This window comes from Sphaeramia orbicularis, chromosome 18, assembly GCF_902148855.1.
Source record: "Sphaeramia orbicularis chromosome 18, fSphaOr1.1, whole genome shotgun sequence".
NCBI classification, from domain to species: domain Eukaryota; kingdom Metazoa; phylum Chordata; class Actinopteri; order Kurtiformes; family Apogonidae; genus Sphaeramia; species Sphaeramia orbicularis.
The window spans coordinates 336227-401775 of NC_043974.1; the positions used below are offsets into that span (position 1 = coordinate 336227).

The 65549-nt window shown below is 42.6% G+C and overlaps 1 protein-coding gene across 9 annotated transcripts; it reads left to right on the forward strand.

Annotated features, from left to right (window-relative positions):
• The first annotated feature begins 11154 nt into the window (after nt 1-11154).
• On the forward strand, nt 11155-60606 carry LOC115438122 (NACHT, LRR and PYD domains-containing protein 3-like). 9 transcript variants are annotated; one of them, XM_030161509.1, is made up of 12 exons: nt 11155-11209; nt 11437-11574; nt 11778-11897; nt 27741-27860; nt 28861-29084; nt 29565-31362; nt 34215-34385; nt 35747-35920; nt 48307-48480; nt 49922-50095; nt 57941-58114; nt 59994-60606. In XM_030161509.1, the coding sequence occupies exons 2-12, from the start codon at nt 11456-11458 to the stop codon at nt 60001-60003; spliced, it is 3258 nt and encodes a 1085-aa protein (XP_030017369.1). In that variant the 5' UTR covers nt 11155-11209; nt 11437-11455; the 3' UTR covers nt 60004-60606. The 9 variants fall into 9 exon arrangements, with proteins under 9 accessions (XP_030017369.1, XP_030017370.1, XP_030017374.1 ...); XM_030161510.1 differs by having other exon boundaries at nt 57941-58111; XM_030161514.1 differs by having other exon boundaries at nt 35747-35898; nt 48459-48480.
• Nucleotides 60607-65549: the final 4943 nt, after the last annotated feature.

Here is a 65549-nt window from a genome sequence, read left to right on the forward strand (position 1 = left end):
CTCACCACTGGAATCGGAACTGAGTTCAACGCCACACACGGTGAGAAAGTTACAGTTTGGGGTGTTGGGCCTTTTACTCTCTGTGTTCCAAACTCACGTCACTGGGCACGTCACTGAAACAATAGTGGCGTGCGATTCGGGTTTATATATATATGAAAGAATAGGTATATATATATATATATATATATATATATATATATATATATATATATATATATATATATATGGACCTGAGTCGGGTTGCTATTGTATGCAAATACAATAGAGTACAGGCGTTTTTGGGAGATTTTTTCGCCTTCAACCAAAAAGAAAATCGTATAAGGTTGCTAGTGTATGCAAATGCAATAGAGTACAGGCGTTTTTGGGAGATTTTTTCGCCTTCAACCAAAAAGAAAATCGTATAGGGTTGCTATTGTATGCAAATACAATAGAGTACAGGCGTTTTTGGGAGATTTTTTCGCCTGCCTTCAACCAAAAAGAAAAATCGTATAAGGTTGCTACTGTATGTAAATACAGTAGAGTAAAGTTTATAACAAACTTGAAAGCGTTTTAGGTGATTTTTTCGCTGACAACTGAAAAGAAAAATCAGGGTTTTTTAGTATTTTGTTCGCCAAGGAACAAAAACCACTTAGAAGACGTTCTAAGTGTAAAAATGGGAAACCGGCCGGGGCACAGTGACGGGGGTGTGGCCAGAGAGGCCCCTATTCCAAAACCCATGGGTAAAAAGAAAATATGGGGAAATTGTGCTTGAATGTGCTGATTATTGGGTAAACATGGGTATTTTTTCTAAAACGCCAACTTTGGGTGTGCAAAAACTGAATGAGTTAAAGGGAGGCAAAGAGAGAGAAAACAAGGTCAGGGAATTTAAACAATAGGAACCTTGTAACAAATGTTTTGAGATGTGGTGAATGAAGCAAAAACAAACTGAGGCATGTGTAACCGTAGATGACACCATCTAGCTGTGTTTTTTTCCCTTTATGCCTAATTTGTTAGAATATTTAAACCACTTCTTTTCATTCATAACTTTATACTTCCCTTGTATTTTTGTGCGACGTCTGTGCTACGTCTGTAAGATCTGGTAAATTATGCTGCTGGTTATAAAAACAGATATAAAACAGATTATACAGATTAAACAGTTATATTTTCGATTGTCAAGGAGCTTGAGCTCCGCCACTTTACCATATACTATATGCCCCCCCCCCCCCCCCTTGTGTTTCTGTGCAGGCAGCGAAGTTGGTGTCCGGGTCTGGACGCCTGCCCACAAAGACGCCGCGAGAACCCGCCCCCCCTCCCGGAACACTCAGCCGTAATTCCAGAACCGGCCAAACGTCAACGGGCCCCAGCAGGCCCCCCAGGTCTGCTGACCCCCGGCCTTCTCCACCACCGGAGCCAGACTCCACACAACCCAACTCCACCCCCGCTGCTGCAGGCAGGGGGGAGGACTGACTTCTGGCACAGCTGCACAAATGCCCATGGTGGAAGTCAGCGGACCAGACGGTCCTGTTGTGGTGTTCAGGGCATGGACATTCACTGAAACATCTACCTGATCCATCCGAGGGACTTTCTGCACTGAACACAGACCCACTGGGTCCGAACTCAGGCGGCTTCTGGCTGCACAGATGACCCCTAGCCTCTGCCGGACGTTTTTTCCCACCTGAGGCTGTCTGTCTGCATGGACAAACCTGAAACAGGCCTGATGAGACAGTGGAAGATTCCAGACGCAGGGCAGGGGTCACTTTCATCAGACACTCCGGACTGGTCCGCCCGACCCCCCCCCGGGGAACAGCGTGGGCGGGGACCGGAGAACACTCGAGGCCCACCTACACCCGGAAAGGGGTGGTCCGACATGTGGAGGGGTGGGCCACCTCTGTGGCCAACCAGGACATGGGAAAAGGGACTGCCCACAGAGAAGGCGGGGCGGAGACAGCCACGTGGAGGGAACGGGGCAGGGGATTGGCTCGCGGCCCTGGAGGGCGGGTCTCCAGACACGGATTCCACACCCACTACAGCTTCTGCTGCACTGCCCAAGGGTGGAGGAGGTGACACACACACACACACACACACACACGCTCAGCTGTGTACTGACTCCTATCAGAAGCTCCCTGTGGTTGATCTTACTATAAGCAGGTTTAAGTTATTGTTTTTAGTAGATAGTGGAGCTACATACTCTGTGATCAGACATGTAGACTTAACACCTACACTAAAGTTGAGTGGAAAAACTATTATTTCTGTGTCGGCTGGTGGTAAACAGGACAGAGAGAGCTTTACTGTTCCGTTGACATGTGTTTCACAAGAATGTACTTTCTAACATTCTTTTTTTACTCGCACCCGTCTGTCCCATTAATTTGTGTGGGCGGGGTTTGATGTGCAAATTGGGGGTAAAACTTGAATCGGGTCCAGAGGGGTTAACGATAACTCAACAAAACACAGTCGCAGGCACAGATCTCCACTCACATTGTGTGTACGCACACACAATGGTTAGGTATGCTGCTGGGTGACCAGATTCTGTATACCACTGGAAAGTCTGTTCCCCCCAAATTACAGAAAAATGGGTCGAGCTAAGTGACAGCAGACTTCAGCCTGGCGCTTATGTCTCACCCCCAAATGATTTATAGTGTGCTTCTCATTTCAGTCCTGGAGGCCCTGACCCCACATATGAGGAAAAGTTTTTTCACACAGAGTCTGATAAGCTCACAACTGGTTACATGTTTTGGGATTCATATTTTTTTGTGCATTGTCTGTGTCACTGACTGATAATCAACATTCTTTTTACAGGCTTGGTGCTGCACCACGTATGTTGCTCTTTCCAAACCATGCCATGCAGATTGGAAAGACGTGGGCCCGTTTGTGGAAAAGGCCTTGCAGGTGTCAGATTTGTGTCCCACCTCTGACCCTGCCATCATGTTCGCTCCCCGACTGGGGGTATACAGACAGAGCATGATATCAGTGTTTCACTGTCAGAAAACTGTACAGTTGTTAAATGATGAAGCGCTCAGCTCACCTGTATGTCTACATCTCCCACAGGCCTCTCACCCGTCTCCGTGCCACCCAAACTGGCTGATATCCCACCTGGTGTCTGGGCTACTGGTCCACATGATGTGGGTCTCGTCCGAAACTGCCCACCGGTCATCATTACCCCGCGATCTGATTACAGGCCATGTCAAAAACAGTCCGAGTTCTAAGCTTATTTGAATGTGGGAATTATAGTTCCATGTCCTGATTCACCGGTCAGGACCCCAATTTTTCCTGTGGAAAAAAGTGCGAACCCCTCCTGACCCAGACACATGGAGGTTTATTCAAGACCTACAGGCGGTAAACAAAGCCGTGGTTCCACGCATACCCACGGTCCCAAATCCACACACATTTTATCACAAATTCCGCCGTCTGCATCTCACTTTTCTGTCATTGACCTTTCGAACGCGTTCACATCTGTGCCTGTGCATGCAGATAGCCAATATTGGTTCGCGTTTCAGTTCAGAAACAAAATGTACACATGGACGCGCATGTCTCAGGGGTATTGCGAGGCCCCAACCATTTACAATTCGATTTTGGCCGACTCGCTGTCCCACCTTGACCTCCCACCAGGTGTTGCTCCTTTACAGTATGTTGATGACCTTCTCCTTTGTTGTCCTTCTTCACAGGCTTGTGTCTTTTGTTTCACTTGAGGCAGCTGATGGACGACCTTGTCGGCCCAAACATTTCTTCCCCTGGTTTGCTAAGCTGACACATGGCGTAGATCATGTGTCTAAGGGAGGAATGTTAGATAAATGTTTTCCTGCGAAGCATGCAGACAGCTCTGCAGTGGCTAAGGCTTTGGTAACTGAAATTTTGTTTTGTTTTGTTGGGGGATCCCAAAGAGGATCTCATTAGACGATGGGTCCCACTTTGTGAACACAGCACTAACTGAGTTAGGGGAAATGCTAGGTTTTGACCTCAAAACACACTGTGCATACCATCCACAATCAGGGGGGGGCTATTGAAAGGGAAAATAGCACCCTAAAATCAAAACTGGCTAAATGTTGTGAGGAAACAGGTCTTAACTGGGTCAAGGCCCTACCTCTGGTTCTCATGCAAATGAGAATGAGACGTAGGAGTCGAAGTGGGCTGAGTCCTTTTGAGATTATGTTTGGGAGACCCCATATACAGGTCTCCAGGCCCCCAACTAACCGGGTTGACATCATTGTTGGAGCATGACATGGTGTCTTAGTGTAGGAAACTCTCCTCTGAACTATCTCAAGTACAGGTATTGGTGAAATCAGCACTACCGGTTCCTGCAGAGGGGCTGCTCCATCCGCTGCAGCCGGGGGATTGGATCCTGGTTTGGGACTTCAGACGAAAGCACTGGAAACAGCACAGGTGGTGAGGGCTTTCCAGGTGCTCCTGACGACGCACACAGCGGTCAAGGTTGCTGAACGTGCCATGTGGATCCACGCGATCCACTGTAAGCGGTTTCTGGGAGAACCGCCAACTGCTGCAGCCGAGGACGGGCCGGAGCATCGATCGACAGCGTAGACTGGACGACTGGACACCGGAGCTGGACACAGCTGTATCACGCACCCACACTCACAAGACTCACTGGTTGAAACCTAGCGGTGGTAACGACCCCAGTGACGTCTCATATACACTTATCCTTTGCCTGGTCACTGGCGAGTGACTGAAGACCCCCTGCCCCACACATACACTGATTCGACGACGATGGAGGTGATCAAAGGGTCAGCTGTCACCTGCATCACCCTCCTGTGCCTGTACATGTGGTACATGGCCACATTCTATCAGGTATCTGATCCTTCACCAACACATCACATTCCTGTTTGCGCCCTGGTCTGTCGGAGGACAGCTAGGGTCAGAGGAGCTTCGGGGACGTCACGGACGTGACCTCCACCTCATTGATCACCACGACTAGCGATAACACATGGTGGCGAGTGACACGTGATCTGACACGACGTGTCACTAATCAGTCATGCTATGTGTGTAGTTTGATGCCACACAGCTCACATGAAGATGCTCTGTTCGCTCCTTATCCTCTCTCGATCAATCACACACTATTGACAATGATAAAATGGACAGTGGCCGTCTGTCACGGCGTACCCCTGGCTGGGGTTGAGACCCAACGTGACCTTCCTTCAGAAATCCAAGAAATTTCTCTAGAGACACTAATATTACTATGGTACAGAAAAATGTTGTTTTTCGGCTCAGAGATCTGTCTAATCTTTTTTTCACTCCACAGTTTTGCTTCCATTCCCCAGTCACAGAACACACACGGTATAATTTGGGACACACATCTGGGTGTAACATTACTCTCAAGGTAGCATGCGAAAAAAGGGCTGATAAATTTACTTTTCTCCAGTTATAGTCCTTTACAATCTCACGGCATTACTAGGTACACCATCCCCACTGACACATTATGATGCTAAGACCTCATATTTTTATTTTATTTTATTTTATTTTATTTTATTTTATTTTATTTTATTTTATTTTATTTTATTTTATTTTATTTTTAATGTTACGACTACATATAATGCCACCGTAGCTCTAACTCCTTCTGATTATGGGTATGGCTGTCCTACAGATATGGTGTGGACGTGTGGTCAACACTCTTATTTGTATTTCCCAGCATGATGGGCAGGTACATGTCACCTCTCTTATTTGGTTCCAGCTACCTCCAAATTGACCATCAGCCCAGTTATGTCACCGCCTCACACCTGTGTAAAACGGGATCGGATTTCAGGTGGCCATAAGTTTGAAATCAGTATTATTCCCATGTACGGCCCTGATTGTTTAGCTTGGTACATAGAAGAACTTTCTGTGGAGCTAGAGAATCTCACTGCGTCTGTTGAACAGGGGTTTAATGACCAGTGAGATGAAAGCTCTCCGCACTGTCGCATTACAGAATAGGGCAGCTTTAGATCTCCTATTGGCTGAAAAGGGAGGTGTCTGTCATCTTATTGGCGACCAGTGTTGTACCTATGTACCTGATGTTTCCACAATCAGTTTGATCACCCTAGACGAGTCCTACATGAGGAAAACACTGCATACACTACAACAGGCAGGGATTTTTGGGGCTGGCTGCTGTCTGGGGGATGGAGGCAATGTTGATGAAAATTATTGCTGTGATTTTTGGTGTGTTTGTATTACTCCTCGGATTATCCTGTTGCATCATTCCAATAATACGTTCAATGATTAGCAGTGTGATTGGTACTTTTAGTATGGTATAGCATGAAGTGATTGATGATGATGATGATAATTATGATTTTGATGACTTAGATGATCTTGATGATGATTTGATGGTGTATGAAGAAAGCAACGTGTAATCCTGTCAAATGAACAAAAATTGTGAAGCTGGAAATTACTGTTCTGACTGATGTCCAAAAGCAGATAAATCATGGGTGGATGTTTATAGTATTTTTTTCATAGTATTTTGCTATTTGTCCTCCAATGTCAAACCTGATCTAAAAAGAAAAAAGACACAAAGTCTGGAAATTTGGCTACATATAATTTATCTGGAGAATATCTGGAGAAATATGGCTTAATTAGGTTGTCTTTGGGTTGATAATCATTTATAATCATTTATTGATACTCGTACGTAAATTTTATGTTTTTGCATGATTGATTCGGTTGAATAATCAAAAGGGAGGAAATGTGGTGGAAAAATTTACTTTTTATATTTTATACTCTTTATATTTTATACTGTTAGTACATCTTCTTTTAATGCTGAGTCATTATTCATTATGTGTGATGTTTACCACTCTGTAACACCCCCAACCCAGGAACGGAGTTCTTGCCTTGAGTTAAAACCCAAACACCTAAATGTCTGAATGTGTAGATAGAGAATGGCGCCTGCACTCCAGATTGGATCCAAGCAAGGTTAGAGTGAAGAGGTCATCATGACCTCTTCACGGAGCAGAGAAGGAGTAGTATGGAGTGGTACGATGTACGTAAGGAATGACATCATAGTTTGAGGGGGTTGGATTTGGTTCTATATAATCTTTAGTTTTCTCTTGTTTAATCAGACTTCACTTACAGAGTTTCTCTGTGACTGACTTCTCAATAAATGCATTTATTTATTTTAACTCTAACTTTCTCTCCGCCTCTTTGTGTGTGGGTTATCAGTTGAACATTTCCATAACAAACCACATGTGGACTAACATTACTTTATCTTAGAAACTCCATCATTTGTGGTTCTAGTGGTTCAATCTGAACAGCTGGACAAGTCGAGCTAGTGAACTATCGGCTCCAGCTAAAAATCCAACATAACGGTTGGTTATAGGGATGCACCGATACTGATACGAGTATCGGCATCGGCTCCGATACTCAGTGTGTGTACTCGTACTCGTAAAAGTAATCCGATACAAATGCACCGATACCACTTACGGCCGTGTGCCATTCCCAGTTCAGTGCAACAGGTACGAGGAGGAGGAAGAATGTGTGTGAGTGTGAAGAGTGTGGAGATGGAACCAAAGAAATGACGGTGATAAAAGTAACGCTGACTGACAGTAACGTTAAAGACACAGACAGATACGGACGCAGCGTTCTGTCCGTCCTCTGAGTACATTCCATCCGTTTACCAGGTGCTCACGAATGTGTAAACAGACACAGAATACCAGCGGGAGTACGGAGCGGTGCGGACCACCACCAGTGGAAGTGAAAACCAAACCTGTCACTCATTTGTCTTTTCTCTTCCTGCTGAAGCTAAACTTTTAAACCTTACAGAGAAAACGCTAACATTAGTATCACAGTAGTGTTCCTCTGTCGTCTACAGGTTTGTTATTACTGACTGTCTTCTTCTCATTAAACTTTCCTCTTCTTCGTGGTATTTGTCCAGTATGGTTAATTCAGAGCGGCGCCCCCTGGTGGATTAATAGACAAACGCTCATTCCAACACATTAAATGTCAGTAGCAGCACTTTGTTCCAGTCAGACTAATGACAACGACAATAAAGCACATTTACAAAAGGAACTAACAACTGGAATGGGATTAAGTACTCATATCAGTACTCGGTATCAGCAAGTACTCAAATGGAAGTACTCGTACTCGGTCTGGAAAACAGTGGTATGGGTGCATCCCTAGTTGTTTAAGATATAAATTTATACAAACACTAACACATACCAAAGAAAACAGAATTTACAACAGAAATGTCACTAATACAGGGAAGAAACTTGATCATTTGAAAGATGATGATATCTTATTAACTTTCTGCTGGAGTTTCTAGATCAGCAGAAATAGAATCGATTGTGTTCTGATGCCGCCGTACTCAACCTGGAAGTATGTCCATATTTGGTCCATCATTTTGTGCACTGGGAGTCTGTGGAAGTTCACTCTGTTTTCTCTACCGCTCTGGAAAAAGTTACAGTTTCTGCTTCCAGTATGAAAGTGGTCAGGGGTTCAACTTTCACTCACAAACCAGTGTTTACGATCTGTAAGTTCAATGTTCAACTATTGGTTTGATAATAAAACCATGAGGAACAGTATTTCACCATACACAATATTAAAATCCCACCGTCTGACAGGAACAATTGTACAATCTGCAAAGAAAAAACAGGAAAGAGGAGGAAAAAAGGCAGAAAAAATACTCTGGTCTTCATTTGAACAAAGGGACTTTAATATGAGATGTCCTTTCACTAGATGTCCACTAGGGGGAGCTCTAAGTCCATAACAGGTAAACACTGTGGGTGTCAGCTCAGTTTAGTGTGTGTTGTGAAGTTCAATGAGGTTGTGAATGGTTCAACAGTGGCAGAATGGGTGAAGAGGAACCACCAAGATAAAAACTGCTGATGTTTGAGAAATATTTACATTCTGCTCTTTTAGTTTATTAATGTGACACAAATGAATCTGATGTAGATCAGGAACAAATCAAACCATGATGTCTGATACAAATGTGTTTGCATTTGCTCCAGTTATTATATATTTATATTATATTTTCCAATATTATACTATAGAACTCATAGTGAGTGGGAAAAGCTGGACATTCATTCAGTATAAAATGCAACGCAGACGTGTTGTGTTCGTCTGCTTCGTGGATTATCGTGTCTAAAGTGAAGTGCAGGGATATTTCTACCAATACCAGGATGGAAAGTGGGTTTAAACCTTAGAAACAACACAATCTAAACCACAGCTGCAACTGATTAATCGACTCAAAGTGATCCAAAAAAATCATTTAACTATAATTCTCCTGAATCTTCAGCTTTGTTTCCTTCATTTCTCTGCTGTTAAACATTGGTTCCACTGTTGTGTTTCACACGGACGCTTATTGAGACGCACAAAGAAGCTTCACTTCAGGAAAACTGACATAGAATATTTCCCTTCAATCAATTCCAGTCGATTAATCGAATCGTGAATTTTCGCATTCACCTCAAGCACCTAATCGATTAATTGGTTTCAGCTCTAATGTAAACTGCACAACCTGTGAACTTTTATTAATCGGCCAAAATGTCCTTAGGGGATGAAATGAGTGTCCACTTTTGTCAAAAAAAAACCAAAAAACAGTTGTCCTAAAGTCATAGAAGTGTGTGTAAATAATGCTAATCCATTTGTGCACAGACTACTGATATTCTCATCCCATCATACTGATGCTCTGCAGCCATGTCAGCGTTTACACTAATGATCCCTGTGCAAAAACTAGGAGCACTATTATTTATTGGATAGTTTAGCATCAGACTAAAGAGGAAAGAACAATCTAGAATTGTTCTTTGTGTCTAAAAATGCTTCTTATTGTAAAAGTGTTGATGTAAACAGTGCTGTGTGCCATTCTTCATGTATGTATTGGTGGAACAGAAGCAGGATGGATCAGCACCATACTCCAGATTGAACCTGTACAAATAAAACATGTGATATGGAGGAGAGAATCTGGGAAGAAAAACTAGGGAATCCAAAAGAAGAGAAGATTTGTTTTTCAGCTCAGTTCAGTTCAAATAGAACTTGTCCATTTGTGACATGAAAGTATAGCATTAATTGTGCTGAAATGGTTCATTTTGGAGCTGAAAACATAGTTCATATGAGCATCAACATGTTGAACAGAAGTGAAATCCTGTCCATTTGAACAACTGTCATTTACCAACACAAAGTTCCTTTGGATTCACTGAGACTGATTTAATCTGAACACAGACACAGAAGAGCTGTGAGCACATGTGAGCTGATATATAAACTCAATCTAGTTGTAAAACGTGGCTAATCTATTGTATCACAGCTGTACTTGGCTGATGTTCTGTCAGGTCTGTGATACTGTGAGTCTGTCTGTTCTGTTCTTTATTCTTTTCTATTCACTGACTGAACATTCAGCCGTCTGTTCAACAAACACAGTGATGGAGTCTACGTCACATGACCTGGCCTCCACGTCCACCTGAACTGAACCCACATGACATGGTCTGGAGGAGTCGGACCACAGAGTGAAGGGAAAACATCCAACAGGTTCTCAGAACCTCTGGGAACTGGTTCAGAACTGGTGGAAAACCATTCCAGCTGACCTCCTGAATCTGACAGAATGAGCAGAAGGGGGTCGACTTAGAACAATCTAAAAGATCAAACACTTTCTGGGCTGTTTTGGGTCTATTCTATCATTCCAGATGTGTCACTTCATAGTTTTGAGTATTAATCTACAATGTAGAGAATAATGACACCAAACACATGCTGTGGTGGTTTTATTTTCAGAACTAAACATGGAGAATCAGCGTTCAGTTTCTATGCTCTGTATATCTGGAACAAACTACCAGAAAATATCAGGTCTGCTGAGAGTCTGAGTTCTTTTAAGTCAAGGTTAAAGACTCACCTGTTCACTGCTGCCTTTGACTAAAAGGCTTTTGACCTTTTTAAATTTTATATTCTCTTACGAAACTCTGCACTGCAACTCTTATTTTATATGCTTTTTGTGTGTTTTTATGTGTTGTTTTTTTTTTACTTGCTGTTTGTAATCACCTTTTACATGTTTCTTTTATAATGTTTTAAATGTGTTTCTTTTTCCCTCGTCGTCATATTTCATTGTCCTGTGTGAAGCACTTTGAATTGCCTTGTTGCTGAAATGTGCGATACAAATAAACTTGCCTTGCCTTATGTGCCTCACACTGAAACTGTGTCAACAAAGAGTGAACACATGACTTCCAGTAAATGCACAGAGGGAGGGGGAGGAGTCTACAGCTGATCCAATTCCATGCGGAAGTGAAAGTATTCAGAGTTCAGACTCCATTCTGACAGAAGAACAGAAGACGTCTGGTTCAGGGTGAGTCTGACATTGGGATCATTTTCCTATTCTAGCCTCTCAGTGGGTTTTCTGGGTGTGGACTGGAACTGTAAACATGGATGGAGTCCCTTCCAGGCTGAGTGTCCACTAGGTTTACTGGACTCTGTGTCCACTGGCTTATTTCCTGTTGTGTCAGTGTTTGTGACTGATGAACACAGTGTTTTAGTGAGGTGAGCTCACAGTAGTTTTACTGCTTGTCCTTTCAGACTGACTGAAGTTCACAGTATGAGTGTGAGTGTGGATGAAGAGGAGGACGGAGCAGAGTTATCCCATTCTACAAACAGGGGTTTGTCCATAAAGGAACCTCCAGGGGGCAGTAATGAACCAGGACCCTCTGATCCACAGTGAGTCCACTGTCACACACCTTTAATATTTGACTCCAGACAGAACAGGACATGATGTGTCCACTTTAAAGTCCAAATGTGTCCTTCAGACAGAATAAAAACACACATGAATAATAACCAAAGGTGATAGAAAATGAAGTGTTCACATGTGAATAACACTAACATACTGTCCAATCCAACTGTTGTACTTGTGTTGTTTCCAGAGGTCAGTATAACAGACCCAGAGCAGAGTCTCCAGTGTCCACATGTCTGTCCATGAACAGTGACTGGTCCAGGAATAGTCCTCTAAACTTCAGTCCTGAACCTGGACCTTCAGACACAGAGTAAGAGACTGTTTATTCTTTCAAATGATCTGCAGGACACGTTTTAGCAGTGATTTCATTTCACATCCAGAGTCTATTGTGACATTTAACTCATATTAAAGCTGTTTGACAGAGGCCTCGATGCAGACGGGTCAATATAGAACTGAGGGACTGTGGAAGTCCTGGGGATAGATCTGGCATACATCTGTGTGAAAAGTAAAAAAAAAAAAAAAAAAAAAAAAAAAAAAAAAAAAAAAAAAATATATATATATATATATATATATATATATATATATATATATAATGTTCATTCTGATCATGACTTTAAAAATTCCATAATTATTTAATAATGGAAACAATCACTAATTAATAGATGATTAATAAATAATTAATAAATGACTGGATAGACTAAAATGTCAACTAAGGAACCGTCCAAATTTAATAACAACCACCTTCTAATTAGATAAACAATAATAACATGAGCTAAGTCAAAAATGGTTTTGTGTTCTTTTTATTCAGCTGACATAATCATGACAGATATTTCTTTTTTGGCAGTATATCAGATTTTATATGGAAAATAATACATTGTATCTGTGTCAGATAAATGACTTTCATCTCAGTTACCCATGACAAAACCACCTGTGAAGGAAGTGTGTTTATTCCAGATCACATGACCTGCTCCACATGATGTCATTTCCTCCTGAAGAAAACACTGACAGGACTCAGTTCTTTCTCCTCTTTCTGAGTTATTTCATATAAAGTAGTGTGGGAGTCAAGTGTGTATTTATGGCACTTTTATGTCAACAGTGTTACGACAATATCAGTATAAATAACTTTCAATTTCAATGTGACTCAGTTGTATATATGTGTGGAGCTGTTTGTCTAATTAGCTTTGGTTCAAAGTTAATTTACCTTTTTTGTTTCGTAATTTAGTATTTTTTTGCTATTTGTTTATTTTTGGTTTGTTTGCGTTTTGTTTGTTTAATATTTAGGATCTATTTTTGGATTTTCACAGAACTGTGAAAGAATGTGTGTGTAAAAATGCCATGTGGTGTTCTGGTTCTGTTGATTTTAGGGCTGAAAACAGCACAAATGTCAACTACCTGTCAACTCTGTTACCCTGTAAAGACAACTCCAAAAGTCCCTCAGTTATATATTGACCCAGGAAACAGGATGAGTGCAACAGGAAGTTGAAGAGGGAGGGGCTGTGGACCCCAATGTCTGACAGAAGAACTGACATGCATTTGGCTGTTCCAACCAGTGTTGTACAAGTTACTTCCGAACTGTCATCCATTACAGATTACTGTTATTTCAAAGTAATTCCTTACATTACAATATTACTGTCTCAGACTGGAAGATATTATCACATTTATTAATGATTGTATTTGTAGTAAATATTTAAAGTACATATAAATATTATAGTTTATATTAAAAATGGTTGATTATGTAAATCTGATTGTGTGTGAGGTGACTAAAATAAGTGTATGTGAATGGTTTGTGTGGATGCTTTGTGTTATTGTACAAATATATAGAAAAAAAGTGTGTAAACAAAACAATGGAAGCAGAATTCATTTAATCATTAGGGGGTGGGAGTCTATAAGTTAGACTTCTTCCCACTCCTTTTAGAGCGCTGAAAACTTTAGTTGGACCATGTTGTTTGGTTCTTTGTTTTCTGATGATTCTATGTGCTCCAAATCAAACTAAACTCAGAATTGTAATCCATTACTGGAGCCTTAAAGCAGGGTTAGGTTTAGTACTGAGCAGACGTCCATGTGGACAATGGACTGTCCTCTGCCGTCTGCACCCATTGGCTGAACACCAACAGGAAATAGAACTGTAGACACATTTTGGATTCCTTAAGGCAGTGGTTCTCAACCTTTTTTTAATCCTGACTCCAATTTAACATTACAACGTTCTGGTGATCCCAGATATTCAAAACTGAGACTTTTTTTTTTTTTTTGCTAAAATTAATTTGTTTTTGATCCTGTAATAGTTTACTTTACTATGTTGCAAATAAAGGTTAATTTTAGAGGACATTTAGTCTATATAATGTCTATTATTGTGGACATTTAGTCTATATAATGTGTATTATTGTGGACATTTAGTCTGTATAATGTCTATTATTGTGGACATTTAGTCTGTATAATGTCTGTTATTGTGGACATTTAGTCTATATAATGTGTATTATTGTGGACATTTAGTCTGTATAATGTCTATTATTGTGGACATTTAGTCTGTATAATGTCTATTATTGTGGACATTTAGTCTGTATAATGTCTATTATTGTGGACATTTAGTCTGTATAATGTCTATTATTGTGGACATTTAGTCTATATAATGTGTATTATTGTGGACATTTAGTCTGTATAATGTCTATTATTGTGGACATTTAGTCTATATAATGTGTATTATTGTGGACATTTAGTCTATATAATGTCTATTATTGTGGACATTTAGTCTATATAATGTCTATTATTGTGGACAGAGGCAGTAAATCCAGGTGTAGATTACTGCACAAAGGCTCAGGATCTGTCCAGTCAGTCCAGCTGGGATTTACAAGGAGGACAATTAATACTGAACAAACAAGAACTGAAACTATGAATTATGAAAGAGCTGCAGCATCTGAAACTGACCACAGTGAACATGTGACACACAAACAGAACCACACATAAACAGAACCACAGAAAAACAGAACCACAGAAAAACAGAACCACTGATAAACAGAACCACACAAACAGAATCACAGAAAAACAGAACCACTGATAAACAGAACCACAGATGAACAGAACCACAGAAAAACAGAACCACACAAAAACAGAACCACAGAGAAACAGAACCACAGAGAAACAGAACCACACAAAAACAGAACCACAGAGAAACAGAACCACAGAGAAACAGAACCACAAATAAACAGAACCACACAAAAACAGAACCACAGAGAAACAGAACCACAGATGAACAGAACCACAGAAAAACAGAACCACACAAAAACAGAACCACAGAAAAACAGAACCACTGATAAACAGAACCACACATAAACAGAATCACAGAAAAACAGAACCACTGATAAACAGAACCACACAAACAGAATCACAGAAAAACAGAACCACTGATAAACAGAACCACACATAAACAGAACCACAGAAAAACAGAACCACACAAAAACAGAACCACAGAGAAACAGAACCACAGAGAAACAGAACCACACAAAAACAGAACCACAGAGAAACAGAACCACAGAGAAACAGAACCACAAATAAACAGAACCACACAAAAACAGAACCACAGAGAAACAGAACCACAGATGAACAGAACCACAGAAAAACAGAACCACACAAAAACAGAACCACAGAGAAACAGAACCAGGCCCAGACTGGCTAATTGGGAGGACTGGGACAATTCCCGGTGGGCTGGTATAATATTTAGGCCGCAAGGGCTGGAGTTCACTTTAAATATATATTTTATTTTGATTGATTTATTTATTCATTCATTTGGGGGGGGGGGGGGGGGGGGGGGTGTCAGTCATAGCACTGGGTTGATCACGTAATCTGCAGCCGCTGTTCCTGGGCCACCACCCCCTCTACTAGCAAACTGTTTTTTTTTCTTCCTCTTATTTGCAGACGCACCGTGACCTGACGTAATATGTCCTTGCATACGGTTAGTAGCTCAGTACTGTAGCTGTGTAGCATATACGATCTGTGCTCTGTAGGCTATGTCGATGGTCAGCTGTGTTTACTGTTTGAAACATGGAGAATAGAAAGAGCAAGGGTGGTGTGTGTTACGACACGACTCTTGGTGTGGACCCAAATGCAGCGAGACACAAATATCATTGGTGTAAAAAAACATTTATTTAACCAAAGTTCTCATAGTACAAAAATGGATAAACAACAAGAGAAAGCACAACGTGTTCTAAAAATCCCTAATAACTAAAAGAGAAGTACAACGTACTCTATATGAACGAAAAGCCTGAGGTAGATAATATGAGGTTCAAGGTTCAAGATTCTAGATACTTAACAGAAGATGCTCTTCTTAAGATCACAGAAACGACGCACTGACAACAGACAAAGGGAGAGGGGAAGAATATATAAGGAAGGTAGGGATCACAAACAGGTGTGGGCATTTACATGAGGAACACCAAGGTGCAGGCAATGATGGGATTAGGCAAGACAGAGACAAGACTAACAGCATGCAGACAAAAAACAGGAAAGTGACCACCATCACCAAAATAAAACAGGAAGAGAACAAAACCCCTAAACTAACTCAACATAACCGTCGACGCATGACAGTACCCCCCCCACCAGGTCTGACTCCCGACGGACCAGGAGAGGCAGGTGGTCCAGAATGAAAGTCCCTAATAAGTTGCTTGTCCAGGATGTCCCTCGAAGGAACCCACATCCTTTCTTCTGGACCATATCCCTCCCAATCCATTAGGTACTGGCGACCTCTGCCCCTCCATCGAACCGCCAGAAGTCTCTTGACAGTGTAGACTGGACCCCCATCAGTAGTCCGGTGTGGAGGAGGAGACGTGACTGGAGGAACCAGAGGACGCTGGATGACTGGCTTTAGACGGCTTACGTGGAAAGTCGGATGTACACGAAGCGACCTGGGCAGACAGAGGCGCAAAGAAACAGGGTTAATCACCTTGGAAACCAGGAACAGACCAACAAACCTTGGAGCGCGCTTCCTGGACTCCATGTTAAGTGGAAGATTCCGGGTGGAGAGCCAAACCTGCTGCCCCAGTCTGTATCCCGGTGCCACGCGCTGCCAGCGATCAGCCACCATTTTCATACGGGAGGCATTACAGATGAGAATCTTGCGGGCAGCAGCCCACACCCGGTGGCATCCCCTCACCAGGCTCTGCGCGGACGGCACCACCACCTCCTTCTCAGAACTAGAAAACAAAGGAGGTTGGAAACCATAGGCACAATAAAATGGGGACAGACCGGTAGCAGCGGTAGGCAGGGTGTTATGGGCGTACTCCACCCAGGCCAGGTGCTCACTCCAGGATGCTGGATTCTGCAACACCAGACAACATAGGCAGGTCTCGAGCTCTTGATTGAGGCGCTCTGTCTGCCCATTCGACTGCGGATGGTATCCCGACGTCAGGCTGGCTGTGGCACCTAAGAGAAAACAAAACTCCTTCCAAAATTTCAAGGTAAACTGGGGGCCCCGATCTGAAACAATAACTTTAGGTATGCCATGGAGTCTGACTACTTCAGTGAGAAGAGGCTTTGCTGTTTCTTTAGCTGAAGGCAGTTTAGGTAAGGCAACAAAATGAACCATCTTTGTGAATCTGTCTACGATAGTTAGTACTGTGGTATTGCCCCTAGAGGGAGGGAGACCTGTGACAAAATCAAGAGATATGTCTGACCAAGGTCGACTAGGAACCGGCAGAGGCTGAAGCAAACCTTGTGGTGGCCTGAAGGAGGTTTTATTACGGGCACAGATGGTGCAGGCAGCCACGTAATTCTTGACGTCTTGGTCAAGAGATGGCCACCAGAACTTCTGGCGAACCACAAATGAAGTTCTGCGAGCCCCAGGATGACAAGTCAACAGTGATGTGTGAGCCCAATGAATGACCTGCGACCTTAGTGAGGAGGGAACAAACAATCGGTTAGGTGGACAACTGCTAGGTGCTGGACTCACACTGGCTTCCCACTTGACCTGATCTTCTATAGGCCAGCTGACCGCTCTGACCACATGGGAAGATGGAAGGATGGGCTCAGGGTCTTTGGCCATTGGCACTGGTTCATATAAGCAAGAGAGGGCATCTGGCTTACCGTTCTTGGACCCTGGTCTGTAAGACAAGGAAAAATTAAAGCAGTTGAAAAACAATGACCACCGGGCCTGTCTGTAATTTAGACGTTTAGCCTTACGAATGTACTCCAAGTTCTTGTGATCAATCCATACAATGAATGGTAACCGGGCCCCCTCTAACCAGTGCCGCCACTCCTCCAAGGCCACCTTAACAGCTAACAGTTCCTTGTTTCCTATATCATAATTTTTCTCAGCTGACGATAGCTTCCATGAGAGGAATGTACAAGGATGAAGCTTGTTATCATGGGGGGAACGTTGTGATAAAACCCCTCCAATTCCCTCAGTGGAGGAGTCAACCTCTACCACAAACTGCAGATCAGGATTAGGAATGGTGAGTATGGGGGCTGAGGTGAAGGCTAGTTTAAGGTGTTCAAATGACTTGTTGGCTTGTTGTGTCCAGACAAAGGAGGAATTTACTGAGGTTAATGCATGTAGAGGAGCGGCTATAGAGCTAAAGTTTCTAATGAATTTTTGGTAAAAATTAGCAAAACCCAAGAACTGTTGCACCTTCTTACGGGAATCTGGGACCGGCCAATTTCTCACTGCCTTCACCTTGGTGGGATCCATTTCCACCTTTCCTGGGGAGATAACAAAACCTAGAAAAGTTACAGAGGTGGCATGGAACTCACACTTTTCTGCTTTTACATACAGTTGGTTCTCAAGCAACCGTTCTAACACCTGGGTGACATGCTGCTTGTGGGACTCTAAGTCCTTAGAAAAAAATCAAGATGTCATTGAGATGAACATACACAAAGCGGTTCAAAAAGTCCCGTAACATGTCATTAACCATGCTTCGAAACACAGCTGGAGCGTTCGCTAACCCAAACGGCATGACCAGATGCTCAAAATGTCCTGAAGGAGTGTTAAAGCCGGTTTTCCACTCATTCCCCTCGCGTATGCAGACCAAGTGATAAGCATTCCTCCGATCTAACTTAGTAAAGTATTGGGCTCCCTGTAGTTGGTCGAATGCTGACGCCATTAAAGGTAGGGGATGGCGATTCTTTACTGTGATTTCATTTAGTGGGTTGTAGTCTATGCATGGACGAAGAGAACCGTCCTTCTTAGCTACAAAGAAGAAACCCGCTCCAGCTGGCGAGGAGGAAGGACAAATTATCCTGGACTTAAGTGATTGGTCTATATATTCCTCCATAGCTTTAATTTCAGTCTGTGACAATGAGTACATGTGTGCCTTAGGAATAGGAGCCCCGGGCAGCAGATCAATGGGACAGTTATAGTCCCGGTGGGGAGGAAGAGAGGATGCCCGAGTTTTACTAAACACCTGGTGATAGTGGGCAGGTACATTAGACAAGTCTGAAACTTCTGGTTTCCCCTGTTCCTGTGTGATCATGGGTTGCTTGGAAAAGGATGCTGAGGCTACATTATGTGTACTCTTGACACAATTAACATTAAGGTCTTTTCCCCAGGCCTCGATCCTGCCTGAGACCCAGTCTATGGAGGGATAGTGTTTCTTTAGCCAGGGAAAACCAATACAAGCACAATGGGGTGAGCAAGAGATTTTACAATTTGAAACTCCACCAGTTCACTGTGGTCATCAATGTCCATCTGCAGAGGTTCTGTGTGATGAGTGACCTGAAGTAGCTCCACCCCAGTAGTTCCCTGAGCCGTGACCTTAGAGGGAAGCTCACACATCTTTAAGCTCAAACTCTTAACTAGAGCTTCGTCCATAAGGTTCTCATCAGCCCCTGAATCTATGAAAGCCCCCAACTCTACCCTGCGATTATGTACAGTAAAAGTTACTGGAGTCAAAGTGCGTCTGGGTGAGCTAGGAAGGGGGTGTATGCTTGTGAGTTCGTGAATCTCTGGTGAGGAGTGAGGTTTTCTTACCTGACAGGCTGCCCTCAGATGTCCCTGCTGTCCACAGTAAAAACACCTCCCCTCCTGTCGACAGCGCTGCCATTCTGCTGGGGAGATGTGGGTGCGACCCAACTGCATGGGTTCCTCCTCTCCAGCAGGAGGCGCCGAGGAAACGTAGAGTCTCTGTGCTGATGTGGATGGGTATGGAGGAGCTGACTGGAATGAGTGCCTGCTGTCCTCGAAGCGTCGCTCCTGGTCTCTCTCCCGATTGCGGATGTCCAGCCAGGTTGCCATAGTGATCAAGGTGTCCAGGTCTGGAGGTTCCTCCAGCGGCGCAAGTTGATCTTTAAGGACTCCCGACAGCCCCCGGTGGAATGCGTCCTTCAAAGCTGCATTGTTCCAATCAGTGTTGTCAGCAGCTGAGCGGAAACGGATGGAATATTCACCCACGCTGAGGTCCCCCGGCGTAGGTTCTCTAGTCTCCGGATCGCTTCACGAGTTGGGGCGACGTGGTCAAACACTCGCCGGAGAGCAGCGAAGAATGCCTCTGCAGACTGGCAGGCGGCGGATCCCTGGTCCCACTCACTTGTGTCCCACTCCGCTACCCGTCCGGTGAGGTGGGATATGATGAACACCAGCTTGGTATACTCAGATTCATAAATCACGTTGAACAGTTTAAAGTGAAGGTCACATTGAAAAATAAATGTTCTGCAGTCACCTGATTGTCCAGAGAATTTGTTGGGAGGGGCGAGCTGTGGCGAGGAACGGGGAGAAATGCTGGTGGTGGGTTCAGCTGCGGAGGCATCGTCGAGGCGACAGCCCTGACGGGCAGGGTAGGAATGGCGTTGCTCGGTTCCAGGTGAGTTAAGATTCTATGCATGGTCTGGTTCATTTTCAGAATCTGATTTGACCTATCTTCCTGGTCTCCTCGCTGCTGCTCTCTGAGCTGCTGCACAGCTTGGCTCAGAGCAGCGAGGTGTGCTTCCGTGTCATAGAGCCGACGTCTTTGTGCTCCAACAGCGGCTTCAGTCTCAGCTGGGTCCATTTTTGGTCAGTGCGTTCTGTTACGACACGACTCTTGGTGTGGACCCAAATGCAGCGAGACACAAATATCAGTGGTAAAAAAAAAAGATTTATTTAACAAAAGTTCTCAAAGTACAAAAATGGATTAACAAAAAGAGAAAGCACAACGTGCTCTAAAAATCCCTAATAACTAAAAATGAAGTACAACGTACTCTATACGAACTAAAAGCCTGCGGTAGATAACATGAGGTTCAAGATTCTAGATACTTAACAGAAGATGCTCTTCTCAAGATCACAGAAACGACGCACTGACAACAGACAAAGGGAGAGGGGAAGAATATATAAGGAAGGTAGGGATCACAAACAGGTGTGGGCATTTACATGAGGAACACCAAGGTGCAGGCAATGATGGGATTATGCAAGACAGAGACAAGACTAACAGCATGCAGACAAAAAACAGGAAAGTGACCACCATCACCAAAATAAAACAGGAAGAGAACAAAACCCCTAAACTAACTCAACATAACCGTCGACGCATGACAGTGTGGAGAAGCAAGAATGAAAAAGAGGAAAGCTCTGGAAGCAAACGCAGCCAAATGTGACAAAATCTGCAACTTTTTCACAAAAACCACCTCTGGTTGGAAACAACTAATGAGGACGATGAAGCGGGTAAAGCACCTTTCAAGTTAGTTAATTATGGAGTCAGTGAGTTGTGTGGCATTGTGGCGTGGAACATAAGGTTCTGTCATTTAAATAATAGTCTGATGCGAGGCCACAGAAGTGGGAAACTTTGTCTTGTAGCTCCTCAGAGTCAGAAAGCAGATCCAGCAGCAGACAGCAGCCATGAGCCCACAAGTCCAGAGTGGGCAGGTAGGACTGCTCAGAGAGGGAAGAGGATTAGAAGAAATAGGCTCCAATGAAGAGTATGGTGTAGGCCTGTTCAGTATGAAAGGTATCTGAGATGGTTCTGCACTACATGAATGAAACTGACACCAAGGCTTTGGAAACAGAAGGTTTGTGCTGAGAATTCTGAGCATTTAAACTGTGCTTTAGTGTCAGAAGCAGAGCCAGGAGCCAGTAGTGATGAGGGGATTGTTCCTGTCAGGATGGAAGGAGAAGGTGAGCTGTTGGAACAGACTGTGTGAACAAGCAGTAGTTCCACTAAAACCACTGTCTAGACCCAAACCAGAGTCCTGACCTGTTTTAGTTTGTATTATTAAAAGTGAGACAGTAAATACACAAAGCCTACAACTGAAAGGCAACAGCATAAAGTCATATTAAATAAACCTGCATATTTAGCCAGTGTAAAGATCTGAACTGGTTCAGTAAGTCTATTATTTATTTAGTATATTATTTGAAGTATATTATTTTTTATGGTGATCCAGGTGCAGGAGAGTCTAGGGAAACTGGAGGAAGTGTGAAAGGGAGAGCAGAGTCTGGTGATGACAGAGGAGCAGCTCAGCAGCACAACCTGAACCACTAATGACACACATGAAGAGAACATGGACACTTAGAAGGACAGGATTTTAAGAAGAATTGGTTGTGATCTAAAGTGGGCCGGTCTGAGGTCTGAAACTGCAGGGCTGAAAATGAGTCTCAGTCCAGCCCTGAATAGAACCACACATAAACAGAACCACAGAGAAACAGAACCACACATAAACAGAACCACAGAGAAACAGAACCACACACAAACAGAACCACATAAACAGAACCACAGAGAAACAGAACCACACATAAACAGAACCACACATAAACAGAACCACAGAGAAACAGAACCACACACAAACAGAACCACACAAACAGAACCACACATAAACAGAACCACACATAAACAGAACCACAGAGAAACAGAACCACAGAGAAACAGAACCACAAATAAGCAGAACCACAGAGAAACAGAACCACACAAACAGAACCACACACAAACAGAACCACACAAACAGAACCACACAAACAGAACCACACATAAACAGAACCACACAAACAGAACCACACATAAACAGAACCACAGAGAAACAGAACCACACATAAACAGAACCACAGAGAAACAGAACCACACATAAACAGAACCACAGAGAAACAGAACCACACAAACAGAACCACACACAAACAGAACCACACAAACAGAACCACACATAAACAGAACCACAGAGAAACAGAACCACACACAAACAGAACCACACAAACAGAACCACACATAAACAGAACCACAGAGAAACAGAACCACACACAAACAGAACCACACAAACAGAACCACACACAAACAGAACCACACAAACAGAACCACACATAAACAGAACCACAGAGAAACAGAACCACATAAACAGAACCACACATAAGCAGAACCACACAAACAGAACCACGGAGAAACAGAACCACACATAAACAGAACCACAGAGAAACAGAACCACACACAAACAGGACCACACAAACAGAACCACACATAAACAGAACCACACACAAACAGAACCACACATAAACAGAACCACAGAGAAACAGAACCACACATAAACAGAACCACAGAGAAACAGAACCACACAAACAGAACCACACACAAACAGAACCACACAAACAGAACCACACATAAACAGAACCACAGAGAAACAGAACCACACATAAACAGAACCACAGAGAAACAGAACCACACACAAACAGAACCACACAAACAGAACCACACACAAACAGAACCACAGAGAAACAGAACCACATAAACAGAACCACACATAAGCAGAACCACACAAACAGAACCACGGAGAAACAGAACCACACATAAACAGAACCACAGAGAAACAGAACCACACACAAACAGGACCACACAAACAGAACCACACATAAACAGAACCACACACAAACAGAACCACACACAAACAGAACCACACAAACAGAACCACACATAAACAGAACCACACAAACAGAACCACACACAAACAGAACCACACACAAACAGAACCACACAAACAGAACCAGAGAAACAGAACCACACACAAACAGAACCACACACAAACAGAACCACACACAAACAGAACCACACAAACAGAACCACAGAGAAACAGAACCACACACAAACAGAACCACACACAAGCAGAACCACACACAAGCAGAACCACAGATAAATAGAACCACACATAAACAGAACCACACACAAGCAGAACCACACACAAACAGAACCACACACAAACAGAACCACACATAAACAGAACCACACAAACAGAACCACACACAAACAGAACCACACAAACAGAACCACACATAAACAGAACCACACAAACAGAACCACACACAAACAGAACCACACAAACAGAACCACACACAAGCAGAACCACACACAAACAGAACCACACATAAACAGAACCACAGAGAAACAGAACCACACAAACAGAACCACACATAAACAGAACCACACAAACAGAACCACACATAAACAGAACCACAGAGAAACAGAACCACACATAAACAGAACCACAGAGAAACAGAACCACACACAAACAGAACCACACAAACAGAACCACACACAAACAGAACCACACAAACAGAACCACACATAAACAGAACCACAGAGAAACAGAACCACATAAACAGAACCACACATAAGCAGAACCACACAAACAGAACCACGGAGAAACAGAACCACACATAAACAGAACCACAGAGAAACAGAACCACACACAAACAGGACCACACAAACAGAACCACACATAAACAGAACCACACACAAACAGAACCACACATAACAGAACCACAGAGAAACAGAACCACACATAAACAGAACCACAGAGAAACAGAACCACAGAGAAACAGAACCACAGAGAAACAGAACCACACACAAACAGGACCACACAAACAGAACCACACATAAACAGAACCACACAAACAGAACCACACATAAACAGAACCACAGAGAAACAGAACCACATAAACAGAACCACACATAAGCAGAACCACACAAACAGAACCACAGAGAAACAGAACCACACATAAACAGAACCACACACAAACAGAACCACACATAAACAGAACCACACACAAACAGAACCACACACAAACAGAACCACACAAACAGAACCAGAGAAACAGAACCACAGAGAAACAGAACCACACACAAACAGAACCACAGAGAAACAGAACCACACACAAACAGAACCACACACAAGCAGAACCACACACAAGCAGAACCACAGATAAATAGAACCACACATAAACAGAACCACACACAAGCAGAACCACACACAAACAGAACCACACACAAACAGAACCACACACAAACAGAACCACACAAACAGAACCACACAAACAGAACCACACATAAACAGAACCACACAAACAGAACCACACACAAACAGAACCACACACAAGCAGAACCACACACAAACAGAACCACACACAAACAGAACCACACATAAACAGAACCACACAAACAGAACCACACACAAACAGAACCACAGAGAAACAGAACCACACAAACAGAACCACACACAAACAGAACCACACACAAACAGAACCACACACAAACAGAACCACACATAAACAGAACCACACACAAGCAGAACCACACATAAACAGAACCACACAAACAGAACCACACAAACAGAACCACACACAAACAGAACCACACACAAACAGAACCACACACAAGCAGAACCACACAAACAGAACCACACAAACAGAACCACACAAACAGAACCAGAGAAACAGAACCACAGAGAAACAGAACCACACACAAACAGAACCACACACAAGCAGAACCACACAAACAGAACCACAGATAAATAGAACCACACATAAACAGAACCACACACAAGCAGAACCACACACAAACAGAACCACACACAAACAGAACCACACAAACAGAACCACAGAGAAACAGAACCACACACAAGCAGAACCACACACAAACAGAACCACAGAGAAACAGAACCACACAAACAGAACCACAGAGAAACAGAACCACACACAAACAGAACCACACACAAGCAGAACCACACAAACAGAACCACAGATAAATAGAACCACACATAAACAGAACCACACATAAACAGAACCACACACAAACAGAACCACAGAGAAACAGAACCACACAAACAGAACCACACATAAACAGAACCACACATAAACAGAACCACACACAAACAGAACCACAGAGAAACAGAACCACACTGCTGCAGTTTCAGTATCAGAGTTTGTCATGTCTTTTATGGATTGTGATTGTCTCTCAACTCATCATACATTTTTATTGGTATGTTTTTTGTTTTTGTTTTTTTAATTAATTACTAGAAATTCCAGATGACCCCAAGTGGGGTCCCGACCCCAAGTTTGAAAAACACTGGCTTAAGGTCCTGTGGTCTTGCTATTTTATTTGTTGTTTTTTTCATTTGAGTAATTAAATTATGGACATAAAGTGTGTTGTGATGCACATGCTATTGAACATGTACTGAGTAAAATATTACTGAAAATTGATTAGTAATGCCTTACACCACTGTGTTACAGCAAAAAGTAATCTGTTACTGTAATGCATTACTTTTGTAATGCGTTACTCCCAACACTGGTTAAAACACACTTTAAATTGACAGTCAATGCCATTAAATGAGTAACAGACAGAGGTAAGGACAAAAGGACACATGGACAAGAAGTTGGTCTAAAGTGTCAGATGTCTTTAACGTGTGTTAAAGAAAATCCACAGCAGCATCTTTACCAAGTTACAACTAGATGAACACTCACACTAATGTGTCGTTTGAGCCTCAGAGCTTTTATTCATTTATTTATTTATTTATTAGGATCCAGCAGCAGTTTTGTCCTGGTGTATTTCCACATCTGATCAAATCATATCTGTGAAAAGTTTTATATTTATTTTCCATGTTGTGGTTCTACTGTGGCTGATTATTTTTCAATAAATAATGAAAATATCAGGCTCAGTTTTTCTGATGTTTACTAGGATTAATAACAGTTTTTATAAAATATGAATCAAATCAGAGCTGGTCCGTCTGGAGGCATCTGTTTATTTAACATGTTCTGACATGGACGTAAACGACCAGTTGACAGGTTTTCACATTTCAGCAAACATGACACACTGATTACCTCTGCCAGGAGGTGTTGTGATCGCTTTGCGTTGTGTGCGTGTGTGTTTGTTTGTTTATTAGCAAGATAACTCAAAAAGTTATTGACGGATTTTCATGAAATTTTCAGGAAATGTTGATACTGGCACAAGGAAGAAATGATTAAATTTTGGTGGTGACGGGGTGTGGGGGGGTCACTGATCTGCCTTGGCGCAAGTCTGCGCTCTCTGAGTGCTTTTCTGTGATGGCGCTAGTACAGGCACAGAATCCAAATACAGAACTCAGAGGCGGAATATAAAGTTCAAGGGATTTATTAGTCACAAACAAATGGAAGATGATAATGAGTGACACAATCTTGAGGATAATTGATGGAGGTTTCCTCTTTGGATTCGTCCTCCGGGCTGAGGACGTTAATCCCTTTCTCTGTACGGTTATTGGGGCCTTTTTCCCGACTAGGGAAAAGCAGAGGGAGGTCAGGGACGGAAACAGGTCATACATAGGCAAGCTATCAAACAGGCGACAGGACATAAGGGCTGGACTAAACTCACGTACCAGAAGTCAGGCAAGGCGATCAGAACCGGGGTATCAGATGAGGCAGACAAAACCGACAGGGAGCAGGCAGTAGACAAAAACCGGGCAGGCAAAAAACAGGTCAAACACAGGTAATCAAACAGACAGACAAGAATCAGAACGCTGGTAAGAACTACAAGAGTTACAAACTGGCGGCTGACCAGGGCAAGAGACTGACTTTAAATACACAAAAGGGAGGGAAGACAACTAGACACAGGTGGCACAAATCAGGGCGGAGACAGGTAATCAGGGGAAAGGTGAACACGATCAAGGAAGGGAAGTAAAGACGACAGACAAGACACATGAGGGTAAACTTAACAAAATAAAACAGGAAGTGACAAACAAACATGAAAGACAGGCAAGACCAGACTAACGTCTGGCTGCAGGCATGACACTTTTCATGTTCTAGTTGGACAACAGTAGAGACACAACAGGACATGATGTGTCCACTTTAAAGTCCAAATGTGTCCTTCAGACAGAATAAAAACACACATGAATAATAACCAGAGGTGATAGAAAATGAAGTGTTCACATGTGAATAACACTAACATACTGTCCAATCCAACTGTTGTACTTGTGTTGTTTCCAGAGGTCAGTATAACAGACCCAGAGCAGAGTGTCCAGTGTCCACATGTCTGTCCATGAAGAGTGACCAGTCCAAGGAACGTCCTCTAAACTTCAGTCGTGAACCTGGACCTTCAGACACAGAGTAAGAGACTGTTTTATATATATATATATATATATATATATATATATATATATATATACAGTGTGTGTACATATATATATATATATATATATATATATATATATAATGTTCACATCATGTCTTTAAAAACTACACGTCTGACACATGTCTGTCCATGAACAGTGACCGGTCCATGGGGCATCCTCCAGACTTTACTATTACTGTTAATACTCTTATTACTTGTATATTGATTAAGTTTGCAGGTGAAATGTGATCAGTTCCTGTCAGTAACTGGTTCAAATCAAACTCAGGTGTGTGAGTAGAACTGACAGTTTCCAGTCCAGCTTTAGTGAAATGGTCTAAACTCCTCATTTGGACTCCAGCTGCTGTGAATAAAAGATGTTTGAGACTCTGAGATGAACAACAGCCTTAAAGTCTGTGAAACACATGAGACTCACTCACATGTGACAAAAAGAAAGACGTTCAATCCTGAACCAAAGTGTGTGTAAAGGTTCAGACACTAAGAGCCTGTTTTTCTGCTTGAAGTGTTTTCTTCATTTGAATGAACATTAAACACATGTTTGTGTGAGAATCAGCTCTGAAACAGACCAGTAAGACCAGAGCAGTTTTAGATGGAAGTCCTCTGTGTGGTGTGTCCACACTTAGAAATGCTGGGTTGTTTTCAGAACCCGAGCGCTGGGTTAAGGCTGTTGGGTCACAGGTCTGGTGGGTTTGACTGAACATGGGGTTGAAAAGAATCAAGCAGTGCATTGGGTTGGACATGTGAGCTGAAATGGAGGCTCATCATTCCTTCCAGCTGCCATTTTCAGACAGACTGTGAGTTGAGGCGGCTCAGTGGTTTACACTGGCACCGCTCAGCAACAAGGTCCTGGGTCTGATCCCCAACCAGACCAGGTCCTTGACCCAGCACAGAGTTGTGAGTGTAGATGTGATCCTTTGAACAGCTGATCTGAAAGAAGTTTGAAGAAGCTTCTTCTAAACAATGTGTTGATGTCCACAGAGAGACGGAGAGGACTCATGTTCCTGAGGTGGACCCAGCGTCCTGTTCTTTGTGTCAGAAGGTCCAGAGCGATCCGGTCCGGACCAGCTGTGGACACTGGTTGTGCAGACAGTGCATCACTTCATACTGGGACCAGTCTGGTTCATCAGGAGACTCCTCCTGTCCCCAGTGTGAAGAAACATCCAGAACAAGAGCTGAGCTGCAGATCCACAGCTCTGTCCAAAGTAAGACTGGACATCTGTCTGAACATGTCTGCACTTCACTAAACACAACATGTGTTCAACTGTCACTGACTGAGCAGCACAACAAAGAACATTTGAACTGCATTAGACTGAACTACATTTTCTATCATATGTTGGAAATTATCAACAAAAACATCCATTTTATTTCACGTTGATCAAATAATGTTTTCCAGTCGATGATGGTTTAAGGAAGTAACTCACTGATTCTCTGTAAATTCAGTCACATTAAGGATTATTTGGTCAGTGACAATCATCTTGTCTGTGTTGTTAGAACTGCTTTGGAATGATTCCTGTTTGCATAAATCAGATCCATGTCTGATCAGTGGTTTCCGTAGTAACAGGTCTAAGGTTCGTCATTTGGAAACTGTTGTCAATATGAAATAGTATTAACATTCAGTGACAGATGAGAACAGATGTTTTACCCAACTGTGTTTATTTCAAGTGTTTGTTGTCTGGTTGCAGTTGAACATAAACTCAGTCTGAGGAGCAGATGTGAATGTGTGACTGAAGGAACTGATGAAACAGGAAGTAGAACCCGTCTAAACCGGATCTACACTGAGCTCTACATCACAGAGGGACAGAGTGAAGACGTTCATACCCAACATGAGGTGAGGACGCTGGAGACAGTTTCCAAGAAGATCATCCAAGAAAGTCCAATCAGGTGTCAGGACATCTTCAAAGCCTTACCCGAGCAGCAGAAACCCATCAGAGTGGTTCTGACCAACGGCGTGGCTGGAGTTGGAAAAACCTTCTCGGTGCTGAAGTTCACTCTGGACTGGGCCGAGGGTTTAGAAAACCAGGACGTCAGTCTGGTGGTTCTGCTGTCCTTCAGAGAGCTGAACCTGGTCTCAGATGAGCAGTACAGTCTGCTGACGCTGCTCCATGTTTTCCATCCAACATTACAGAAGGTCACAGCAGAGCAGATCAGCGTCTGCAAACTTCTGTTCATCTGCGACGGCCTGGATGAAAGCAGACTGTCACTGGATTTCCACCACTGTCAGGTTGTTTCAGACGTCATTCAGAAGTCATCAGTCAACGTCCTGTTGACCAACCTCATCAAGGGGAACCTGCTTCCATCAGCTCTGATCTGGATAAGATCTAGACCTGCAGCAGCCAATCAGATCCCTCCTTCATGTGTGGACAGGGTAACAGAGGTCCGAGGCTTCACCACTGATGACCAGAAGGAGGAGTACTTCAAGAAGAGATCCACTGATGAAGATCTGTCCAACAAAATGATCTCACACATCAAGACATCCAGGAGCCTCCACATCATGTGTCAAATCCCAGTCTTCTGTTGGATCAGTTCTACAGTTCTGGAGCAAATGTTGACTTCAGACCAGAGAGAAGATCTGCCCAAGACCCTGACAGACCTGTACTCACACTTCATCATGGTCCAGACAAAGAGGAAGAAGAAGTACAAAAAAGGACATAAAACAAGTCTAGAAGAGATGACAAAGGCAGACATGGAAGTTCTTCTGAAGTTGGGGAGGCTGGCATTTGAACAACTGGAGAAAAGAAACATGATGTTCTACCAAGAAGACCTGGATCAGTGTGGTCTGGACGTCACAGAGGCCTTGGTGTACTCAGGAGTTTGTACAGAGATCTTCAAAAGAGAGACTGTGATCTTCCAGAAAACACTCTACTGCTTTGTTCATCTGAGTGTTCAGGAGTTTCTGGCTGCAGTCTACATCTACCACTGTTACACCAGCAACAACACAGAGGTTCTGAAGAGGTTTCTGGGAGACCAGGACAAGGGCTCAAAGTCACCTTTCATGAAAATGTTCACAGTCAGTTTCAGCCTGGATGTTTTCCTCAGAAAAGTCATGAAAATATCCCTCAAGAGTGAGAACGGACACCTGGATCTGTTTGTTCGTTTCCTCCATGGCCTCTGTCTGGAGTCCAACCACAGACTTTTAGGAGGTCTGCTGGGTCCAAAAGAGAACAGACCAGAGAGCATCCATAAAGTCATCAAGAACCTGAAGCAGATGAACACTGAGGACATCTGTCCTGACAGAAGCATCAACATCTTCCACTGTCTGATGGAGATGAAGGACCAAACAGTCCATCAGGAGATCCAAGAGTTCATGAAGTCAGAGAACAGATCACAGAAGAAACTGTCTGAGATCCAGTGTTCAGCTCTGGCCTACATGTTGCAGATGTCAGAGGAGGTTCTGGATGAGCTGGACCTGAACAAGTACAACACATCAGATGAAGGAAGACGCAGACTGATCCCAGCTGTGAGGAACTGCAGAGAGGCCAAGTAAGTACTGATGAGAATATGAACAGTATGAATCAGACTGAATCTAAAGATGGATCACATGACCCTCTGTCTTGTGTTTCTGTCAAAGTGAAATATGGGAACTGCCATGATGGTTGTAGGATCAGAGTCAACAGAGTAGAGACACTGGGATGTGAGGTCCACCCACCAGATGACTGATTGGTTTGTGTTTGTGTTTCTGAGGGATTCTTGACAGTGATTGGTCATTGAAGCAGTCGATCACTCATTTTAAGATCATCATGTAACTTATTCAAATCAAAGTAATTAGTAAAATGATTTCTTAAATAAATATCAGCCTAATGAACATTTATTGGTTGTATATGTAGCCCTATCTCTCTCCCTGTCCCACGGCCTGGGTTTCAAACACCTCCACAGCTACGTGGCTCTGCGTTGTGTGTGTGTTTAAGGGATGCTAGCGGGGGTGCAGTCCGTAGGAAACGAGACGGAGAGGAGTTCAGAATCGTGGTGGGACCGTTTATTTTGCCCAATAGTCATCTGTAGGGTGATACAGCGTACTAAATCAGCATTTTACAAAACAAAAACACTAGTACAACACCATAAGTAAAAGCTAAAACATCTGAAGACCAAATCAGATCTCCGAACGAAATTTTAACATGTAAATAATAAAAGTTGTGCTCACTGAAATTATAAATGTATTAACTCCACAAATCATTCAGATATAAATTCTCTTGCACTTCAACTTATAAAGTAACTCACAAAATGTACTCTAAAGTGCCAAAATCTTTGATAATTTTATGTTTTAAACAGTCAGTGCAAATAACGTAGCTCACCTGTAGGGTGATAAAGAAAACATGGTGCCCTAAACTACAGGTACCAACCCTACGGGATAACAGAAGGACCAAAAAAGCACTACTGAAACGGGAGTTTAAGATGAAACTGTGGTGTAATAGCACCAACTATTGGTGGAACATATACACTACCTTACATATACTTTAACTGTAGTTTGTCTGACGTCCCACAGAGCAGAGAACAGTAGGACCTATACAACATCCAGCCACTAGGGGGAGATCTAGGGTGTTTCAGCTCTGCCATCACTCCATATGTTTAAAGCTCTACCGTATGATGTGGCATTTCTACACTTTTCTTTTGTCATCTTCAAATGCTCCTAATAAGTGTGTGTCAAACTAAAATGTAAAAGAAATCCACCAGGTATTGAAACTCAAAAATGTTTAATTCTCATATATTTCTAATAAAAGTCTGACCAATCATTTTATTTAGTCCAAATGAAATAATTGGCCGAACCTGACTGAGCCTCCTGTCAATCATCCATTATCTCCGTCTCACATCCGATATGTGTCCCTCTGAATCTGATGCTTCACTGGTGCTGCTCCTACTGTCACTGACCACAGTCTACTGTCTATGATGTGTTTGGATAGAACTGACATGCACATGTGGAAGGGATTAAACGGATTTATGAACAGAAACGACAACTGAGGGGAACAAACAGGAGTCTGATGAATGAAGGATGGAGATAAAAGTCCGGAAGTCGGATGTACTGGACTGAACAGGTCTGCATAAAGCTCAGCTTTTATGACGGTGGGACTCATACAGGTACATGTACCTGGTGTCACACATGTAAGATGATGTAGGATGAGAACTGTACGGACTAGGAAACCTCAAATGTTCATGGAAAAATTGCGGAGGCCGCGTGTTCACAGTGCGTGTGCCCGTCACCTGGGCATCTCATCTCCGTGGTGCAGTGAAGACCCTGACCCAGTACTGCACAGACCACATCCTTAAATACAGACCACACCCTTAAACACAGACCACACCCTTAAACACAGACCACACCCTTAAATACAGACCACACCCTTAAATACAGACCACATCCTTAAATACAGACCACACCCTTAAATACAGACCACACCCTTAAATACAGACCACACCCTTAAACACAGACCACACCCTTAAACACAGACCACACCCTTAAATACAGATAACACCCTTAAATACAGACCACACCCTTAAATACAGATAACACCCTTAAATACAGACCACACCCTTAAATACAGACCACACCCTTAAATACAGATAACACCCTTAAACACAGACCACACCCTTAAATACAGACCACACCCTTAAACACAGACCACACCCTTAAACACAGACCACACCCTTAAATACAGACCACACCCTTAAATACAGACCACACCCTTAAACACAGACCACACCCTTAAATACAGACCACACCCTTAAATACAGATAACACCCTTAAATACAGATAACACCCTTAAATACAGACCACACCCTTAAATACAGACCACATCCTTAAATATAGACCACACCCTTAAATACAGACCACACCCTTAAATACAGACCACACCCTTAAACACAGACCACACCCTTAAATACAGACCACACCCTTAAATACAGACCACACCCTTAAATACAGGGTCTACTGATGGAACAGGGGCCGCGGGCCTGCAGCAGGTGGATGATGTATCTGATTACTGAGGGAGGGGTCTGCGGACACACCGAAGCAGACCAGACCTCCGCCTCCACCTCTACTTCCTCCTCCGTGCGCATCAGGTGAGCAGAGGAGAGAGGAGGAGGAGCCTCAGAGCTCAGGCAGAGGGAAGTGGGCGGGGCTTTGGAGGGAGGCGGGTTGTTCATGTTCAAACTTTTACCAAGTGCTGTGACAAATGCCACATCAGTAGGTAGAGCTTTAATACATGCCTGTTTTATTAATCTGGTTTTCTTGTCTTTTTTAAACCTTAGAACTGTTCACACAACACCATATCCTGACCTCGTTAAGACTCAGATGTTCAATAAATGTGTACATAATTAATTTCCTGTAAATTCTGTATTTACAGACTTTCTCAGTGTGGACTCTCACAGACTCACTGTGAAGTTGTGGCCTCAGCTCTGAAGTCTAATCCTTCACATCTGAGATTTTTGGATCTGAGTCACAACAACCTACGGTATTCAGGAGTGAAACTGGCGTCTGGACTGGAGAGTCCAAACTGCAGACTGGAAACTCTGAGGTTAGTTCACTGACTGTCTACTGTTCAGTCCAAACACATCCATGTGTTTTTCCTCTTGAGGATCATGGGGGTGCCAGAGGTGATCCTGCTTACCTATAGATGAAGGTGGGGTCCACCCTGTTCACTGCAGTACTGTCACACACAAACAACCATTCATTCTCACATTCACACCTATGAGGGATTTCGATTTCCCATTGAAACTATGAAGAAGGAGGATGTTAGGAACCTGGAGAACCCAGAGAGAACCCATGCAGACAGGGGTAGAACATGCAGCGCTCACACACAAAGGTACACACAGTTGGTGCTGGAATCCTCCTTCTGCTCAGAGGCCATAGTGCTAATTACTGAAGCACCATGTGGTCCAGTGGAACAACAGCTGTTCCTGATCTGATCTCAGACAACCAAAACTGACACTGAAAACCTACACTGAAAGAGATGTTTTAAAAATACTGAAAATATTTAATATGTGAGATTCACACACGTTTACATGATCAGATGTGTGAGCATTAAACAACCGAACCTTTGTCATACAAACCCATCATCATCCTTTATTTTACATCATATGATGAGTTGAAGATGTTCTTTTTAATACAGTCAAGTAAAAGCACCAAGAAGAAATACAAAATACTGATAAAAATAAGAACACAAAGTAAAATAATAATATAACATTCAGAAAAGCTGTCATCAAATGTCTGTTGTTGAGTTTGTAATTTTCCATTTCAAACCTTTTCAGCTCTGATCAGAGGATTGAACATTAAACAAAAACATCATCTTCTAATATTTAATACATGTACATATTCCATACAGTGCAGTGTTTCCTGTGGAACTGATCTGTTGGTGTGGTGGTGCATAATGGGGGGTGGAGGGTGAACGCACACGGTTTGGTCGGGGGGTGCACACACCTGCATTTCAGACGGTAACTGCACACGTGTCAGTTTCCGTCCCACTTATAGTACTATGGGGGGTGGGTCATGCCCCCAACAGAAGTGTCTAACATCTTTGTAGGTCGGTTCTGCTGGTTCTGTTCTTTATGGGTGGGTTCTGCTGGTTCTGTTCTTTCTGGGTCGGTTCTGCTGGTTCTGTTCTTTATGGGTGGGTTCTGCTGGTTCTGTTCTTTATGGGTGGGTTCTGCTGGTTCTGTTCTAACTCTAACTCTACTGGACAAACTGACCCAAATGTGTTGGAGCAGACATTCACAGTCATTCTGCTGCAGATGGGTTAATGATGTTAACATTTATAATCAGATTAATTATGATGATGGATTAATCTGAGTTAATGTGTTAATTTTGACAGCCCTAAAAATAAAGAAATAAAATGTGTTATTGATGGATTTTAATTTCCATGATTTATTCTTTGTTCAGGTTGAATAACTGCAGTTTGTCAGAGATCAGCTGTTCTTCTGTGGCCTCAGCTCTGAAGTCCAATCCATTCCATCTGATAAAACTGAATCTGAGTGAAAACAACCTCCAGGATTCATCAGTGAAGGAGCTGTGTGATTTCCTGCAGAGTCCACATTGTAAACTACAGACACTGGGGTCAGTTCACTGTTACTGTTCTAGAGTTTCTATGTTTCATTATCTGTACACATACTTAAAGGGTTTGTCTTTTATTCTGATATGTAACATTGAACAAAGAAAAAATAGAGCAAACACACAGTATCAATAATCAATCTTGATTTAAATAGCACTTTTTTGTACAGTTAAATGTAGAACAAAGTGCTTTACATATAAAATCAGTGCCGCCCCCCCCCCCCCCCACACACACACACACACACACACACACACACCCATTTACCAGTGTTGATATCCATAAATAACGGTTAAAACAAAAAAATAGATGCAGAAACAAAGGACAGAAACAGGCTGAGCACGGGGGGAGGGCATAAAACAACAGAGAGGAGGTGCTATCATGGGGGGGGGGGGGGCACCCCCAGCAACCCGGTGCCACCATCATAGAGCTGCATCCTGACCGGTGAGGGAGGGCAGCAGGGACCCCCACCCCACCAGGGAGGAGCAGACCCCGAGAGAGCGCCACAGCCACCAGAGCCCACAGCTGCCCCCCAGTGTGGAGGACCCCCCCAATGAAACACTGGAGATGTACATGGAAACCCAGAAAAAGAAGCACTGCTTCAAAGAATAGAAATAGAATAGAAAACATCTATGGAAATAGAATGGAAGTATAAAGCATTAAAAATAGAACAGAAGCAGTGGTTAAAGGTCCAATTAAAAGTCAAATGAAAAACTAAGAGAGACAGGAATTAAAAACAGAAGATAAAAATCGGACCAATGGCCCTGTAGCTTAGCGGCCAAATTCAAAGCTTTGGGAAATGTATCCACATCCATTTATTCTCCCCCAGTTCTGTGTATTTATTCTATTGCAGAAATAGCCCATGTTTTGGTCATATTCCAATCAGATCTGTAAAAAATTCAAATTCCCACTTGATATCATTCATACTGATTTATTGGATCAATCCACTTCCTATCTGTTATAATGGGAAAATTTTTCAAAGTGGCACCAAATCCAGAATCAGATCCGGATCAAAATAATTTCAGTTAGGGCTGGGCAAGTTAACGCGTTATTAACATATTAACGCATTCATTAAATAACGCCGACAATTTTTTAAAATCTCCCGTTAATGCCGTCCTGCCTTTCAAGCAAGTCTTAGTTCATTTATACATATAGACTCTTATTTTGAAACTAAGGCTTTTATTTTGGCACTTCACATGCACCAAGCGCCGGTGCTGGTGTAGCTGAGAGGAGAAAATTTGAGTAATGCTGAATCAAACTGTGTGTAACTCCTGCAGTTCAACACCTGTATGTGTCAATCATTCTGTTGTTTATTAAATAATTTCACATGCAAACGTGCCATTAGAAACATGTTTATGACGTTATTTTAAATGTGTTTATTACAATGTGTTATTAACATGTTTAAGCTAATTCGTTTATGCTAGCAGTAGCAGATGGGTTGCTAATTCTTTATACAGGCTCATGCAAAGTTTATGTAAATTCATTGGTTGTGTTTAATATGCCAGCCTTTGAACTGACCTGTACTTATTTATGATGTGATTGTTATATTAGCAGTCAATTTAAGTTTAGAATAATTACATCTATGCATTCTCCCTGAATATGCATATCATTAGTAGAAATAGCTAATTGAATTATTTTGTCTTTATTTTATAGTTTCACTCTGTCAATCTGCATGATGTCAAGTATGTACATTAAAGCTGCAGACTTCAGAGCACAGATCTGGCATCGACAGTTCAGAGTTTAGCTCACTGTCTAGTTCAGACTAAGTACAGACGTCTTAGCGAGGACAGTACAATTCTAACTCCTATTCTTCTGCTTGTGTGCATGTAGCGATTAGCTGCAGATAGACAACAGGTTTAACAAGAAAAGACGGACTACCAAAACTTGTGTCCAAATCTGTTCCTGTAGACTCACTGTAAAACTGACACATACAAACAAAATATGTCTGAGTTCTGTTCACTGCCTTAGTACATTTACATGGCATTATACATTTAAATGAATGGGAAAAAGATCGCTAGCTCGATGCTAACTTGAATAGGAAAATCCATAGACATGCTAACGATTAGCATTTACATATTAACTTAAGATTTACAATGTCTTTTTATCCAGAAACAAAGGTTCACATCAGAGATATTTGATACTATTCATTCTGACAACAACTGAACAGAAAATACTCACAGGCAAACGTTTACCTGTCCATACAAACAGAGTGAAAGAAACGTGTCTGTTAGTTCCTTCTTATGTCCAAACTGACTACGGGAACACCGCAGGGACAAAACATACATTAGTGCAATTTATTCCAACCACTAGAGGGCCCCCTTTGTTTACTTTGAACAACTGAACATCACATATTATTGTTCTTATTATTATTAGTACTGATTAGTGGGACTAAGACTCCTGTCAATCACTCACAAGCGGAAATAAACATGTGTGGACATAAACATGTGTAACAGTAGCGGTCTGTTCCATGGACATTTTCATTTGAAATGTCTTCAGATGGTGGGGGGAGAAGGACACAGGTGTTTGGAAGCACTGACATGTGCAATTATTTTTATCAGCGAAAGTACTGCAGTCTGAAATATCACTGAAAGGAAATACACACTGTTGATGCCAGCAACCCCCCCCCCCCCCCCCCCCCCCCCCAATAGAACTATGTGATTAATCGCGATTAATCACAGAAACCCACGTGATTAATCGCAATAAAAATTTTAATTGCTGCCCAGCACTAATTTCAATCCCTTGTGTTGACATCATCATACAGAAGCTGTATACCAAATTTGAAGTCAATCAGAACTGGAGTTTGGGAGAAGAAGACGATTGAAATGTTTTCTCCATAAGAGTCCATGTTAAATTTTCCGTCAGTTCCAGATCCAGAAGAAGATCCTGATCAGCATGTGGACATTATGTTTGGGTCATCTCGCCATCAGGGCTGGACTGGAGACATTTACACTGGATATAATTTATATTTACTGAGTTATTACATCCATCCACTTCCTATCTCTGATAATGGGGACATTTTTCAAAGTGGCACCAAATCCAGAATCAGATCCGGATCCAAATAATTCCACTAACTTTTGTTGACGTCATCATAAAGAAGCTGTATACCAAGTGTAAGGGCCAATTCAAGAAGATGTGTGGGATACCATGTTGTCCACCAGGTGTCACCTTTGAACACATGCCTATTTAGGTAGGAACGTTTCTTCTGAGGTCAGGTGTTGCTAGATGGGAGAGCACCAATAGTTTTTTGACCACATGTCAGCACTCAGTGCCACACTGGGTGATGTGTTGTGTATTTGTGGGACTTTTGGATATTGATGACTACAACTTTGCATGAGCACGTTGAAGAAAGGATGAGCAATAAATAATTCAAAGAAGAAGTCGTTTAGAAGGTTTTTATTTCATGAACGCAGAAGTCCGGCTAGCGTGTCAAGAATGTTTCCCGTCTACGCTGCCCCTTGGCGGCTTTAAGTTTGGGCTTGGTCGCTACATTCAAGTCAAAAAACTGTGCTAAAGGACGCTGGAAGAGCTTTGTCACAGCGGCGACGTGTGTTGGCATTGCAGCCGTTTCGGATGAGTGGATGCTGGAAGTGGACATTTATTCATTGGAGTTGGGCTGTAGCAGCAAGCTAAGGCTATCGGCTACAGGACACCACGGATGGCTTCCAGCTTGGCAGAGTGAGGCAGCGCGTTTCTTCCTGCGGATCAAGACTGTTTCCACCAGCGTGAGGACACCGGGAGCTGCTCTTCAAACGCCGGCGGAGGTCTAGTTCAGATGTCCAAATGCAGAGCTTTGTTCCAGGATTTGGTTGCATTCATTGAAAAACATGTGAGAATTCTATCAGATCCCTTATTTGGTGGTATTCTGGACCCACCATCAGGAACAGCTGGCTCAAAGGTTGTCAACAGATTGAAGCCACAGTCAGGAAACAGAATTAAAGGAAACAGCTTTGCCACCGCCATTGCTCCTGTGCAGCCAGTTGAGAACTTCAGAGATTCAGGAGCAGCCTCACGTGCTCGCGGCTTTACAGTGTCTAAGTGTACTTGTGTGTGCTGTAATCAAAGTCACTCATTGGAAGAATGCCAGCAGTTCAGAAAGAAGAAGCACAGAGACAAAATATGCTTTCTAAAGGAGAAAGAGCTTTGTTTTGGCTGCTTATGTCCAGGTCACAGAAGTCGTGACTGCAAAGAGTGTTTGACTTGCAGGAGTTGTGGTCAAAGTCATCCAAGTGTGCTTCATATTGACAGGAGAGATGAAACCAACACCAACACTGAACATGTTAAAGAGCCAGCAGCATGCAACACTGAAGTACCTCATGAAACCTGTGGTCATACAGGGGCCAGTAGGGAACGCTGTTTTCTTTCCATCTTGCCGGTACAGGTTAAATCTATCAAAGGAGACCGGATAATACAGACATATGCTTTCCTTGATCCTGGCAGTACTGCCACCTTCTGTTAGGCGCATCTCATGAGAAAACTCAACCTGGCTGGAAGACGGACACATATTTTGCTACAGACAATGGGACAGGAAAGAGTCGTGCCAGCCTATGAATGTACAGGGTTGGAAGTGTCTGGTTTGGAGACCAACCTCTTCTATAAACTACCTGAAGTCCTCACAAAGAAGAGGATGCCTGTAAGTGTAGACAACATCACAACTGAAGGAGATATAGCGAAGTGGGCATATCTGTCAAGAGTGCACATTCCTCGTATCCAGGCTGAGGTGGACCTGCTTATTGGAAGCAATGCACCAAAGATGTTGGAACCCTGGGAGGTGATAAACAGCTGTGGAAATGGTCCATATGCTATAAGGACAGTATTAAGATGGACCATAAATGGACTACTGGACACCAAGGACAGCACTATGGCAGCAGACTTACCTTCAGTGTCGGTTAACAGGATTTCTACATTGAAGTTGGAGAGGCTGCTGTGTGAACAATACAACCACGACTTTAATGAGAGTGCTACAGAGAACAAAGGACTGTCAAGGGAGGATATGCAGTTTTTGGAGATCATGGAAAATTCTGCAACACTGGAGGATGGTCATTACAGTCTGCAACTGCCCTTTAAGAAGGAAAATGTTTCCCTACCAAACAACCGCTCTGTGGCAAAACAGCGGTTGGAGAGTCTGAAGAAGAAATTTCTGAGTAATGAACAGTTTTTTGAGGAGTACAAAGCTTGTCTTAACGAAATGATTGATAAGGGATATGCAGAGATGGTACCTGTGGAGCAGCTGGATGGTTGTCCTGGGAGAGTTTGGTACATCCCTCATCACGGAGTACATCACCCAAAGAAGCAGACACTGAGGGTGGTGTTCGACTGTGGTGCAACATTCAAGGGCACATCATTGAATGAAGAGCTGCTGCAAGGCCCCAATCTTACCAGCACCCTACTTGGAGTCCTCCTCAGATTCAGGCAGGAATCGGTAGCTGTCATGGGAGACATCCAGTCAATGTTCCATCAGGTGAAAGTGCACAAGGATGACAGAGATTTCCTTCGGTTTCTGTGGTGGCCAGAGGAGATCTGACCAAGGTGGTGTCTGAATTCCGAATGACGGTTCATTTGTTCGGTGCCGTATCTTTTCCAAACTGTGCTAGCTTTGTGCTAAGAAAAACTGCAGATGACAATCAGTCCAGTTTTCCATCTGAAGTGGTCCAAACCATCAAGGAGAGCTTCTACGTTGATGATTGTTTAAAGAGCACCAGCTCAGAAAAGGAGGCCTCACTCTTGGTCAAAAATCTCATGGATCTTTGTCAGAAAGGAGGATTCATTCTGACTAAATGGATGAGCGCTAGTCGCCACCTACTGCAGACTATTTCTGAGGAACATCGAGCTAAGGAGTTGAGGGAGCTCAATCTCGATCGTGACAACCTTCCTGTGGAGCGCGCTCTTGGGTTTCTGTGGTGTGTTGAGTCCGACAGCTTTAAGTTCATGATGAAGGTTCCTCAGAGGTCCTGTACAAGACGTGGAATGTTGTCAGTTTCGAGTTCAGTATATGATCCACTTGGGTTTCTTGCACCAGTTGTATTGCCTGCTAAAATTATGCTACAGGAGCTCTGCAGGAAAAACATCGGATGGGATGAAACCATACCTCCGACCATGCTGCATCAGTGGAACAGGTGGATTAAGGACCTAGATATTTTGGCTGCGTTTAAGGTGGAAAAGTGCATTAAAACCAAGGGATTTGGAGACCTTAAGCATGCTCAACTCCATCATTTTTCAGACGCCAGCGAAGCAGGATACGGAACAGTCACTTACCTCAGGGTGCAGAATGACACAGGAGGAGTCCACGTTGCATTCCTGATGGGCAAGGCCAGAGTTACACCTCTAAAGGCTATTTCCATTCCTTGCTTGGAGCTCACTGCTGCTGTCCTGGCTGTTCGTATCGACCTGATGTTGAAGAATGAGCTAAGGCTGCAACTAAAAGAATCTGTCTTCTGGACCGATAGCACCTCTGTGCTGAAATACATTTGGAATGAGGACAAACGTTTTCATACTTTTGTGGCAAATAGGGTCTCAACAATCAGAGAAGCCGCCACACCTTCTCAGTGGCATTATGTAAGCTCCAAGGAAAACCTAGCGGATGATGCATCCAGAGGAATAAGGGCTGGCGATTTCCTTCAAAACTGCAGATGGATCGAAGGTCCTAAGTTCTTGGTTGGACCAGAGGAAAGCTGGCCAGTTAATGTCATGGATAGCGCCCTGGGAACAGACGATGTAGAGGTCAAAAGGGAAGTCACGGTGAATGTTGCCATTGTGGATAGCTCAGTGGATGCAACCAGTCAACTGATGACTTACTTCTCAGATTGGAGGAAACTGAAGGTCACTGTTGCCTGGTTTCTTAAGCTGAAAAAGACTACTGGAGAAAACTCAGAGGAGACGTACATCCAATGCTCAGATGACGCAGCAAAGACCAGAGCAAACGGGGCAAACTTTGTCAATGGAGGATCTGATGGAGGCTGAGCTTGCTATCATTCAGTACTGTCAGCAGCAAAGGTTTGCCAAGGAAATTGCTGCTTTGAAAGCTGGACAAAGATCAGTGAGTAAGCAGAGCTCAATTTACAGGTTAGATCCATATTTGAGTGATGGACTTTTAAGAGTTGGAGGACGGCTGACTAAAGGTTCACTACCAGAAGAAGTAAAACATCCCCTCATTCTCTCAAAAGATCAGCATGTAGCCACTCTCATTCTGAGGCACATTCACCAGCAGCTTGCTCACAGTGGTCGTAACCATATGTTGTCCACACTGTGAAGGAAATACTGGGTCACAGGTGCCCACTCAGTGGTGAGGAAGATCATGGCAGACTGTTGCTTCTGCAGGAGATACAACAGCAGGCTGATGGAACAAAAAATGGCTGACTTGCCGAAAGAGCAAATCCTTCCTGCCCAACCCCCATTTACTAACACTGGAATAGATTATTTTGGACCGATTGAGGTGAAGAAAGGCAGAGGCACAGCCAAGCGTTATGGAGTGATTTTTACTTGTTTTGCAAGCCGAGCAGTGCATTTAGAGATTGCAGATTCATTGGATACAGACGCCTGTATCAACGCACTGCGCTGTTTCATGGCCAGGAGAGGTCAGGTGGTTCGCATTCAGTCAGATAATGCAACTAACTTTCCAGGAGCAGAAAGAGATAAGGGAGGCTGTTGCAGCTCTAAATCATGCCCAGATCCAAAATGCAGTGCAGCAACATGGAGTCACATGGTCTTTCAATCCTCCAGCAGGCTCTCACTTCGGTGGCATTTGGGAGAGGATGATTCGCATGGTGAGGAGGATTCTCAGTTCGGTGCTTTGACAGCAGATGCTTGATGATGATGGGCTTCACACAGCCATATGTGAAGCAGAAGCAATTTTGAATGATCGACCAATCACTAAACTGTCAAATCATCCAAATGACTTGGAACCTCTCACTCCTAATCACATTCTGCTCATGAAAGGAAAACCTGCACTGCCACCTGGACTATTTGAACCTCATGACCTTTACATGAAACGTCGGTGGAGACAAGTTCAATATATATCAGATCTCTTCTGGAAACGATGGGTTTGCGAATATTTACCACTGTTACAGGAAAGACAAAAGTGGAACCTCAACAGGAAAAATCTGAAGGTCGGAGATGTCGTCATCGTAATGGATCCCACTGCCCCAAGAGGCTCCTGCCCACTCAGAAGGGTCTTGGAGGCTTTCCACGATAAAAGGGGATTTGTGCGCTCAGTGCATCTGCAAACGAAGTCTAGTGTCATTGAAAGGCCTGTGACTAAACTTTGCCTGTTACATGAGAATGAAGGTTAGCAGGTCATTTAAGGTATTCTGTGTAATGTGGTAATCAAACTTGTTTGTATTTCATCTTGTTTATGGCACCTTACTTTGTAAATGTTTGAATTGTTATGCCTGTAAGTCATTACAATAAGGGGCCGGTGTGTAAGGGCCAACTCAAGAAAATGTGTGGGATGCCATGTTGTCCACCAGGTGTCACCTTTGAACACATGCCTATTTAGGTAGGAATGTTTCTTCTGAGGTCAGGTGTTGCTAGACGGGAGAGCACCAATAGTTTTTTGACCGCACGCCGGCACTCAGTGCCACGCCAGGTGATGTGTTGTGTGTTTGTGGGACTTTTGGATATTGATGACTACAACTTTGCATGAGCACGTTGAAGAAAGGATGAGCAATAAATAATTCAAAGAAGAAGTCGTTTAGAAGGTTTTTATTTCACGAACGCAGAAGTCTGCCTAGCGTGTCAAGGATGTTTCCCGTCTACGCTGCCCCTTGGCAGCTTTAAGTTTGGGCTTGGTCGCTACACCAAGTTTGAAGTCAGTTGTAGTTTCGGAGAAGAAGATGATTGAAATTTTTGTAATGGACGACAGACGCCGCCGCCGCCACATGACAACAATAGCTTACGGCCTGTCAGCAGGTAAGCTAAAAAGGGGCATTAGTTCAAAGCCAGATACAAAAGGTGGGTCTGGAGCCTGGTTTGACAGATGTCTACATTCTCTGTGGCCCTGTGGTTCTCCTCAGGTTCTCTTCAGATTCTCTTCAGGTTCTATTCAGGTTACCCTCAGGTTCTCTTTAGGTTCTATTCAGGTTCTCCTCAGGTTCTCTTCAGATTCTCTTCAGGTTCTATTCAGGTTACCCTCAGGTTCTCTTTAGGTTCTATTCAGGTTCTCCTCAGGTTCTCTTCAGGTTCTCCTCAGTTTTTCTTCAGGTTCTCCTCAGCTTCTCTTCAGGTTCTCCTCAGGTTCTCTTCAGGTTCTCCTCAGGTTCTCCTCAGGTTCCCCTCAGGTTCTCTTCAGGCTCTCCTCAGGTTCTCTTCAGGTTCTCCTGAGGTTCCCCTCAGGTTCTACTCTGGTTCCCCTCAGGTTCTCTTCAGGTTCTCCTCAGGTTCTCTTCAGGTTCTCCTCAGGTTCCCCTCAGGCTCTCCTCTGGTTCTCCTCAGGTTACCCTCAGGTTCTCTTCAGGTTCTCCTCTGGTTCTCCTCAGGTTCTCCTCAGGTTCTCTTCAGATTCTCTTCAGGTTCCCCTCAGGTTCTCCTCAGGTTTTCTTCAGGTTCTCCTCAGGTTCTCTCCAGGTTCTCCTCAGGTTCCCCTCAGGTTCTCTTCAGGTTCTCTTCAGGTTCTCCTCAGGTTCTCCTCTGGTTCCCCTCAGGTTCTCTTCAGGTTCTCCTCAGGTTCTCTTCAGGTTACCCTCAGGTTCTCTTCAGGTTCTCCTCAGGTTCCCCTCAGGTTCTCTTCAGGTTCTCCTCAGGTTCTCCTCAGGCTGTTCCATAGTCCAGGAGCAGAATGCTGTAAAGCTGCCTCACTGTGAGTCTTGGTTTTAGCTTTTGGAACAGTTCTCAGGCCGGTGCCAGAGGACCTCAGAGTCCACCAGAGTTCATATGGTCAAAGCAGATCTTAAAGATAAGAAGGAGCAAGACCATCAAGACATTTAAGAACCATTCAAAGGACCTTCAAATCAATCCTGAAACCCACGGGGAGCCAAGGCAGTGGTTTTCAAACCACTGTAATGTGATTCCACCTTCTGGTCTTCGTCAGTACTGGAGTGGCTGAGTTCTGGAGAAGCTGAAGTTGTGAGATTCTAACTTTGTGAAGACCAGAAAGCAGAGCATTACAGTAGTGGATTCTACTGGAGATAAAAGCATGCATTACCATCGTTGGCTGGAGAGACAACTGGACGGACTCTGGCTATATTCTGAAGATGATAAAAACTGGTTTTTACGGTGGATCTAATAAATGGGATCACAGTGAGCTCAGAGTCAGAGATAACACCCAGGTTTTTTACTTGTTCTGATGGGTTAAAAGAACACACTTGTAGTTTTGGTAAGTATTTCTCTGCCGTAGCCTCAGGACCAATAACTAAAACTTCAGTTTTGCTCTGGTTGAGCTGTAAGAAGTTTTCTGCCATCCAGGTTTTAATTTTTAAAATACAGTTAAAAAGGGCATCAGTTGGCCGAGTGTCTTCAGGAGACATGTCCATGTACAGCTGTGTGTCACCAGCATAGCTGTGAAAGTTGATGCCATGTCTCCTGATGATATCCCCAAGTGGAAGCATATATAGGTTAAAGAGTATGGGGCCTAAGACTGAGCCTTGGGGCACACCACATCTGATTTCATGGATCTCTGAAGAGCATGTATCCATACTCAGCGGAAATGTCCTATCTGTAAGATAGGATTGAAACCAGTTCAAACCAGTACCAGAGAGGCCCACCAGGGGTCTGAGTCTACTGAACAGAACTGGGTGATCTACTGGATCTAAAGCAGCGCTCAGATCCAATAGTACCAGGACTCAGATCATTGACTATCTTTAATAGAGCTGTCTCTGTACTGGGATTCATCCTAAAACCAGACTGATATTTCTCTGAAATAGTGTTTTGATTTAAAAGTCACTCAGTTGTTTGAAAACAATTTTGTGTAAAATTATGCTAATAAAAGGTGAGTTGGATATGGGTGTGTAGTTGTTCAAAGTGTCCGGGTCCAAAGTGCTCTTCTTCAGATGGGGCCTCACCACTGCTGTTTGAAAGGCAGTGGGAAAGGTGTCCGTCTGAACACAGACATGAACAATGTTTCAGAGTTCACCTTCAAAGGATCCATCAAAGAACTGAAACAGTGATGTGGGAATTGACTCTAAAAGGCAGTTGGCTGGGTTTACTGGGGACAGAACTACCAAGTGTCTGAGCATCAGTCAGGTCTGAACTGTCCAGTGTTTGATCAGGTACAGGTCCACCCTCAGTCTGATTCAAATGGTTTCTTGAACAGGTCAAATACTGGATCCAATCAAATCCATTTTGCTTCTGAAGTGGTCTGCAGAACTTTCACACAAGGAGTCAGTTGTGTCAGAGTGTCTGTTGAGATCTGGGTTGATTCAATGATCAATTGTGGAGAAAAAGAGTTTGGGATTATTTTTATGGGAAGAAATTCTATTCGTGAAGTAGGTGTTTCTTTCTTGTCTGACTGCCTTGTTGTATATTTGAAGTTGTTCAAAGAATAATTGACAGTTTGTTGTTATTTTGTTCTTCCTCCATTTTCTTTCAGCCATCCTGCATTTTCTTTTCAACGTTGGTGTTTCCTCATTTCTCCATGGGGGTGTAGGCTTTGTTTTCACCTGTTTTGTAACCAGTGGAGCTACAGAATTGAGGCTTGACTTTAGTTTGTTATTCAAACTTTCAAGCATAAAATCCCAGGATGCAGATAAAGGAAGTGGAGGGTATTTGTGTCCAACTTGAGTCAAATTTGCGTCCACTTCAGGGGTCAGACAGCGCCTCCTCAGTTCTCAGCGAGGTCTGCCTTTGGTTCAAAGCGCTGATGTTCAAAAACACACAGTAGTGGTCAGATCCAGCCAAATCAACAGCAGAGGACACACCTGTTGGACAGGCCAAGGCTGATGACCAGGTCCAGAGTGGGTCTCCTGTTGGGAGTCGGCTGTATGACATGCTGTATAAAATCCATGGAGTTAAAGAAGTTCATCAAATCTGTAGACAGCTTATCGGACTCATTATCAATGTGCAGATTAAAACCACCGCAAATTCAAATCATATTATAAGAGGTGTGGATTATTGATAAAAACTGTGAAAACTCATGAAAAAAGTCTGTGTTTTTACAGTGATTTAAGTTTTGCATTTTTTCATTATACAAAAACACAAACAGCATCTGTTCTAGTTAAAGCAGGAGGAGTCACTGGGTGAAGTTTAAAGGCTTTAGTTGGTTGAAGGTTATTTGACATCAGATGTGAACTGATGTGTTCAGGTGTGTGTTTGTAGAAGACTGACTCTGTAGACATGGAACTGAAACAAATGAGAAAGTGATTGGACAAAAGTGTAAAGTTCAGTCGAATTAAGTCCAATTAAAACCTGAACACATCTGACTGGATCATTAATACATTTGAATTTACATGATTTATTCTTTATTCAGGTTGTGGAAATGCAGTTTGTCAGAGATCAGCTGTTCTTCTGTGGCCTCAGCTCTGAAGTCCAATCCATTCCATCTGATAAAACTGGGTCTGAGTGAAAACAACCTCCAGGATTCATCAGTGAAGGAGCTGTGTGATTTCCTGCAGAGTCCACATTGTAAACTACAGGATCTGAGGTCAGTTCACCGTTACTGTTCTAGAGTTTATATGTTTTACTAACGGCAGAGCCTCATCAGAGATGAGAACAAATATATGAAGGATCTTGTGACAAAAAAAAGAAAAAAAAAAAAAACTTCTCATAAGACGTATCAATATGAAATAAAAAAAAAAAATCTGTTTTGTATTAAAAAAAAAAAAAAAAAAAAAGAACAAGAAAATAATTTGAATTTGTACGTTGAAATGACCAGAAACATAAACAGTGTGTGTGTTTATGGATGCACTGACAGACACTGAAAATGGAATTGTCTGAAATATAATGATGTCCATTTGATCAGAATCCACTCCATCAGTACAATAGAGTCATGACAGATTCATCAGTATCTAAACACAAAGAATTGACAGAAACTGAAGAACACCAAGAACAGGAAGACACTGTTGTTCAAATGTTCACCAACTGTATTCAGACAACAGTTCAACATGGAGGAAGAGTTTACTTTGTGTTCACAACAAAGAAAGAATCAACACATGATAAAATACTGCATGTGTTCAAATAGACAAGATGATCATCAAAGTGTAAATTGTGGAATCTGAAGTGAATCTAAAGCTGTAAAAGTGCTTTTTTAAACATGTGATTGACCAAAGATCAAATCCGACAGAAACTCTAAAGAGTGTAAAACAGCATGAGCCAAAATGACGGAGGTGAAAGTTCCAAACTATGTCCAAACTACAAGTAAGTCTGGAGTGTTCACCTTTATGTGTGTAGAACGTCTGAAGGTTGTAGGATGAAAATCCCACAAGTCCAGTCATTGTTCAGGTCCAGAAAGTGAGGAGTCCAGTCATATGAGTGTGATGATCTGTCCCACATGAAAAGATGAGCCATTAATGACAAAGCTCCCAAATGAACAACAACACAGATGAGAGTTCTGAACTGAAACTACAGATGTATAGGTGGAAAGACTGAAAAGAAAAGCAGTCCTAGTTTCAGTGTTTGTTCACTCCAACTAATATGACATCAGAGAGAAAGTGAATATTCAGCTCAAACATTTCCATCAGTGACAGTGGTGGAATAATGATGTGCATTTACTGCAGGACAGTACTTCAGCTCCAATGGCAAAGCTTTAGACTTTTGGTGATGTCATAGAGAACATCATCCACTGGGGTTTGCATTTCTATGACATCAAAGCATGAAAACATATTCCAACAGTTTGACACTCACTAAATACTGACATTAATGTTAATAATAAAGAAACATTCCCTCTATTTGATGCAGATTTATACACATGTAGAAATAATGTGTAAGTATTGGTCTGTTTACTGTTTACATTTGTCTGACACTTTAGACATTTAAGTTTACACATAGAAATCTGACAAAAACAGTCTGAAACATGTGATTAAACCCTAAACATATAGAACTGGATCCTGAATGGATTTAATCTACATCATTGACTCTTTCTTCAGGATGTATAAATGCAGTTTGTCAGAGATCAGCTGTTCTTCTGTGGCCTCAGCTCTGAAGTCCAATCCTTCACATCTGATAAAACTGGAGCTGAGTGGAAACGAGTTGAAGGATTCATCAGTGAAGGAGCTGTGTGATTTCCTGCAGAGTCCAGATTGTAAACTACAGCGACTGTGGTCAGTTCACTGTTAGTTTGATAGAGTTCTGTTTTAGGAGCAGCTGAACCTCATTTATGAACAAACAGAACTGACATCCATAATGTTTTACAGTTCCAAGAACAGTTGTGTGAACCCTTTGAAATGTTCTAGTTTTCTGCATGAATTGCTCATAAAATCTGATCTAATCTACATGTCAGTCACAAGTACAGACAAATACAATGTGTTTAACCTAATAGCACACAAACCAAAATAATATTTCATGTGTTTATTGAGCACAACTATTAAACAGTCCCAGTGAATATAATGATTGAAGCTCCTTTTGCACCAATAACCTTAAACCAGTGTTTTTGGAGCTGCTGATCTGACCTGCACAATGTCCAGGGACATTTGGGATCATTCTTTCTGACACAACTGCATCAGCTCAGCTCTATTCTTAGGATGTGTGGTGTGAATGGCTCTGGTGAGTTCAGTCCACAGCGTCTCTATTGGATTCAGGTCTGGGCTCTGACTGGCTCTGTCCAAAAGGGGATTTTTCTGTTTCTGAAGCCACTCTAGTGTCAAGTCCTGGATCCACAAAATGGTGGACTCAAATGCACGACTCACCGAGAACTGAAGATTTTAACCAAAGTGTTTTAATATTGAAAAAGTGATTGAACAAAAAGCGCTCCCAAGGAGGATGTATAAAACTACTCCAAAGAATCTCCATGATAAACAAAAGCCTTACAGAAAAATAGCACCAATGGTCCTGTATCTTAGCGGCCAAATTCAAAGCTTTGGGAAATGTATCCAGATCCATTCACTCTCCCCCAGTTCTGTGTATTTATTCTATTACAGAAATAGTCCATGTTTTGCTCATATTCCAATCAGATCTGTAAGAAATTCAAATTCCAACTTGATATCATTGATACTGATTTATTGGATCAATCCACCTCCTATCTCTTATAATGGAGAAATTTTTCAAAGTGGCACCAAATCCAGAATCAGATCCGGATCAAAATAATTTCAATCCCTTGTGTTGACATCATCATACAGACGCTGTATACCAAGTTTGAAGTCAATCACAACTGGAGTTTCAGAGAAGAAGACGATTGAAATGTTTTCACCATAAGAGCCCATGTTAAATTTTCCGTCAGTTCCAGATCCAGAAGAAGATCCTGATCAGCATGTGGACATTATGTTTGGGTCATCTCCCCATCAGGGCTGGACTGGAGACATTTACACTGGATATCATTTATATTTACTGAGTTATTGCATCCATCCACTTCCTATCTCTGATAATGGGGACATTTTCAAAGTCTCACCAAATCCAGAATCAGATGTTGACATCATCATACAGAATCTGTATACCAAGTTTGAAGTCAATCGGAATTGTAGTTTCAGAGAAGAAGACGATTGAAAGTTTTGTAACAGACGATGATGACAGACGATGCTGCCGGACACCGCATGACGACAATAGCTTATGGCCTGTCGGCTGGTAAACTAAAAACTGGAACCAAACTAGCAAACATGAAAAAACCTGGTTTGGACGTTTGACATGAACACGCTGACAGAATACGACGAACTGGCACCAGACAAAGAGAGACAGGACTGTTTGTACATGAGGTAGGGGAACACAGGTGACACCAATGAGGGGTGGGGCTAACAATCACACTGGAGGGAAAACACACAAAGGGAGGAAGTCAGGGTCTGAAACGAGAGGGAAGAGATGTGTCCAAAATAAAGCAGGAAGTGCAAGACAGGAGCAAATGTGAACGACTGGAACTGAACATAAAGTGACTAAAGACGAGCCATGAAACACTAAACATGAACATGACTAACACACCTGAGCACACATGACAGGACCCCCCCTTCTACGGCCGACTCCTGACGGCCCAGAAGCCTCTGGGTGGTGCACAAAAAAGTCCCTGATCAAAGTCTGGTCCAAGATAAAACGCACTGGGATGGACACAGGTGGTCCTATCCTGGGAGACCAGGCATGGCAGACAGGTGTCCAGCTCCTGTTGAGGCGTTGGCTCCGCCCGTTGGACTGCAGATGGTGACCAGAGGTCATGCTGACGGTAGCACCGAGGAGCTGGCACAACTCCTTCCACAAACCGGAGACAAACTGGGGTCCTCTGTCTGAAACAATATCAGTGGGGAAACCATGAATGGTGAAAACATGAGTCCTCCTGACCTCTGCTGTTTCCTTAGCAGAGGGTACCTTGGCCAGGGGAATGAAATGGGACATTTTAGAGAAACGCTCTGCTACCGTCAGGAGAGTTGTGTGACCTTTAGATTGTGTCCGCCATGATTGGAGCTGCCGTGGCCTAGATTGGCTGGAGAGTCGGCTTGTGACCCAAGGGTTGCCGGTTTGATTCCCTGGACTGGCGGAGAGTTTTTGGCTGATGTGCCCTTGAGCAAGGCACTTAACCCCCCATTTGGCCCAAGGAGACCTGGACCTGTATTCCTAAAGATTCTGAGAATACTGTCACAGAGCTCCTAACTTAACCTAAAATTTCCTAGCAAGGAGTCTGAGCTTAGGAGTGATTCCAGAACACTGTCAGAGAACTGAGCAAAGAATGGACAGAAACTCCTGTTAGTGAGGAGGTGTGGTCGACCCCGCTGACAGGTATGAGTCATCATTTCAAAAGCTGTGATTGGTTGATCCTAAAAGCTAGAAAAAAATATACTTTTGGTGATAATGGGCCAGGGATGGACCCTCACTTAATCATAGAATCTAATCTTATGAAGACTGTGTAATTGCAAATAATATTTCACATAAAAGAAAATATCTGTTCAATGAATAGAAAACTGTACTTTAAAATTATCTGACAAAATGTGTGAAAAAAGTCAGGCCCACTTGCAAAGTATTCTCATAATGATAGTTTTATTTATTTGCTCATATTAATTGTCACACTGTAAAAAAAAATCTGTAATTGAACAGAATTTTCACTGTTTATTTGACAGATTGTTCCTGTATTTTTCAGATACAGGAAAATATCAATGAAATGACAAAAACAGACTTTGATTTTACATGTCAAATGGAAAAGAACACAAAAAACTGTAACTGTGAATGACCATAAAATTTACATTTTTTTTTAAAGATTTTTTTTTCCAAAGAAAAATACAGCTAAAATACATTTGCAAATGTATCGTAATTTTTCAAATATTTATTTTCTATTCATAAGAATAAACTGTTAATTTAAAGTTTAATACTGTAAAAAAAATAATAATAAAATGAGATAAAATTACTGACAATTAACAGTAACAGAAGTATTTGTTCTGTCAGTTGAACCAGACTTGTTTGTTCATTGACAAATATCTTGTGTAATTACAGGAGGTTTCACAACAAAACTGTTGAATAAATGTATTTTTGTGAATGTATAACATGTATAAGCACTGATAAACTGTCCAAATACAGTTTTTATCAGTGGATTGGACAACTGAGTCTCACTGAAAATTATTTATATATATATTTATAGGGAATTGGATTGTTTTAATACATGAAAATATTCTTTATTAAACATTAAAAAGTAAAAAAAAAAAAAAAAAAAAAAAAAAAAAAAAATTGTAAAATCGCATGTAAAGTTAGGGCAAAAAACTGTATTTAAATTATGGAAAATAACTGTGTTTTTTAAAGATGGTTATTTTCTGTTTTTTTAACAGTATTTTTTTGGCACCCCTGCTGCCAGAATAATAAAAAAATTTTACGGGTTTTTTTTTTTACAGTGCAATCTGTAGCATTTAATTAATTCACTGTCATCCAGTGTTTGGAGAATGTCCCTCCTGCCTCTTCCATTTGGTCCTCTGCTTAAGGAACTCCTCTTCCCCTTAACAGTCCTCTTCCTGCTCTGAACAGATCTCACCTTAGGAGCTCTCTTAAGGGTTAGGATTCTGTTCAAAGTTCAAAAGCCGATGACATGAGTGGTAATGGGTATCTATTACGGATAGTTATATCGTTTAGGCCACGGTAGTCTATACAGGGGCGGAGACTCTTATCCTTTTTGTCCACGAAGAAAAAACCTGCTCCTGCTGGGGACGAAGAGGGTCAAATTAAACCAGCCGCCAATGACTCATTGATGTATTTTTTCATGGCAGTGGTTTCCGGGCCAGACAGGGAATACAACCGTCCCTTAGGGGGGCTGGTACCAGGGCGCAGGTCTATGGCACAATCATAAGGTCTGTGGGGAGGCAAAGAAGTTGCACGGGCCTTATTAAAAACTTCTTTGAGATCATGATAACACTCAGGTACCTTATTCAAAGCAGGAAAATCAGTCTCAGGTTCCTTCACGGTCTCCACTGAAGCCACCACTGGCTGAACAGGAACGGACGGGGAATCCTGGGTCCAGGTCTCTTCCCTGTGGGTGTCACAGCCCTCACCCCAAGACAGAATCTCTCCTGTCTTCCAATCGACCCGCGGGTTGTGCATGGTAAGCCACGGATGACCCAGAATAAGAGGTTGGGAGCCAGAGTGATAAATATGAAAACATAACTCTTCTGAATGGCCATCCTTGAATATGAGAGAGACTGGTTGAGTGCGCAGCACCACACGACAGATGATGTGATCGTCTATGGCCCGTGCCTCCAGAGGGCGCTGTACCGGCTCCAGAGTCAGACTGAGCCGCTTAGCCAGTCTCTCATCCATAAGGTTAGCGTCCGAGCCGGAGTCTATCAGGACGGGGTGCTGTAGAGAAACAGAATCAGAGGACAGACAGACCAATGGCTGCACCCGAGGAGAGTTTAGCATACACACTGTCCGGCTCAAAAGAGAGCCCTCACCTGCCAGAGTCTTGGGCTTCAGCGGACAGCTGGCGACCCGATGTCCCTCCTGTCCACAGTATAGACACAGTCCGGTCGTCAGACGACGGCGATGCTCCTCTGCGGACAGACGTGTGCGGCCTAATTGCATCGGCTCCTCCCTCGAGGCTTGGCCAGATTCCGGTACTGGTAGAGGAGGATCTACAACCTTCTTGTCATGACCAGCTGGATGGATCCCAGACGGTTCAGACTGCCAGATGCCCCATTTGTCCGAGACCAGAATGGCAGCAGAGATGACGTCATCCAGTGTGTGTAGCTCCCGGCGGAGCGCCATCTCACGCCCAATGGTGTGGTTCAGTCCTGACTGAAAAGCAGTTATAAATCCTGCCTCATTCCAACCCGACTCTACTGCCAGAGAACGAAACTCACTCACATAATGTCTAATCGAGCGGTCTCCCTGCCTCAGCCTCATAAGCCTCAGTGCAGCCTGCTGACCGCGAACAGGATGATCATATATTCTTTTAAGTTCAGTCAACAGACAAGACGCTGACCAAGCTAGGGGGGAATTCTGCTCCATAAGGGAATTGAAAAAACTTAATGGAGGTCCTTCCAACAAACTTGCTACATAAGCAATCTTAGCTGACTTACAAGAAAAGCGTCTGGGTTGGGAATCAAAAATTAGACGTATCTGGGTGCAAAAGCTTCGACACGTGTCCGGGTTACCTGAGTACTTAGAGGGAGGAGGGATGTTAGGTTCCTCCGAGGCCCTCACAGGTGGATCTGAGGGTTCCGGTTCGCTCGGTGGACTCTGGGCGGACGCCTGATTACCGGTGAGCTGGGAAATCTGGGAGGACAGCTGAGACATTTGGTCCATAAGGGACTGCAGGAACTGCTCATGTCCCCCCATGCGTTGCCCCTGTAGGCGGATAGCTTCCCGGACCTGGTCTAGGTCTGCTGGGTTCATTCTGTTGGCCAATTTGTACTGTAAAAGGCTAAGTACAAAGGCAGAACCCAAAAGCCAGACCACGAATGACCAATAAGGTTTAGTGTTTTTATTAAACACTTTCACAGGGAAAATGACACTACACAGAGAATATTTGACTTCTGTGGAGCCTCCGGTTAAACGTTAAAAGATAAACGTCTGGGCTGCGGGTGGAATCGACAGACGGCCGACTTGGCCGAGCCGGGAAAACCCCCACGGAATCCCCACTAGGGACAGACAGAGGGTGGTCAATAAACAAGCCAGGTCATACACGGAAAGACAATCACACAAGCAACGGTACATGGGGGACAGGCAGACTCACGGTAGTAATCCAGGCAGAGGTCAAAACACAGGTGATCGTTGGAAGCTGAGGTATAAAAGGGAGCAGGCAGAGACAGAGTCGGGTAAACGAACCAGGTCGGGAGCAGGCAGGCAGGACAGGAACAGGCTGAATCGGTGGTCGAAGGACGAAAACAGGTCAAACACGGCAGACAAACGAACAGGACCCAAGAAACGCTGGTTAGTGAACACAAACGAGTTGTAGAGCACAAACTGGCAACTGAACAGGGGAAGACTGAGGGTTTAAATACACAGGAGGGCGGGAAGACAATGAGACACAGGTGGAGATAATCAGGGAGGAGTCAGGTAATCAGGGAAAGGTGAACACGATCAGGGAGAGGAAGTAAAGACAACAGACAAGACACATGAGGGAAACTTAACAAAATAAAACAGGAAATGACAAACAAAACCGAAAAGACAGACAAAGTCCAAACGCCGACATGACAGAAAGTTCCGTCACTCAGACACAGGCCAATGGAAAAGAATAGGATAAAAAAAAAAAAAAAAAAACACAAACATTTTCCAATTTTCAGGCTCTAATTGTGAGACTGATAGGTTTTGTTCTGTGGACAAACGTAGCTGTTTCCCATTTGGATCTGAGACTGGGATGGTGTGGATGATGTTGTAGTTTGTGTCAGACCTAGTGCTGTGTGTTCTTCCAAACAGTTCCAGTTCCATCAGTCTGAACATGTTTCCATTCATGTTGTAAAGTGTTCCAGTGCTCTTTGCTCACTTTTCCACATGCACTGATGCTTGTTGTAAAAGTGCATCTTCCTCTGTGCTGTCATGCACTGGACATGAGTCTGTTCTATCTCTGCTGTGGAATAGACTCCTGAACACAGATGTGATGGTCTTCCAGTGAGTCCTTCAGCCTTCAGCTGTTCCTCTCTGCTTCTGTTTTGTCTGTTTCCACTCATGCTTGTGTCTTTGCAGTCAGCTTGGCTGGGCGTTCACTTTTAGGCAGACTAGCCACACAATTCAATCCTGTCCATTTGTGGACAGTTGGTCCAACTTGGACTGGTGAATCCTTCAAGTCTTTGAGGTTGTTCTCAATCAGGAAATGCTTGAACAGCAGCATGTGGAAACATGTCCAGTGCTTCTCCAGGTTTGTGCTTTGTCCTTTTGGATCTTGTATTTGTGCAGAAAAGGCAGGAAGTGGAAGAGGAAAGCAGGCAGGCAGAAGAGGGAGCCCCCTTCACTCACATACAAATCAGCAACTCTGGATTGAAGCTCTTCTCAGATCTGTGTTGTGAAATCTGGTTGACATGAGCAGATGCTTCTTGTGAACATCCAACTGCAGAGCTTTGAGTGTTTTTAGGAGTCACAGTGGCTCCATGCACGGCTCACATCTGCTTTCATTGATTCCAATTCATGTTGAGGAATTCTGGACTCTAATCCTCCTCTGACAGCGTCAGCCTCGTTATCTCTTTTTAGAATCATTAGTTTCAGGGTTCACTTCCTTTTTCCAGTTCCACTGTGAGGGTTTCAGAGCTGTGCACAATGAACAGATGAAATATTCACATAGTTTGTGTGGTTTTGGGTTCAACACATTCTGTTTGTCTATACTGGTGACTGAGATGCAGATCACATTTTATGAGCAATTCATGCAGAAAACTTTGAGGGTTCACAGAGTTTTTCTAACCACTGTATAGTTGACACCATTTAATGTTTTATTTTTCTTGCAGGTTCACAAATTACAGTCAGTAAAAACTGGTGAATGTTGAATATTTCACATTCATATTGAAAACCTAAATATATTTGGCTGGAATGTCAATTTCAATCTCCATCATTTCTTCTTTATTCAGGTTGTATGACTGCAGTTTGTCCAAAATCAGCTGTTCTTATCTGACAGCAGCTCTGAAGTCCAATCCCTCACATCTGATAAAACTCGACTTAAGTTGGAACAACCTGAAGGATTCAGATGTTAAAGAACTGAAGGACCTTGTTCAGAGTCCACACTGTAAACTGGAGAAACTGGAGTAAGTAATGTCAGTTTGTGCTGGTTTGGTGAACACCTCCATGATTAGAAGTCTGTTTGATTATTTTTATTGATTCTTCTGTCATTTGAATAAATTCAGAAAAGTCTCAGTTAGGGCTGGGAGATATGGAAGAAAATCATATCACAGTATTTTTTTCATATCAGACGATATCGATATGTGTGACAATATAAATCAAATCACTATTTTTGTCCAGCTGAAATTTTCCGTTCCTCCTAAGTTAGTTGTGAAGACATCAGAAGGTTATTCTGATTTTCTGTCAGAGGTTGAACATGACAGATGTGCTGAAGAACATTATACAACTGTTTCAGAGAAATAAAACAGGAACATGGATTTAAAACTAAACTAAAAGTCTGACCAGCAGGACAAAGATTTCAAATTTATTTATTTTAAAACTCTTTTAAACACACAAACAAATAGGGATGGGAATCGAGAACCGCTTCTTTTTGAGAACTGGATCCCAGTAGCTCGATTCCTTGGAATCGTTTGCCTGCTTAACAATTCTGTTTATCGAGTCTACCTTTGTTGTGCATGCGCGATGATGTGACACGTACGCTGCATTGTTTTGGTCAGAACGAAGACAACATGGAGTTGAAGCAGAAACGGACTAAACAGACCACACCAGGCCCAAACAGACCACACCAGGTCCAAACAGACCACACCAGGTCTAAACAGACCACACCAGGTCCAAACGGACCACACCAGGTCTAAACAGACCAGGTCCAAACAGACCACACCAGGTCCAGTTGAACTCTGTCAAAGCTTCCATTTCTTCTAAAGGTGGAATCCCTCCAGTCTGTTCAAACATTTGTCCACATGTGATTCATTTGATTCTCTACTCAGCGGTGCTTGTGAATCTAACAGCAGAGTGAACACCAGGCCGTCATCTGGGCCCAGTTCTGGTTCCGGTGCGGGCAACAAATGTCGTACCCCCTCAAATACAAGTTTCTGAAGGTAGAGGAAAGGAAATGAGGAGCACAACAACAGGAGACGAGCAGAGTCGAACAGGTTCCACGTAGTGGAAATGCAGCAATAGAGGAATTAGTAAAGAGTCTGGAGTTTCACTGTTACTGTAGGCCCCCCCGCACCCCCAAACCGGGTCCAGCATCATCTGTTCTTCTTATTAGTTCATACTGTATATGTTCTATTTTCTGTGCAGATGGAAATATAACAGACAGTTAATGCAAACACACCTGTTTATATTATTTTATTCCCTCAAATTCTTATCGATTCCCATCCTTACACACAAAGGGGGGGGGGGGGCAGACATACATGTCGGCGAGGGCCTATTAAAATCGCATGGTTCCGTTATTTTTATTTTTTTTCTCGCGCCACTTTGAACACAAATTTGACCCCCTGAACATTAACAAAAAGTCAATTTTATTTTGACCAAAAATTCAAGTGTTTGCGTTCTTCACATGGGCTCCATGGATTGGTTGGCTCCACCTCCATATTGTATTGCAGACCCTGAACCCAAACGGTTCCACCCTACTTTTCAGTAACCCGCTCACCTGAGTTCTGGCTCTCATTTAGTCCTGAGGGAACACTCTTTACCTCCTGCTTCAGCCCAAACATTAGTGTGTGTGCTGCCGCTGCTCTTACACCTGTGCTGTGGGCGTTGACCGAACTTGCCGTGGCTCTACAGCGATTGGTTCAGTGGTGTTCCTTAAATATGATTGGCTGTTCTTATGTCTGTCAAAACACGGACCAATGAATCCCACCAAAACTGTCTCCAGCATGTCTCATATTTCTAATGAGGAAAAGTTCTTTCACCATCTATATAGTTGTGGTTTTATGGCCCAGCCCTAGTCTGAGGAAACATTTCTGTCTGATCTGTGTTTGTATTTTCTTCTTTCTTCAGATGGAAATGATCTGTGGAACAGTCACTGTGATCAGGACTGTGTGAGGATCAGCTGAGTCCAGATGATCGACACATGTTAAAGCAGCAGCACATCCTCAGTTCATTCTCCTCCTGTCAGTTCAACATGGAGCTGCTCAGTTCTTCTCCTCAGTTCTTCTCCACTCCTCAGTTCTTCTCCTCCTCTCCTCAGTTCTCAGACAGCGGTGTGAACCGGCGTTTCCCACAATGCACTGTTATGGCCCCTGGGGTCCTCTTGGGGGAGCTATGTATGTTTCCAGCTCTTGTCTTTTAACAGGCACCTGATGAGGAGATCAGAACACCTGTGGCGCCCAGAGTTCCTGTCTTCAAATAGTCTGCCTGTAGCTCTCTCTCTCTCTCTGCCCTCACAGGTCCTTGGTTTGTCAGCTCTTGGGTTGGTTATGTTGTTTTGATATTTTGTTCTGTTTCGCACTTTTCAACACTCACATCAGCACACGTCCACTCATGCACACCTACACTACTGACATTACTGACGGCCCATTCACATTCTGTAAAATACTTTACTTTGCTTTTCCCTAATTTGGTTGAATTTGGCTTATTTTGATTTAATAAAACATTCTTGTGTTAAACTTCATTCATGGTGTGTTCCCCTTTTCTGTTGTGGCCTTTGAGCCAGGTCATAACAGCATGTCATGACAAAATTCCTCAGATGCCCAGTTCCTCCTGACTCTGTTTGTGAACACATGGTTTGTGGTGGATGGAACTAAGAAACTTTTCAGCATGAGGAAGAGATTCAGCTGAGGAATGACACAGACCAATGATACTGAGGGTTAGGGTTAGGCACCTGAAAGCACTGCAGGGCTGTGTTCAGGTCAACTATCAGGCTCATTTCAGAGGTTTCCTTCAGTTATTACAGACCTTTCATTTGAAGCAGAAACATGTTTTTCAGTAGAAGGTGGGCTGCAGTTTGTGCCAGCGTCTGTTGGAATAAAAAGTTGAACCCTTCCATTTTTCTTTGTAAGCCTTTAAAAGCACCGCTGGTTATTGGACAAATGACACTTGAAGGTAATTAGATGAGAACAAACAGGCCGAGTGCCCACAGTGACATTTAAGAGCAAATTAAATCCAGACACTGAGTGAACATAGAAGAGTCAGAGGAAGGAAACAGCCTGTGAGCGTCAGCTGCTGCACTTTCCATCCTCAACTGGAAACTTTATGACAAACTGAAGAAATGAAACACTGTCACCAAGTTTCCATCCAGCTGTGGTGAGGGGACGCTGAAACTGAGACAAACACAGCAACACCAAGGATGGAAGAGGGTGGGATTTTCATTCTAGTTTCATTTTTTTTTAGTTTGGACTTCTTTTTCTTTAATTCAGTTCTTTTTAATTCATTTTTAGAGCAGGTTTGATAGTCTTTAGTTTACCGGCCGACAGGCCATAAGCTATTGTCGTCATGCGGCGTCTGTCGTCTGTTACAAAACTTTCAATCGTCTTCTTCTCTGAAACTACAATTCCAAATGACTTCAAACTTGGTATACAGCTTCTGTATGATGATGTCAACAAAAGTTAGTGAAATTATTTGGATCTGGATCTGATTCTGGATTTGGTGCCACTTTGAAAAATGTTCCCATTATAACAGATAGGAAGTGGATGGATGCAATAACTCAGTAAATCTAAATGATCTCCAGTGTAAATGTCTCCAGTCCAGCCCTGATGGGGAGATGAGCCAAACATAATGTCCACATGCTGATCAGGATCTTCTTCTGGATCTGGAACTGACGCAAAATTTAACATGGGCTCTTATGGGGAAAACATTTCAATCGTCTTCAGTTAAACTCCAGTTCTGATTGACTTCAAACTTGGTCTACAGCTGCTGTATGATGATGTCAACACAAGGGACTGAAATTATTTGGATCTGGATCTGATTCTGGATTTGGTGCGACTTTGAAAAATGTTCCCATTATAACAGATAGGAAGTGGATTGATCCAGTAAATCAGTATCAATGATATCAAGTGTGAATTTGAATTTTTTTACAGATCTGATTGGAATATGAGCAAAACATGGACTATTTCTGTAATAGAATAAATACACAGAACTGGGGGAGAATAAATGGATCTGGATACATTTCCCAAAGCTTTGAATTTGGCCGCTAAGATACAGGACCATTGGTCCGATTTTTCTTTTAATTATAGTTTTTATTTATTTCAGTTAATGAAAATGTTTTTACAATTTTAGTTTTGGTCATTTCATTAGTTTTCGTTAATGATAATAACCTTGGTCCACTCCTGTTGGTTCCACACCCTACAGTATTGTTACTGGGTGTGGAGGGAAAAGCCTTCTTTCTTCACTAAAACTACAGTCCAGTGGAAAAGTCTGAGTTGTTTTTGCAGGGTTGTAAATATGCATGTGTCGTTATTTCTAACAATAAATGTGCAGGAAGTATATGGACAGGACTGAAATATACACACAAATAAACTAAATCACAGCTGAATGTCTTTTGAACTATTCTTGTGTTCCACATGTTCAGAACGTCCCAGAGGCATTTACAGTCTTCCATCCCCTTCTCTGTCCAGATGGTTTCATGAAGCTAATACAATAGTCACATTTTTCCCCTTTATTTAAGAAAACATCCAAGAAAGCTGAAGGTTTACTGAATCCAAACCGCACAAATACCAGCTTCACCTGCAGAAGAGAAGTAGTTCTGATTTGGTAACACTTTAGAATAAGTCCACACTATGAAGCATTAGCAAATACTGAAATCATCATTTAGAAAGCATATTTATGACATGAATACTAATTAGTATATGGTTTATAAGCACAGTTCTAAATGTTTTACTCATCATTCATAATCCTTCATCATTCAGTCATGCAGTTTGTTTGATAATTCCATGTGCTGTGTCTTTCCTTTGTTAGAATAACTCAGACTTTTGTGAGTCTTTATTCATTTCCAACCTTTAAATCTCATTTATAAATGTTTTGTATGTCATAGATAGTGCACACTTTAGATGAGCTCACACCATAGACTGAAAGAGTAGGAAGTGCTTTAGAACTACCTGAAAGAATGAACTCCTGTATTAATAACTGTTTATAGGACATCTATTGGAAAATAAATGTGTGAGTTTGTATAAAATACACACAAACATATTCACTCACCATTAAGTACATGTGTGAATAGTGTATGTGTGAGCAGAAATGCACATCACAACTGGTTTGGAAGTGATGCAATACGAAATGTTTAAATACTGAATCCATAATTTATAAAGTATGAAAATACAATCATTAAGCACAGTGTAGATGAGCTTATTAATGAGTATATGATTATATTATAACTGTTTATAAACCATATACTAATGAGTATTCATGTCAGAAATATGATTTATAAATAATGAATTCAGTATTTGTTAATGCTGAACTAATGCTTCAGAGTGTGGACTTATTCTAAAGTGTTACCTTGATTTTTTTTCTTGTGTGTGTGTGTGTGTGTGTGTGTGTGTATTTCAATACTTTCTCGAAATAAAGGCACACGCCCATTACAACCCTGCAAAACAACAAGGACGTCCCAGACTTTTTACAGTTCTGTATATGCCATATGTGACTGGACACACAGTCATAATCAGTCTGCATTTGGAATGTTTGAGTTCTGACAGAAACATTCAGATCACAGGTGTCAAACCTGCGTCCCGGGGCCCAAATCCAGCCCACCAAAGGGTCCAGTCCGGCCCTGGGATGAATTTATGAACTGCATAAATTCCACTCAGATGTGCCCAGTCCTGTTAGTTCAGTTCCACATTCAGACCAGTTCAGTCTGCAGTGGACAGGACCAGTCAAATACTATCAAAAGAACAGAGAAATAATGACAACTGACAATGTTTCTGTTTGGAAATGGAAATATTTTCATGGATTTACACTGAAACTAAGGAGAATTTTGCAAAAAAATGTGAATAACCTGAACAAATTCTAAAGAGAAATAAGTACAATTGTACCAATATTCTGTCTGTTATTAAATGTTTGTGTGTTTGTAGATCCACTGTGATCTGTACGTTCTAATGAACATGTGGAAATGATAACCTGAGGCAGAATAGTGTTCAAATGACACTGATTTTTTCCACTTTGTTCATGTTATTCACATCTTTTAAAGGATAGTTTGTAGATGGAAACCTGTTCATAATGTAAATTTACTTTTTTCACTGTAAAACAGATAAAAGTTTAGAGTTGTCATTATTTCTATATTATTCTGTTCTTATTTTACTGGTTCAGTCCACTGCAGATCAGATTGAACTGAATGTGGAACTGAACTGAAATGAGTTTGACAGCTGTGGACTATATTAATCTGGAAACTACATTACCCAGAAGGCTTAGTGTCCTGGGAGCATGTGCAAAGCACGTCCTCGGTGCCACCGCAGAGAGTCCGTGGACTGATACCTGCACCTGCCGACCACAACACAAACTAACCCACAGCTGCAACGGTTTCTAAAAGAATATTGAAGACAACATAAACTCCAGCTTTCACTGATATTTAAATAGAACTGTTTAGAAGGTGTGTGTGTGTGTGTGTGTGTGTGTGTGTGTGTGTGTGTGTGTGTGTGTGTGTGTGTGTGTGTGCAGAGGATTTATTCAGTTACAGTTATTTACAAGGACAGGCAGGTTTATTTATACAGAACATTTCAACAACAAGGTAATTCAAGGTGTTTCACACAGGACACTGAGACACAAGGACAACGAAACCCATTTAAAACAGGATAAAAGACGCATGTGAAAGGTGATTGAAAACAGCAAGAAAGAGAACACATATAAAATATAAAAATATAAACACACACACATGTTAAAGTAAGAGTTTCAGTGCAGAGTTTGGAAGGAGAATCTAATTGTAAAAGTCCAAAGCCTTTTAGTCACAGCAGATGGAGAAGGGGACATGATTTCCATTGTGTTTGTTTCCTACAGATAATGAAGGTTTTCCAAATATTCAGCTGATCCAACCAGTGGAAGGCCCTTCTGTTCAGCCTGGGTCAGTTTACATACATGAAGTCAGTGCTCCATGAACAGAATGGAACCTGCAGAAGTCAAAATGCTCCATAGTTAAAATAAAAGTATCATTTGTGGATAAAGCCAGCCGTTTACAGCTGTTGGTGTCGGATTACGGCCCGCTCCCGTTGCCATGGTGACGGCGTTGCTCGGCTGCAGACAGCGACAGAAGGAACAAAGCTGGGTGAGTTTGGTTTGGATATTTATGAGTTTATATGAGGTTAAAAAAGAACAAAAAACAGCCCAGTGCCTCTGAAGTTCACACAACAGGTCTGTGTGTGTGTGTGTCTGTGTGTGTGTGTGTGTGTGTGTGTGTGTCTGTGTGTGTCTGTGTGTGTGTTTGTGTGTGTGTCTGTGTGTGTGTTTGTGTCTGTGTGTGTGTGTGTGTTTGTGTGTGTGTGTTGTGTCTGTGTGTGTGTTTGTGTGTGTGTTTGTGTCTGTGTGTGTGTCTGTGTGTGTGTCTGTGTGTGTGTTTGTGTCTGTGTGTGTGTGTCTGTGTGTGTGTCTGTGTGTGTGTGTCTGTGTGTGTGTCTGTGGTGTGTGTGTGTGTGT

Excerpts from the sequence above, each read along its gene's own strand:
- LOC115438122 (XM_030161509.1), top strand. The coding sequence starts at position 11,456 with ATGAGTGTGAGTGTGGATGAAGAGGAGGACGGAGCAGAGTTATCCCAT. Across the intron at positions 27,861-28,860 it reads CCTGGACCTTCAGACACAGA|AGAGACGGAGAGGACTCATG; the intron begins GTAAGAGACTGT and ends TGATGTCCACAG. Across the intron at positions 35,921-48,306 it reads TGTAAACTACAGACACTGGG|GTTGTGGAAATGCAGTTTGT; the intron begins GTCAGTTCACTG and ends TTCTTTATTCAG.